Genomic DNA, 72,089 nt, shown 5'->3' with positions numbered 1-72,089 from the left:
GAAATTACAGCGGGGATAACTAGATCACTCTTTTTTGCATTTTATTCTATTTTCCTTCTTTTTTTCTTTTTCTTTTCCCCCCTTTTATTGATGCACCGTGAGTTACAGTAACAGAGCTTTCATGTTTGAGCTTCAATCATACAATCATCACACACCCATCCCTTCACCAATGCACGTTTTCCACCACCAAAGACCCCAGTATCTGCCCCAATTCCACATCTCCGCCTGCCTATGTGGCAGACAATTTGCACAATACTCACTTTCTGTACTTTGGTTACCTTCGATATTTCAAGCCCAGTCCCACCACCACAAATACCTGCCGAAAAGGCAATGCTAGACAATGTGCTTTGTATTTGCTTGTTATGGATACAATATAATGTTGGGGCTGTGCACTCTAGGAACTCTAAAATTTTAATAATTAGGGTCTGTAGAGATCGCTGCAGCAAGTTGCTTGGGTCTGAGATTCGTGTGTGTGTCTCTGGATCATAGCCGTGTGGGAGCTTAAGTAGATGGTGGCATCTGTGGGTGTCATCTCAGAGTCCCATCGGGGTAGGGGAAAAGAGAAGGGCCAACTTCTCCCCTGTCCCATGAGGCCTGGCATTTGCCGCCACTACCACCTCTACCTGGAGCTTTTTGCTGAGTTCTAGAAGACGGTAGTCGCCGGGATTCCTAGGGGTCAGGCGGAGGGACGGCACCTGCCCCCCTCTGGAGTGGCCCGGTGAAAGTGGCCTGTTGCAAAGTCCAGAGCCATTTCTGCAGCAAGTTGCTGGGGTTGGAGATTCGTTTGTGTCCACCTAGATCACTCTTGACCCATTTATTTTTCTTACCAGGAAATTGAAAGATAGGAAGGAAATAGAGGAGAGAAGTAAGAAAAGGCGACAGGAAGTAACAGAAGGCAGGGCCAGGGCCTCCGGTATACTAAAGGAGTGAGTAGCAGTGTGGCATAGCTATATATCCAAACCACAGAGTCTACAATGCTGAAAACATGAGATCCAAACCACAACAGCAAACTTTAAAATGTGCCTGTCAATGGGGCAGACTATGGGGTTGGAGGGAACCTGGGGACACCGGTGGAGGAAAACTGACACTTGTGGTGGGGCTGGTGTCAGAACATTGAATACCTGGAACTGAGCTACGAATAACTTTGTAAATCATGGTGACTTAATGAAAATATATAATTTTTTTAAAGAAATTAAAGATGCCAGAGCCATGCTTCTGGACCCTGCACCCAGCTGTTTCATTCAGGGCAACCCAGAGGGAGGTGGGTGAGACCCCGCCCTGCCCCAACGGAGCCAGCCCAGGCAGTCGAAAGCCTTTAGAACTCAACCGCTGTCATGCTCACAGCTGCTCTCTACACGCTTGGATGAGCCTCACCAATGAGTCAATCTATTCCTGGACTGCGCGGCTGCATTTGTGGCTGCTCGACATCTCATATTCTACAGCACCAATATAGCCCACTGCATTTGATTGGGAAGGCAACCAATCTTAGGGGGTTTTGTCACTGTCACTGTCATCCTGTTGCTCATCGATTTGCTTGACCAGTAACATCTCCATCTTGAGACTTGTTGTTACTGTTTTCGGCATATTGAATACGCCATGGGTAGCTTGCCAGGCCCTGCTGTGCAGGCAAGATACTCTCGGTAGCTTGCCGGGCTCTCTGAGAGGGGCAGAGGAATTAAACCCGGGTTGGCCGCAGGCCAGGCAAACGCCCTATCGCTGTGCTATCTATATTTGCACATATATATGTTAATGTGTGCATATATATGTATATATGTACACATATATATGCATACAAGGCTCAACCTTTAACAACATGTTAAACGGCTAAATGGCTCCTGGGTGAAATGCAACAATCTTCATACACTTTCCTCTAAGAAGCCTTTTTTGTCTCATTTTTAGCGGATTATTCATAACAAGCAATGCAAAATAAATTATTTCAGTTCTGCTTTGGGGGCAGGGTTGGGGTTCAGGATGGAAATATAGTGGTGGGAAGGTGTAATGGTAGTGGGATTGGTGTTTGAATATTAAATGTAATCAAATTTAAACAATTTTATAAAAATAAAATTTAAAAATGTCTTAGGAGCCACAAAACTTCTCAGACATTTGTTTCCAGTTGAGTCCTCCAGGGCGCTCTTGGGGGTGGGGGGTAGGGGGGTTGCCTACCCAAAATTCAGGTACGTGGGTCCCTGTGACTGAATAAACCCTGTGACTGAAGATTCCAGGCCTTCTCCAACTCAGGGTAGGTGACCTCTCTCCACCTCCCCATATTTCTGGAAGACAGGCAGTCATTCCCAGTTAAATATTTAACTGCCTACTTAACTACTCAGTTAAGTGTTCTGGGTTTTCTGGAGAACTCAAACAAGGAATTAATGTCCTCTTGGTGAGATAAAACAATTTTCACAACTTTCCTTATACAGAAATATTTTTTGATCATCCCATTAGCTAATTATCAATATTAAGCAATACAAAATAATTATTGTGGGCTCGCTGAAGGGGCAGATTTGAGGAGTGGTTGGGAGAATGGAGAAAATGATGGATGGAAGGCGATAGCAGTGGTGGAATTGGTGTTGGAATACTGAATAACTAACAAATCATCAGAAACAACTTTGTAAATCATAGTGTTTAAACAAAGTGGGAAAAATAAAATAAATAAAGATTTCTTAGAAGTATATCATATTCTAACTCAGGTTGTTCTGGAACTTAGTTCCTTTATGTTGTCTTTGTGATTTCTTCCAGCACCCAAACAGTCAACTGTACCGCCTACTGCCTACACATGCATAGACTTACCCAGCTAGATTTTGGTCCTCCAAGAACTTGAAACTTTGATGTGAATGCTCTTTGACCCGAGAAACTGTGTTAATAACACAATAGACTTTTCAAAAAAAAGTAATATACCTGCACTGGTAATTTATCACACTAGATGCAGAATCTCCTACCCCCACGCCAGGCTGTCTCCACTGGGGCCCCTCAGAGGGTGGCTGGTTGAGTTTCTCTCCCCGCCCCAAGCAGAGCCCTGGCAACCAAAAACCTCCAGAACCCAGCCACAGCCATGCTCAAGGCCACTCTCCACACTCTTGAATGAGCCTCATGCATGAGGGAACTGGCAGAGGAACCCAGGTATGGAGGACCCGGGGCTTAGATCTCCAAGCCTTCTCAGATCGGGACTGGGCCTTCACCACCCAGATCCACCATTTTCCAGTAGCTTGGCAGTCACACCCACAAACTGCCCCTGGTGCTGTGTAATCCCATCAATGGCCAACATCCAGAGACTATAAAACAAAGGACCTGGAAGACTCTTACAGTCTAGCCCACTGATGTACCTAAAGCCGCACACATGTATTTGGTTTTAACATACTTGTTTGTATTCTCTTATATACATTCTTCATCCCTCTCGGAGAGCCCGGCGAGCTACCGAGAGTATCCCTTTCACATGGCAGAGCCTGGCAAGCTCCCCATGGAATATTCAATGTGCCAAAAACAGTAACAATAAAAGGTCTCATTCCCTTGACCCTGAAAGAGCCTCCAATACAGCACCATTGGGAAGTATGTGTAAGGAGAGGCTGCTAAAATCTTAGGGCTGGGAGGAATGGAGATGTTACTGACGACCACTAGAGCAAATTGATGAACGATGGGATGACAGTGATACAGTGATAAAGACTGCCATTTAGTTGTTAAGATGGTCACAACCAAATTGCCTCATAGGATTGTTTAAAGTATTAAATGATTGTAGAATTCATGTCTTTAAGCATATATAACAAATATTTGTTGATTATTACATTAAATGGGCATAACCTCACTCAGTAAAGCAGATATTTCCCAGAGAAGACATGAAAATAAACCATAGACATATGGAAAGATGGTCATTATCACTCTTAATTAGGGAAGTGCTAATAAAAACAACATTAATATTTTCTCTCACACCAGTAAAAGGGGCACATATTAAAATCTGGAAGCAGCCATGTTGGTGGGGTTGTGGTAAGAAAGTATCCCTCATCTATTGTTGGTGGGAATGTCATCTGGTTTGGTCTCAGTGGAAAGCAATATGGAGATTTCTCATAAAAACAAGAATAGAATTCCTCTATGACCCAACAGAACCACTTCTTGGCATCTACCTCCAAAGAACAAAAACATTAATTTCAAAGTGTGTGTGTATATATATATGTATATATATATATACATATATATATGCACACCTATACTCATCAAATCATCAAAGTTTGACATCACAGTTGGACAACTCAAATGCTCCACTACGATGAATGGATCAAAAAGTTGTGGAATGATAGCACAGCAAGTAAGGCGTTTACTTTGCACAAGGCCGACCTGGGTTCAATTCCTCTGTCCCTCTCGGAGAGCCCGGCAAGCTACCGAGAGTATCCCGCCCACACGGCAGAGCCTGGCAAGCTACCTGTGGCATATTCAATATGCCAAAACCAGTAACAAGTCTCACAATGGAGACGTTATTGGTGCCCGCTTGAGCAAATCGATGAGCAACGGGATGATAGTGATACAGTGACAGTGATACAATGATGGAATACTATACAACTCTAAAAGGAAAAAATCATGCAGTTTTCCACGACGTGAATGGAACCCAAGGAATTCATGCTAACTGAAGTCAATCAGAAGAAAAGAGATAGACACAGAATAATCTCTTTCATAAATGGGGTACAACAGGGTAACAACAAAGAGTCAAATGCAACACAATGGTAACTGATCTAAAGAACTGAGTTTGAGGTGGGGGGCATGAAATGAAGAGGGAGGTGGGTACACTGGTATGGGTGTGATGTTAAAATTATATACACAGGAAATAATCATTAACAGTATTGTAAATTATAGTACCTCAATCAAAGAGTTTAAAAACAAAATAAAATGATGGAAATTAAAATGAATGGGGCTAAACAATTACCTTAGGGTTGAATTCCTAAAGAAATACATAGGTGAAAATATTGTCAACTTTACCAAAATCATTTCAGACTGAGAGGTTAGTCACCTTGACCTGCAACATGAGCCCATCTGGATGCTGAACTTGGAGAGCTGGCATGGGAAATAACAGCTTCTCTATGATAAATAAACCACTTATTTGGTAGTTGTTGCCCAAGTTAGTCTATCTCTATCTTATTCTCCTCTATCCCTTCAGTATTTTGATCAAAAAGAAACACTGAAAAAATAACCCAGGTATTAAAGTTTAAGATTGAACTATTTCTGTTGAGATTCAATCCAACTGTATAAATTGATACAAAAGTACAGATATATATGATGAATGGTAGAATTGAAGACTTCAAAGAAACCTCTCTCCTCTGTTTATTTATATTTTGATTCCTATGGCACAAGAACAGGCATAGGCAGAGTTTGTCTATGCGCTTCCTGGAAGGGAAGGAAACAGAGAATAATTCAGGGGAATTACCCCACAGTATACATTCAGTTCTGCTAATTATAAATTGGTACCTCACAGAGAGTTGGTTCTTGAGCCACTTTAGCTTTCTCTACTCTGACTCTCAAGATTCTTGTTGACTGTTTTCTTTCATGACCACAAATTTGATGGGAATGCGAAAAGCTCCCTCTTCCTGGGTTGGAACTCCTTTAGTATTTATTATTTATTAGCAAACTCTCACCACCTGGTATTGTAGTTGAGAACTGTGGAGATTATCCACACTCTACATCCTGACTTGAGGTTTGTATCTTCTCAGGAAAGGCCGATTTAGGTTGGTTCACTTTCCAGACTTTGGTCAAACGGCTGCCATTTTAGTTTCTCCTAAAGGCGATTTTAAACAATTAACTGGGGGTGAGGAGAACTAATGGATTGGCCTCTTAAAGCAAGGTTATGTCCTAGTGAGTAGTTCTTCTAATTAGGATGACCTGATTTAGAGCTGTCATTCAGTGTAATTATTAATAGCACTCTTACTCATACTCAATTGTCCCATTTGGGATGATAAATTATATGATCACCCTACTTAAAATGGGGCTAATTCTTCTTTTCCTCAGGCAGGGAAGACATAGCAGGGGAGTCTGCTGCAGGCCCTGGAGACAGAATTTCCATTTTCATTATATTTTTCTATTTTTTTACCTTTATGCCTTTACTGACTTTCTGAAATGGGGAAAGAATTTCATTTTTTCCAGCCTACAAAAGCTCAACATATCTGATTCTGGACCACTTGCGATTGTTGACTAGAGGCAGAAAGAAATTATTTTAGTCGGGTTATAATTTCTTCTTGCTTGTACAAAGACATATGTCTCAATATCAACAAATCTATTTCTTTTTTTTTTTTTTTTTTAAATTTTTTATTGTGGAAAGTTACAAAGTTACAAAGTTTTCAGGTTTAAATCTCAGTTATACAATGCTCGAATACCCATCCCTTCACCAGTGCTCATATTCCACCACCAAGAATCCCAGTATAGCTCCACCCCGCCCCCTCACACCCCAAACACCCCCACGCCCCTAGCCCTCCCACCCTAAGCCCCCCCCCGCCTGTGTAACTAATAAATTTCACTTTACTTTCACTTTGATTGCATACAATATTTCAACAAAACTCACTATTATTGTTTGGAGAGTCTCTCCCCTAAAGTCAGACCTGCTGAAAAGGAAGCATTAGGTAATTTGTTTTCCATTGCTAAGGATGAAGAAGTGTGAGGTCGAGTGACCACACTTAGCGGCCTCTCAGTTTTGGGTTTCTGTAATTTAGTATTTTAGTAACTAAGTCCAGAGAGATATCTGCCAGAAGTTGCAGCGTTGCCAACTTGTACTAAATCTATTTCTTTAGAATATGTATAAAAAACTGCAAGTAGCCCAAACCTTCTAAAATCCTGACATTTGTCAGACAAGGTCACTGAAATACCATCTTTAAAATGCTGGAATCTGAGACCTTTTTGTTCTGTCCACACTCGACATCCCACCCCATCCCACCCAAACTCATCCCCTACATGTACTGTAGCTTTCTTTTGCTCCCTTTCCATCTCCCTCTCTTGTCAACTGCAATCACTGTATCACTGTATCATTGTCATCCCGTTTGTTCGTTGATTTACTCGAGCAGGCACCAGTAACATCTCTATTACACTCAGCCCTGAGATTTTAGTAGCCTCTCCTTACTCGTCTTTCCCAACGATTAGAGGTTCTTTCAGGGTCATGGGGATGAGACCTATCATTACTGTTATTGGAATATTGAATACGCCATGAGTAGCTGCCAGGCTCTGCCATGCGGGCAGGATACTCTCGGTAGTTTGCCGGGCTCTCCGAGACGTATGGATGTATCTTTTACTGTATTCTGGGATATGAATACAACATGCAGAGTTCACAACATTCTCCTGTGAGGGCAACAGACTCTTGGTAGCTTGTCAGATTCTCCAAGAGGGAGAACAAGGAGCTTGGCCTTGTGGTCTCTGGGTGTTGGCCGTTGGTGGGATTACACAGCACTGGGGACAGTTTGTGGGTGTGGCTGCCAAGCTACTGGAAAATGGGGGGTCTGGTTGGAGAAGGCCCAGACCCAATCCAAGCAGGCTTGGAGATCTCAGCCCCGGGTCCTGCACATCTGGGATCCTCTGCCAGTCCCTTCATGCTTGAGGCTCATCCGAATGTTGACTGCAATATGAGAAGAATTTCTGGAATTTCCAACTCCTTAGCCTGGTACAAGAAATCCTTTCTGCTCCCATCCTTCTTCAGGTTACAAATTGCATATTTAGGATCTGTCCTACAACATTCTATGCCCATCTGCGTAGAACTCTTTTGGCTGCAAGAGATAGAACTTAACTTAAAATAGTTTATACTCTAGAGGGAATGTTTGGCTCATGTAACTAAATGCATATGTGTATCCTGACTTAAATTTGATCAGTTCTATTATTAAGATTTGCTTGTGAATTCATCTCTCTCTCTCACACACACACAGAAAATGGGGGCTTGGCTTTTAATTTATTTTTATGTTAAACACATATCTTATCATTACTTTTCTCCCCATTCATGTTAAAGGGATGGAGGCATTTTCCAGTATGCATTTTCTTTAATAGTTCATAACTTATATGCAATGGAATACATTTGTTGGTAAATGTTGATTGTGTATGCACCACCAAAGTGAAGGTAGAATTAGATTCTATTTCTTTAAACCACAGCTAAGGCGACCAGAATAAGAGCAGAAAGGTTATTTACCCCAAAGGTCCATGACCAAATGGGGAGATGACTGCTTGTAGGGTAAAAAAAAAACAGCAAATGCCTATCTTATACTTGAATGCAAAAAAAAGTAAGTCTATTACCCAGCCTCCATCCCTTCAACATGAATGGGGAGAAAAGTAATGATAAGATATATGTTTAACATAAAAATAAAATAAAAGCCAAGCCCCTAGTTTGTATAGTTTATACTTTTTTGAAGTTGCTGTGTGCCTCTGAAACCCACTGAAAAGTTGGAACAGCTCAGTCTTTGACCTTGGTGGAAGCTGCTTTTCCACTTTCTACCAGGACGTGAAGGACAAGGGTAGGATAGAGCACACGACAAAGCAGAAAGGAATGTCACTGTGTCTGATCTCATCAGAATACCATAATGAAGACTGTTAAGTCTATTAATTTCAACAGCATCATCTTCAGCAATGGCATGTACCAAGAATGAGTTAATTCAGCAAGTAATTGTTGGATGTCTAATCCTTTATTATTTTCATCCTCTGTGCGTATCCTAGACCTTTCCCACCAGTATTTAAATATCCCTAAGGGTCTCTTATCATAAAAACCATACAAAAATCTTAGGAACAGATCTCCCACCTAGATTCCTGTCTCTTCCTTCCTGGCTATTACCCCATCCACAATGAAATCCCACACTAAACTAATCCCCCACATAACACTGCGGGGTTATGTCTCTGTCTCTGTGTATTATCTTCACGCTGGCCCCAGTTTCTGAGAATCCAAGCCCCTGTGTGTGGCTTTGTTATAGAACATACATGGGTGTGATAATTGTGTGACTTGCATGGTGTCAGTTGGATATGGGATTCTTGAGTGAAGAACAGCTACACAGCTTAAACTCAGTAAATAATGTGTTGGACATGATCATTGGTCTGATTCAAGCAGGGAGATGAGCACAAGGTGTCAAAGAAATCTTTTTGGAAGCAACCAATTAACCTGGGTTGACAAAAAAGAGAAAGGAACATTTTGCAGAGAGTGAAACTTTATCAAGTGTAAGAGGAGGAAATTATATTGTATTGGAAGCAAGATGCAAAATAGTCACAGCTCAGGTCAGTGTAGTGGACAACGTTAAATCCCTTTGGCCAACATATTACTTTTTCCCAATGTTGGACATTAGAAGTAGCTGGATTTTCGAACAAGGTGATTTTTGACAGGATGGGACAGTTAACCGAAATGCTACCACGACTGCAGTCTCTCACGGAGTTGCTCTTCAAGCCCACGTTCTCCCTTGAACTCATATACTGCCTGCTTGTCTATGTCTCTTTGTTTGATAATTTCCAGTCTGGAGAAGCCTGTTCTCCCTTTCTCTCTACTCTCATCTTTCTAAATAAGTTTCAGTCAAACCTTTCTGGCTTCCAGGAAAAAAATCTGTGATTTGTAAAGGCCAGAAAGTGCATGGATCACAGCACAGTTAATTTCACATGGAAAGTCAACCAAGTGCTCTACAAGAGAAACTTGGAGGGAAGGTAGGTGATCATATATTTAGGCTGTTAGCAACTCTACATATGAAAGGGATTAAGCTCATTATATTCTTTTTTTAAAAAAATAATGTAGGAGTACTGGTATTTATTTAGCCATTGAGTAAGCTGATTGAATTGGGCATGAACTCCACATTACTTTTTTATTCTATTCTGAATATTAACTTTATTTTATTATTTTATTATTATTTCCCCCTCCCCTTTTTTTGATTCACCATAAGATACAGCTACAAAGCTTTCATGTTTGAGCTTCGGTCATATAATCATCAAACACCCATCCCTTCACCAGTGCACACTTTCCACTACCAAAATCCCGAGTATTCCCCCCTCCACCCCCCACACCCCCATCCAACCCTTCCCCTGCTTGTGTGGCAGACAATTTCCCCCATACTCTGTCTCTACTTTGGTTACATTCAATATTTCGACACCAGTCTCACCACCACTCAAATCTGCCGAAAAGACAATGCTAGATGATTTGTTTTGTATTGCTTGTTATGGATAGAATATAATATCCAGGAAATTCTGTGGCACTCTCTTCCGGGAGCTTTAGTTTATAGTCTCTGGGTCTTGGTCATTGATGAGATTACATGGCGCCAGAAGCAGTTTGTGGGTGTGACTGCCAAGCTTCTGGAAAACTTGGGGCCTGGGGGAAGGAGGCCCAGTCCTGATCCAAGAGATCTTGGAGATCTCAGTCACGGGTTCCCACATATCTGAGTTTTCCTGCCAATCCACTCTCTGGTGAGGTTCATCCTATTTTGGGTGAGGCTCGTGCTCTCTTGGGTGAGGCTCATCCGAGCATGTGGAGAGTAGCTTTGGGTATGGATGTGGAGGTTTTTGGCTGCCGGGGTTCTACTTGGGGCAGGAAGAAAAACTCAACCCGCCCCCCTCTGAGGTGCCCCGGTGAAGGCAGCCTGATGAGGGGTTAGAAGCCCATTATATTCTTGTGGCTAAGGATCTCCAGAGAAAGAGGATGGTATAAAAGTGGTAGAACTTTTGATATCTATAAATGAAACATCGCACCCAAATGTTCCGATTTTGTGTGTTGGAAACGTGAGACCAAGTGGGTTGACTAGGCACTTAGTACCTTTCCATATGATATTTGAACGTATTTCCAGTATCTTAGAACTGCTCCTTTCCTGGGTCCCACCATTTCGTACTGATCATTTTCCTTGGGAGAGAACACTTTTCGTCATGCATTCCCTAAGAGGCTCTTTCTTTCTTGATTTTCCCACGAGGGCCCTGGGCATATATTCCTGAATTAGAAAGGAAGTTTGCAGAGGACGAGACTCTCCAGGGGGGGAGTTCCTCTCTAGGAACCAGTATCCACCTGCCGTTCCTCCCTGCCTCTCTCACATATACCCTGGTTCGGCTCTGCAGTGGTCACCGGCCGTTTTGGAGTTCAGAAAACGGAATCTTACAGGCGAACCAGGCAAAGAGAAGCAGAAAGCTGCACTTTCCTGACTCCGCAAGCGCAAAGGATAGCCCATGTCTCACAGTCTCCTCCTGTAATCGGCCTTTTGATTTCTTAATTCAATTGCTTTTCTTTGCAAAGATGCTTGGGACTCGGGCAGCCTCGGAGGGAGTTAGGTTACTTGCTGGGGATCTGGAAACAATCAATTCTTCAAGGTCCTAAGGATGAAGACGAGATGTAAAAGAACCTAGTGAGCCGTCAAATTCTTTAATCCACCCTCCAGCAGCACCCCGGCTGCTTAAAAGAGAAAAAGGAAAAAAGAAAACCACCCCCTATTTCAAAAATCAAGGCAGCCCAACACGAACTCAACCCAAACCGCCTCCTTTCTAGAGAAAAGATTTTTCAGCCGCCACCCCAGCGAAGCATTCCCCAGCATAAGCGACAGCAGCCCCCAGGCCCCTAGTTAGGAACCCCCAGTTAGGGACCCCAGCCTCGGGTGCGCGCACCGGGCAGACACCTCTGCGCCCCTAGAGGCGCACTCTGCCATCACGCGGGGCGGGGCCCGGGCATCCTCAGCTGCGCGCCCCGGCCGGGGGCGCTTAGGGAAGGGGGTACCTGGGTTCTAGCCCAGCCAGAGCTGCAGCCCCGGTGCCCGCGGCAGCAGTGGCAGGAAGTTCCTGGGAACTACAAATTGGGGCATGCTGGGAACATTTCCCTGCTCCTCCCAGGAAATGTCCTTTGTCCAGCCCCACAGGAAGCCCCAGTGAGGAGCCTGCTGGGCAGCCAGCCAGTCCGCCAGCCCTACCCGCTGCCGCCGCCGCCGCCGCCGCAGCACCGAGGACAGACGCGCTGCGGCGCGGGGTTCCGACCCGGGCGCGCGGGTCCCGGCTCCGGGCCGCGCCCGCGCGCGCAGGTAAGGATCGGGCCGGCCTGCTTTCCCCACGCGTTCGGGATGGCACGATCGGGACCGTCCTCGGACGCTGAGGGGATGCGGTGTGTGCCCGAGAGCGGGTGGCGGGACCGCGGGGCCAAGTGCCTCGTAGACTGGCCCGAGGTCCGCGCGTCCAGGGCGCGGAGGCCGAGGCTCCGGGGATGCCCTGGCGGCCTGGATGAGCCCCCCGTGGGCGTCGGTGGCGAAGGGCGGGGAGGACGAGGTAGCGCGGCGAGACTGAGCCGGACCGTCCCGCCGACCACCGTAGGGGGCATCCGAGACCCTCAGAAAAACCCAGGGAGGAGCTTGGAAGGCGAGAAGAAGGTGACGGGCTTTGTGTTGCAGCTGCGGACCGCGACCCTCTGTGTCCGCGCCCCGCTGCGCTCGGGGCTGTTGGGGTGGGCGTGGGGGGCTCCGAGGAGGGACGGCAGGTCACTGGACTCCTAGTTGAATATCTACCTCCTTTTCCCTCCCCCATCCAGTCTACCCCGAGTCCTGTCGGCGGCTTGGGCTGCCGTCAGCCTGGGCGAATGGCACAATAAGAGTGGGTGGGTGGAGAGGGGCTGCGGCTGGCCGCCTGCACGGCGCGCATCCCCAGATGCCCACATCTGCCCGGGAGTGCGTGTTGGGGCCAAATTGGCACCTTCACCCAGGGAGAAGGCTGAGGCTCGGGATTGTGAACGGAGGCGTGGGGCGAGTGCGTGTTTGTAGGCGAGGAGAAGCGGGGATAAGAGCAGGGCACTGGCCACCGCGGCGGCGCTGAGTGGCCGCTTGGCCAGTGTGTCTGTGACCAATAGTCATCGACAGTCGTGTTCTCACTTCTCTGGGACTTTCCACGGGTTTCCTTTTAGTTTTTCTAACTGCTTTCCTCTCCTCCAGTATGAATCAGCCACCCTTGCTGCATGAGCACCAGGCCGGATTCCATGTGGTGAGGTTGTGCCCTGCCCTTACAGGGGACCTATTTGTCCCTTATGTGTTGGGTGACAGTATGCTAAGTCCTTCCCCTCGGGCCACCCCTACCCCCCCCACCCCAATCATGCTCCTGTGGGACCAAAGCTGTGGTAAAGGAGGTTGGCTAATGGCTCACATGTTAATAGTCGTTAAGGAGCAGTGATGGATGAGTGGGCAGCTTTGAACACAACCCAAGTGCTACTTGCCTAAGAGGTCTGTTTCTTTCCCTTCATCTCCCCACCTTGTCATGTGTTGCTGCCAAGTGACTTCCTTTTCTTAACAAGCTGGCATATGGGTTCATGTGGAATACATTTTAAGAGCCATATGAACCAAAATGTCACTTGGGTGGCGAGACAGGAGCATCCAAGATGATATTAAGAATGTTTTTGGGCACAGAACACTGTCTCCTATATAAAAGGCTGCAGAGAGTAACAAAACATTTGCCCCTAGGAGAGAAAAACATTTTCTAGGAGAGAGAAAGCATGTGAAGTGAGAGACGAATTGAGTGGGAGGAAAATCCCAATGGTCCAGACTTAATTGAAGGCATGGGGATAGTGACATAAAGGAAAAACACTTTGTGAGTTCAGAAAATGATTTCTCATTGAAATGTACTAGTGGAGTGGGGTGTGTTTGTGTTTGTGTTCGTGTGTATGTGTGTGTGTGTGTGTGTGTGTGTGTGTGTGTGTTGGAGACTGCCGCTGGCAGGTATTGGATAGATGCAACTTCAAGTGGATCCCGGAGAGAAAAAGATGGCACCAGAGTGAACCAAGATCATGAAATAATGAATGGGAAATCAAGCTACCTGCCATAGCAAAACAGACAATAAACCAATAAAATGAGAAAGATATTATCCATTGAGATGGTGTGAGCAGGAAAGAAAATAAAAGCAGAATGCTACTAAGTTCTAGAAGGTCTAGAGCTTTGTAGTCCAGTGTTACTGTGGATTAACATTACCCTTAACCATTTAGTATCTGCTTACCTCCTCAATTTACCTCCACCATTCCATGTTACCATTTTTTGTAGAAAACACCTCCCTATATACAGTTGCACCAAATATTCTTGTATTTGTATGTCTCCTTTAGTTTGAACTTCATGATTTAGGGATACTGTTTTTCCCAACCCTAGCCCAGCTGATGTTGCTTCCTTGTAGATTTCTTCCTAGACCTTTCATTCAAAAATAAGCCTCTTCCTTAGGTACTTGGTGACCTTCCAGCCACATATATCTCTGGCCTACTTTGTGGTTGATATTTACTCATCTCTCTTCTCTTTAATCTGTAAACTTCAGGGCATTGTTTTCCCTCCAGTGTTACATTGTTTTCCCCATTAGTTACATCCAGAAATGGTTCTCAAATAAACTAAGGATATTTATTTGAAGAAAATGAATAAGTAAAGGAACTATGAGAATTGAAAGAACACTTATGTCTTTATTTTTTTTTTTTTGTATAAAAGTGGGGTTAAGGGCATTCTTATAACCTGCCAGGATTCTTTACAATTGTAAATCTAAAACATCTAATGCATGAGAAATTGAAACTTTTCCTATTGCATTTGGATTCCCTCAGAGTAAATTTCACAGTACCTAGTTGAAAAACACCTCCCTATATACAGTTGCACCAAATATTCTTGTATTTGTATGTCTCCTTCAAACAGTCAATAAAAGTTTGTTGGGAGATAGTACAATAGGTAAGATGTCTTGCGTCTTGCCTTCCTTGTGGCTGACTCTGGTTCAAATCCTTTGCACCACACATGGTTCCCTGAACACCGCCAGGGGTCACTCCTGAAAACAGGGTATGGCCCCCAAATCAAAAACCAGAACTAAGGGGCAGGGGAAAGGTTTACTGGGCCCAGAAATATAGCCCGGTGGTAGAGTGTCCGTCTTATAAGAGTGAAGTCCAGAGTTTGATCCCCAACTCCACTCATCTGAGTGTCATCTCTTTGACTCTGTTATTTGGGACCCACATTGCCAGAGCAAACTGTGATCCCTGGTATACCTCATTGAAAAGCTTTCAAGCACCAAAACCAAGTGCACATCCTTATGCAAAATGAAGATGAGTTTTATAACTAAGACACCATAACTAAAAGTGTAAAACCCCCAATGAACACCATGACAAGGTATGTGAGAACAATTAGAGTGTGTGTTACAGCCCTGATTATTTCAGAAGCAACAACAAAGAGGAAAGGGGGAAAGAAACATTGTTGATCATTAGACCTTTGCCAACCTCCTTTTTCAAATGGTCCAGGTAGGGTAATATAAAAGGTTAATCCCAAGTAGATCATCATTGACTTTTGTCATCTTCCTGAGCCAATAAGGTGGTTGTTTCCATCATAAAGGTGCATATACTTCCTAGAAAGTAGCATGGGTACACTGATGCTTGCAGTGAAGCCACTGGCATCCATGTAGCCTTGAGTTTTGGAGCCTAGGCAGCATAAGGATTAGAAGTGTGAAATAGATCAGAAGAATGAAATAGACATTCCTCCAAGAAATTACAGTTTTGTCGCCCATCACCCATAAAATGGATGATGTACCAAGCTTCTTACAAATGACGATTTCTGTATTTTGCACATCTATACAGCAGCACTAAAATTAGTTTATGTTTGTTACCTGTCTGATAGCTTACATATTATCCCTGTTCTAAAAGTGATGAAAGTTAGGGAAAGTAACACTTGTTGGAGTTCCGGTTTCTGAGCTGAAGTTGGACTGGGATTCACACCTGTTGACTTCCAAGCCAGTTCAGAACGGCATCTTTGCTTTCCTTGGAAGAAGACTGCTGGGTTTCATTAATTTTTCTTCTTGGATTTCCATATTTCTTACAAAGAGCACTGTCAGGATTCTGAGTTTATCCTATTGGAACTCATTTCAGAGAGGTTCTTGATTATATTTGTTTATTGTAATAAATTCATTACTATTATTACTTGGATTTTAGGCCACACCCGGTGGTGCTCAGGGCTTACTCCTGGCTCAAAGATCACTCCTGGTGGTGCTTGAGGGACTGTGGGGTGTTGAGGATGGAATTCAGGTTGGCTGCAATGCAGGACAAGTGCCCTGCTTACTGTACTATCTCTCAGGCTCCTAGATTCATTATTTTTATGATCTTGAACTTCCATGGCCATCAGCTAGAGTGACTTGTTTCAGAATTCCTAAAATTTGGGGCGCAACACAATTTACCTTGAAGAAACCTTTGTCTATTTCTCCACACTATCCAACTTCGCTCTGTTCCTCCATACAGGCCAAGTATCAAGAAAGTTACTTTCTGGATCACCTTCTTTTACTACTCCAGGCCCTACTCACCCTCTCCTGTAATCTGCAGAGCCTGAAATTCTCAGGGCTCAATGTCTTAATAAAAGTAAGTTTGAGTAAATCCCAAAGCGTGTTAAAGTATTTCCTTATTCCCCACACATATCAGGGGCTGTCTGTCCAGAACACTAGCTGGCATATAGAACTTTCAGGAATTACGTGTTGGTAACTAATTGTTCAAGGCTCACCATGCAAAAATGTAGCAATGAAACATGATTTGTATCTTGACAGTTTTTGTAGAGGGAACTAGAATGATAATTTTTTTCATTAACTTCAATACTTTTTCTGGTGTCTTTAAAAAAGAGGTACCTCTGAGATATAGACTAGAGCAAATCGTGTATTACTGGATTTTACGATCTTGCTTAATATCAGTGCTAAGTGATTCTGGCATTTTGTAGAGAGTGCCTGGCTTGGTGGAGTTTTTGCTGTCTAGTTTACTGTCTACCATATCTCCCAGGAAAGTTCTTTCACTGCACATCTTAGAAAATCAGATTTTCTGCTGCAGCAGAGAGGGTTGGGAGTAAAAAGAAGACTGCTGTGAGGAAGATAATGCATTGCTTTTATGCCTGAGAGACTAGCAGGATTTCTCTGGTGTCTGGATTTGGTCTCAGTGTATTAATGCATTAATGACAATGGCAGAAATATCAGTAAACTCAGTGGAATATAGCTTTTACCTGCTACAAGATTGAACCCTTCTTCTGAAGATGACTGAGCCTTCTTTCCCCTTTAACCTCAAAGCCCTGACAGTACTCTCAAAGGACCTCAAAACATTCTATATGTTTTGACAAATATATAGGATCTATAGCAACATTGACAACAGTATAGGACACTGCCAGGGCCCCAAAAATCCTCAACTCCACCTAATACTTTTTCTCCTCATCTTTGGGGAACCACCAATACTTTCACTATCTCCATAGCTTTGTCTTCTTTGGAGTGTCCTATAGTTGAGATCGTACAAATTAAACTCTTTTCAGATTGAATTCTTGCACTTAGAGGTTTAAATTTCTTTTAACTTTTCATGACTTGATAGCCTGTTTTGTTTTTGTATTGAGTAATCTTCCATTGTGTGAACTGCACCTGCTTTTACAGCCATCCACTGAAGGACTTTTGCTTCCAATTTTTGTTCACTGATTATTAGTAAAGATATACAGGGTCTTAGGAAGTACACTTAATTTTTTAAGTAATTTATGTAAATACTCAAGGTGATAATTGCTGGACTGTGTTGGATGAGTAAGCTAGCTTTATAAGAAACTGTCAAATTGTCTTCCAAAGTGAGGATCATTTGACAGTTTGATCAGCAGTAAAACAGCGGCTCTGTAGCTCTGTCTCCTCACCAACATTTGACAGTAAGTTTGGGGAAATTTTGCTATTTTAATAAGTGTGTATGAATTGCCTCTGGCATCATGTAAGCTCATTAATGGTCATGACCCAGAGACTCACAAATAAATCTCAGAAGAGAACAACAAGCTGCAGAGATGCTTCCAGACCCCAAAGTCACCATCCAGGTAAAAAGTTAACTCCAGCTGTATCAACCTATTTAAAGATTTAAAATTTCTAGGGTACACAGGTGTGAATGTGGCCACAAGACTTCTCATACTCTACACTGCTGATATACCAGGAGTAGCACACCACATTGAATGGAGTATAAAGTAGAAGGCATCAGACCTTGATTTAAATATACATATATATATGTATATATATATATATGCACACACTCACACACTCACACACACACACACACACACACACACACACGGTTCAACTTTTTAACAGCATGTTAGTAAATCTCTTATACAAGGACTTAATGGCTCCATGCTGAGATACAACAATCTTCACACACTTTCTTCTAAGGAAACTTTGGTCATTTTTAGCAGGTTACTCATAGCAAACAAGACAAAATAAATTATTTAGGGGGCCTGCTATTGGAGTATTCTTGGGTGGTGGTGGGGAGAATTAGAAATATTGATTGTGGGAAGGCGTAATGATGGTGGAATTGGTGTTGGAATATTGAATGTAATAAGTGAACAACTTAAAAAAATAAAAGTATAGTGGTCCCTCGAGGTTTTGATATGTAGTTCCCTAATGATGTGATTGAACCCCTTTTGCTTACTTGCCATCTGAATATCTTTTCTGAAGTGTCTGTTTAGATCTTTTGACTATTTTAAAATCAGGCACTTTTTCCATTTCAAAACTGCTTGGTAAAAGTTGGATGTTGATCCTTCCTCTAATTCATATTTAATTTCTGTTCATTCTAGTTGTAAAGAGGATAGTTTCCTAACATTTCACACTATGAATATAGCTTATTCCCAACAAATATAGCTCTGGGCCACATCTGTTTTTTGCACAGTTGGGTTGAATGTTAAAAGTTTGCCATGGAGGGGCTGGAGAGATAGTACAGCGGATAAGATGCTTGCCTTGCATACGGCAAACCTGGGTTCGATCCCCCTTTATATATGGTTTCCCCAAGCACCTCCGGGAGTGATTCCTGGGTGCAGACCCAGGAGTAACCCCTGAACATTGTTGAGTATGACCCAACCTCCCTCCCCACCAGCTCTCCAAAAGAATATCTTGTCACGGAGAGAGAGGCACAGACCAATTTGTTGCAAACAAGCTGACCAAGGGATGAGAATTAGCATTATTTTTAAAATAGGGGTGATCCACCGCAGAGCTTGGGGGACATGGGTCATTCCCAACTGCTTCCACTGATGGTTTGGTGCTCAGCCTGGTGATGCAGTGCTGCAGAGGGCTGCCTCGCTCACACTCTGAATGCTTACGAGAGGTATGGAGGGAGGGGTGGAGTGATAGGGATCTAACTCGGGTTCTCACCCAGCCTAAGCACTATCTCCAGCACTTGAACTCTCTTCTTAGTCCCATCATCATCATCATCATCATCCTGTTGATCGTCGAATTTCTTGAGCAGTCTCAGTAACGTCTCCATTTGTCCTAGCCCTGAGATTTTAGAAGACTCTCTCTACTCGTCCTTCCCAACAGTACCACATTGGAGGCTCTTTCAGGGTCAGGGGAATGAGACCCAGCATTGTTACTGGTTTTGGCATATGAATACACCACATGGGGCTTGCCAGGCTCTGCTGTGCAAGCAGGAAACTTGGAAGCTTGCCACGTTCTCTGAGAGGGAGAACTAGGGTATAAGAAATCCTTAGTCCCAACTCAGTGGCTTCTTACAGAAATGCCTCTAGACTATGAACTGAGCTGTGATCCCATGCTGCCCAGGATAGGAAAGGTTTTTCTCTCTCAGCTTTTTCTTTCATGGTGGCTGCGTGGCGACCGCCATTTTTTAGAGCCCGGTAACCAAAGGTACGAGCTTGCAGTGACACATCTTCTGGCAGAAATTTCTCTGGACTTAATTACTAAAATACCAGAAATCCAAAACCGAAAAATCCAAATCCAAGACTTCATATACTCTTCATTCTCAGCATTGGAAAACAAATTATCAAATGATGCCATTTCAGCAGGTTTGATTGTTGGGGAAAAATTCCAAATAATAATAGTGAGTTTTCTGTTGAAATATTGAATGTAATCAAAATATAGAGAGAGTAAAGTGAAGATCACTAGCCACACAGGTGGGGGTGGGTGGGATGAGAGGTATACTGGGGTTCTTGGTGGTGGAACATGTGCACTGGTAAAGGGATCATTGTATGACCGAGACTTAAACCTGAAAGCTTTGTAACTTTTTTCATTGTGATTCAATAAAAAAAATTTTAAAAAATAAATAAAATAAATTAAAAAATAGAAAATTACACTGTTGGAGGGATAGGTGTTCAATCATTGTACGACTGAAACTCAAACATGAAAGTTTGGTAACTGTAGCTCAGTGATTCAATAAATAAATAAATAAAAGTAGAAAAAAAAGATGTCCTTAGTCCCAGAAGATTTTTGTGTCTTTTTAAAAAATATATATATGTACATATATATATATTGTAGGAGTACTGCTATTTATTCAGCTATTGATTAAACTGATTGAATTTGGTACGAACTCCAATCAGAGTTGTTTTTCGAGAATCTTCTGTCTCACTTTTGGAAGCACCCACCATTTTCTGTTCTGTTCTTGCAGACGGACTATTAAGCATGCCTGACTCCTGTTGTTGACAGGTATTGGATTCACTTTGGAGTCTAAGGCTGTTAGATGGCTCTGCCATACCTAATATGATCTTTCACACCCTTCTAGATCTCTTAACATGTTAGGTTTTTTTTCCAAGTCTGAGGAAGAGAAATAATTATACCAGATTGGTTCCATTTTGAGAAGTATTGGAGGGCTCATTTATTTGTGGGGGCAATCACCTCACTGAATAAAAGTTTGCTCCCACCAGCAGTTTAGAATTGGGAGGAGGTATGGGGTGGTGGAAAACAGTCAGACACAAATGATTGTAAATATACTTTTTTTTAAAAGTTCCTTCCTCCCACCTAATAGTAATCCTCATAGATTAAAAACTGAGGCTCAGAGAAAGTAAGTGCCTTGCTGAAGATTCTGCAGCTAGAGATTGGATTCTGCAGACAGACACTGGCACTCCAGAATGTGAGCTTTGATCCACTGTGGCTATCTACTGCGTCACTCCAGCACTGTCCTACTGTGGAGATGTATCATCCTGTTCAGGAGAGGAAAAATACAGGGGCCTGCTCGAGCCTTCAGAGTAAGATTTGTGGCTGGGGTAGTGGACAGAGTTCAGGTAGAGGTAAGGGAGCCTTAGGCTACAGTGCGGAGTCCCTGCTTCTCCAACACAGTGACCAATGGCCATCAGGGGGCTTCTGAGAGAGTAAATGAAGTGGTAAGTCAGTCTTAAGACCAGCCAGCAGTGCATGGTTGGTGCACCTAACTGCAAAGAAAGTCTGCTACAGCCATGATCTCAAGTATACAAAGAGGAGAGGAGGAAAAGGAAGGAGTGGGTGAGGGTTTGATTGAAAGAGGGGAAGGGGAAGGTCAAAGTTGACTCCAGGGTTTTGAGTCTGATGATTGAAAACAGAGACGTCAGCAGACAGGGGCATTGTCAGGAGGAGCTGATTTGTAGCAAAGAGATGGGACGGAGAATTGACGTTTTCCAATGTGACTTGGTAAGAGCTAGTCCAAATGGTATTTACAACCATTCTTGAAGGTAGTTTCTTCTCAACTAAGATTCAAAGGGGCAAATAACTGACATAAGTGTATGTCAGCAAGATTCTACTGAAACCAGATCTGTTGATGACTTGAAACGTCCTTCCCCTCCCTATTCTGCTGTCCCCTGTGCTGTATCCCTGTGATATGCAGGGGCATTAGGTCCATCATCAGAGCTATGGAGGTGTTGTGCAAGTCAGGGGTGGTGGGGAGATGTCTATGACCCAAGGCCTTTGCACATAGGAGGCGCCTATTTAAAACTAGTCAAAGGGATGAAATGACTGAGGGAGTGAAAGAACATAAAGGAGAACTTTGGGGGGTGACCTGCTAAGGAGTTGGGAGGAGGCAGAGGTGAATATGTGATGCTGTGCAAGAAGATTTCAAAAAACGAATGTCTTATTGAAATTTCCCTAGTCATTCACTGGATTCCTTTAAGTATTAAGCACTTTTAGTGTTGATGGGCTATTAAAGAAGAGATCACTGGATAAAGGCCAGAAAAGTGTAGCTGATATGGTTGTGAGTAAGCCTGACTCACTCCATGTTAGCAGTTAAAATTGTCTGCTGAGATGGCTTACACCCAGCTGGCCCAGTTTGCTAGGAAACTGATGTGTGTGGTGACATCACAACTTTCTGGGCCCACTGACACTGCTCTCTCTCTTTTTTTCCCCACTAGCTTATAAGACTCGTTGAGCCAGGAGTCTGCATTGCAGAAGGAAATGTAGTGCTGTCCTTTATAAGAGGTTCTACACTTAAAAAAAAACAAAACCAAAAAACAAAAAAGATACAGCAGGGTCCAGAGTGATAGTATAGTGCCTAGGTTGATTGCTTTGCACACGACCCCACAACACCATGTAAGGTCCCCTGAGCCCTGCCAGGAGTGATCCCTCAGCACAGAGCCAGGAGTAAGCCCTGAGCACTGCTGGGTGTGCATCCCCCCAATGATATTGTAGAAGAAAAAGTTTCTTTTTTAAAACGAGAAATGTAGTTTGAATGAAAAAAAAAAGGGCCTATAGACTAACAGTCTATTTCTTTAGATTAATACACTTTATAAGCTTCTTCTTTGTTTCTGTCTCTGTCTTTGTTTCTCTTCCTCTTGTTTTCCCTTCCCTGTTATCTCCTCCTTTTTTTCAGATGCTGTACTAAGGATTTGGAATGACTGCATTTGTCATAATTCCATTAAGTCAGTGCTAATTCAGATGACTGCTTTTCCCCCCCAGTCAACAAAATGTCTCTTTTCTCTCAAGAAAAATGGTAGCAAATGCAAAATTAATTAATCAGGATCACATAAAATTAGGTTGAAAGAATATTTCCTTTTTTTTAAGAAGAAAAATTGTAGTAGGCAAAAATATGCAGGACTTTGGAAAAGAGCAAGAAAAATTGGATGGAAGAAGGCAACATCTGTGAGATGTTACCAGAAAAGCAATAGCTGTGATTCCATAAATAAGCAGTTGGTGGGAGCATCTGGTGCAGGGGACATTGTATCTAAGACAGACCAAGTCATTTGTGTGGTAGTCTTCATTCTGCCAACAACAGGCTACCTCTGTGAGTTTAAATGTGGCACTTCTCTCCTCTTGTCTTCATTTGCCCTATCAGTAAAAAGAGGAATCCTTTACACGAGAAAAAATTTTAACAAAAATTATGAGGTTCCTCATTTTCTGTGGATATAGTCTCTAGCAAAATGCAGCTGGCAGTTGGTGTCCCTGCCACCTGTCCCGCTTCTCTGCCGCCTCCTACACAGAGAATGTCGAATTATTAAAGCAGGAGTGGAAATCTGTAACGGAAGAGGGTGAGTGTGAGAAGCTGTGTTTGTGGTGCTGTTCTCTGATGAGATGATCAGGGCTGGGTGCTGTGTTTGAGCCTCTAAGTGGGAACTGAGTTCACACTTCTGCAATGCCACGTTTGGTGTTACTCCCAGAATACTCCTTCACCTGGGCATTCCCATGATACTTTTGCAAACAGGACGACTTTGCAGGCCTGCTGAACACAAAACTGACTTGGTAACTTGAATCAGGTTTTAATTCATTTTGCTCTGAAGAAGAGAGGATTATGAGAGGATTAAGCTGTGCGTAGGAGCTTGGGGGCACCCAGCCACAGTTCTAAGCCAACCAAGCCAGCAGTTAAGTACAATGTGGCTTCTTGGGCTCTCTGGTTCTGGAAGGAGCCTGGTGTCTATCCTGGCGATGCTGGGGGCCTCCAAAGCCACACACACAATACTGAGGTCAGAGTGAGGAGAAACCCAAACTTGGTCAGCCGCATGCTAGGTGTGTGCCCTAGCCACTGTATTCTCTCCCAGCCTGAGGAACAAAGGGTTAAATCGCTAACAAAGTAGGTGTGTGCTAGGTGGGTTATGGCGTGGCTGCTCTGCTTTGATTCACTGCCTAAGTCAGCAGCTGATAGGAGCCATAAATCTGGGGTCACACTTGTATGCTTTAGCTCCATCCCTGGGAGGAGATGTCAGGGGCTTGAAGAGTGATCTCACTTCCTCTGGAGCACCTGCTGGAGAGCACAGGGGGCTAGGAAGCAGAAACTGACAAATGCGGAAAACTACCAGTCTAATATGTTCTCTCTCTTTTGTTTTCTAATGTAGGAATACTGCTGTTTATTCAGCCACTGATGAAGCTAATTGAAGCAGGCATTAACTTGCATCACTTTAAATTTTTTTTTTTAAATTTTAAAACCTTTCATAAAGTTATTCATAGTAATTGTCTACATCCAATATTTCAACACCAATGTCACCACCATTGCACCTTCCACCATTACTTTGAATCTTCCCACCTCCACCCCAGTCTGCCCCTTAGGCAGATTCTAAATAATTTATTTTGTATTGTTTGCCATGGATAGTATGAGGTGTCACGCGGCTGCAAAAGTGGCCGTGTGCTCCTGGAATTCTAAAATTTTTAAATACCTGGAGTCCAGAGGCATCTCTGTGGCATGCTGCTCTCGAGAGATTCATTAGTGAGTCTCTGAATCACAGCCGTTAATGTGCTTAAATGGCACCCAGAAGCAGTTTGTGGGCATGACTGCCAGGAAACCGGAAGGGCAGGGAGATGGGGAGAGGTTGCCCATCCCCAACTCCGTGAGGCCTGGAGTTTTCAGTCACTGGTCCAGTATACCTGGGTTTTTCAGCGGTTTTATTCTTATGCATGGGGTACTTGGAATGAGCCTGTGAAGGCCAGCCATGAGCGTGGCGGTGATTAGGTTCTGGAGCTTTGCTGCTGCCAGGGTTCATTTGGGGCAGGTGGGGGGGACACACCTGCCCCCCCCCCCAGGTGCCCCACTGAAATCTGCCTGGTGCGGGGTGGGGAGACATCTCTGTAGGGTGCTGCTCTCCTTTGATAATCATTTGTGAGTCTCTAAATCATGGCCATTAATGCACTTAAATGGCCTGCTTTTGATCTCTTTCAAGTTTTGTCTATGGGTCTCTGAAGCAAGGCTGATAAATGAGCTAGCATAGCTGAGTGGGAGGTGGTTTGTGGGTGTGACTCCTACATACCTAACTTTTGGCTGTTTAGTTTCTTAGGAAACTTGGTCCCAAGTTGTTGGGGTCTGGCCACAGGGACACCGGTAATTTTGGGGTATCAGGAAGCCTGAAGGCACCATCAGGCTGCTGATGCGCTTGTCCCCCCATGTGCAAGTTGACTTGCTGTGCAACACCCTACCCCCACCTGATGTTTTTTTGTTTTTAGTTGTTCTTTGTTTTGTTTCGGTTTGTTTTGGGGGCCACACTAGGCAATTCTCAGGGGTTGCTCTAGGCTCTGCACTCAGGAATCACTCCTGGTGTACTTGGTGGACCATCGGGTTGCCAGGGATTGAACCGAGGTTGGCTGCCTGCAATAGTACAGCCTTACTGCCATACTATTGCTGATAGCCTGGATATTTTGAATTGAGTAGAAGGGTCTGATATAAAAGATGAGATGCCAGTGACTTAGGCTGATGTCTGCTCTTAAAACTGGCATGTTGGGGCTGGAGCGATAGCACAGCGGGTAGGGCATTTGCCTTGCACACAGCCAATCTGGGTTTGAATCCCAGCATTCCATATAGTCCCCTGAGCACCGCCAGGAATTAATTCCGGAGTGCAGAGCCAGGAGTAACCCCTGTTACACACCCTGCCATCGCCAGGTGTGACCCAAAAAGCAAAAAACAAACAAACAAACCAAAAAGAAAAAAAAAAAACCAAAACCTGGTGTGTTTAATGGAACCTTGTTCTGTGTCTGCTCTCTGACTTGTCTCTACAATAGGGTACCAGGTGAAATCTTACTGGGTCAGGCAGGTTGCATTGATTCGCCAGGCCCTTATTCTGCCCCTCTGCTGTTTGAAGTTTACATATACTCTCAGTTGTGTTGTTGCCTGATTTTGGATCTATTGCTGGAGTCTTCTCTGCAATGAGAGCTCAAAACTGTTATAAAATTGTCCTATACTCCTTCCCCCAAATGGTTCTGGTTGATTTCTGAAATGCTGTACTAAGAAATATGTCCGGAACCTCTGTATTAGTGGCTCACTGTAGGGTTTTTGCTCATTTTATTCTCAGGCCATGAGTCCTTCCAGAATGCAGGTGAAGTGCTGGGTCTTCTGTAGGATACTTCCCTGCAGCTATACTCTCATGGGGTCAGGGAGTTTGTGGATTCTGCAAACCCTCAAGCCCAGAACCTGTGTCCAATAAAAATAACATTATTCTCTCTGCAGGCATGCATAGCACTTACAACTCTCCAGGAAATGCTAAAAGCTGACAAAAATTGGCTCTGGAGGATGACAAATATGACTCAGCAAGTATGGCATTCACACTGTGCATCAAGTGTGAATAGTGTCCCCTGCCTGGACATGATCCCTTTCTTGTTGAGAGTCGTCATCAGTCCCAGGATGAAGTCTGAGCCCTGTGGGTGTCCCCCGCAACACACAGATAGGTAGTGCCCCTTGGCAAGAATGGACAGTGACAGCTGAGAGCTTTGGCTTCTAAGCAGAAGAGAAAATGAGCTGTTCTCTGTGTAACGGGCTGAGAGTCTGTCTGTCTAGATATCCTCAGAGTGTCTCAGAGAAGGACATTGCCTTTGAAATGTCTCTGTTTGAAAGTAATTGTGTTACTATGAACATTTTTCTCCTTGGGATGACGTTTTCATAAATTACCCGTGTATGGTTTTCCTTTTCATCTACACAGACAGCCACCTTTTATTCCCCTTTGAAGATCATTCTGGAGATGATCGAAACCTGTTTGATGCATCTCATTTCCACAGTTGGCCTTCCCCAGAGATAAACGCATGCTTTTGTGGGGATGCTGTAGCCAGGACCCAGTCTGGACCAAGACCAGACTTACTTCCCTTTTGTCCTAAATGTTGAGTTTTGAGGCTGTTGATGAAATCAAGCGAACACTGGTGGTGGCAATATGTTTCCTAGAATTATTTGATACTATAAAAGTGAGGACAGGGGAAGCAGGGCTCTGATTCTGACTTTTGGATGCAACAGCAATTCCCCCATGTCGCCAACAGAAAATAGAGTCAAAAGCATCACACCAAAGTTTCTTTATTTTTTTCTTTCTCACTCCTACTGCTCCATTTCCTGGGACTCTGTTCAGATTAAGGACTTGTAATTGCTCCTGATTTGACATACTTTGTAAAACAGGCTGTTCCTTCTGTGGGTATCTAACATTTTATTATGATCTTCTTAGAACTGACAAAAATATAATAAACCTTATATTTTGTAAAAATAATTCAAAATTACTTTTTGAATCTTAATTAAACATTGTAAGTTTTGGGGATAAGTATAAAGCAGTATAAAATAGAAGAAATATATCACCATCCCATGTCATCTGGGGTCAGAAGTATCTGTGTCTCCTGCCCACATCACTTTGTTGTATAATTCCTAACTTATGAAGTAAATTCCAGACATGCCATTTAACCTGTAAGTAGTACACTATACATCTCTTAAAGATACACACTTTCTGTAGACTTGATCCCAGTAGCAACACCTTTTTAAAAATAAACAATTTCTTTATGCTAAACCAGTAACATTAAACATGTAATCTCTGTCTCATAGCCCAGTTGTCTTATCATTTGTTTTTGGTGTCTGTTTATTTAAGGATGTGTTGCTGGATCCCTCTCAAGTGTTCTGACCAAGACATATTCCTCCCTTCTATTTTTTCCTTGCCATATTTTTGGTCATTGCTTGTGGAAGAAACTGGATCAAGTATCTTACAGTTTACTATGATCTGGTTTGTGTTAATAATCTGTAAACGAGTATAGCACAAGTATATAATCTTTACAAAGATGTTTTAAAGTGCGTGTCAATATTTTATTATGTTGACAGCCATCTCAGTAAGGAGCTTAAACTTTAATCAGTCAGGACATCGCTACATTTTTATTCCTGCTCTCTCTCGTAGGAAGACACCTTGGCAGGTGACATGCAGAGGTGTCACTTACCCGCTGCTGAATGAGCTGGGCTGGAACATGCCAGTCACTCTTCATCAGCAATGCCAAGCAGTTATTTGGGGCAGAGAAAGAATGGGAAGAACAGTTTTTTCTGTTGAATCTTCAATGAGAAACTGGGGCGGCTGGATGTATCCCCCAACCTTTTGCTCCCAGCGCTCATCTGTTGTTGCAGTGCATGTTCTTTTGAAGACTATTCATTCCCATGGAAAAATGATCACAAAAGCAGCTTGCTTGGAAAAGACTCCCTGAGGTCACCTGGCCCCTATGTATGCTTGATAAGGGTTCCAGCATCAACTCTCCCAGAACTAAACCCTGAATAACTACCACATCGCATATCGTCCCACTCCTGTGCCTCCTCAGAAGACTGTTTATTCGTTTGCCCTTCAGTGAAATTAGTGATTAACTTGCATCTCTTTCTACTGGTGGTGGGGGACAGTGCCTGCATGCTCACATCTGTGTGTTTTTAAATCAAAACTTTTCTCAGATCTTCTCTACTGACCTTTACTGCGCTTATACCTTGAGACCCCATCAATTCTTTTCATATGTGCTGAGGCTTTCAATGCAAAAAAGTAGGTATTTTATGTATGAATCTTGTGTTTGAAGGTACGATTGCAAAATTGTCTGAATGTGTGTGAGTTTGAGTGTGTGTGTGTGTGTGTGTGTGTGTGTGTGTGTGTGTTTGGAGGTGGGGTGGGATGAGTTGGGGAGGTTTTGAGGCTACTCAGGAGTGTCCCATGGTGGTTCTCAGGGAACCATACATGGTGTCAGGATTTGAACTGGGGTGAGGACCTTGACCTTCTATCTCTCTGGCCTAGCCGACTTTTCATTAACCACAGTGTATCTTATGCAGGGCCTCTAGGTACACAGATACTTGGTCAAGCATTTTGCGTGGTTTTTATCAGAAGTTTTCGATGAGATTAAACAACTTGGGGCAGGTGCACTGAATCAGATTGCCATCTCTCATGTGATGGGCCTTGTGCCATTGAGTGCCTGAATATCAATAACTGAATGATCTCCCTGAGCAAGGGGAGATTTTCTAGCTGATAATTTTCTGCACACTAACTGTGGCATCTGCTCTTCTGGGATTTCATCCTGCCAGCCACTCCTTGCAGTTTTGGCCTTGCTCGCTTCCATAGCCACACGTCAGTTCCTTTAACTAGATCTCATTCTCTGTATGCATCCTTCTCCTGAGTCCCTTTAGTTCCCTGACAAATAGTGCAGTAGAGACAAAAAGACTGGGGGCTGTCTCTGCTCCAGACTTATTTGATTGACTCTTTTTGTGGATTTTTTTTTTCTTTTTGGGTCACACCTGGCGGTGCACAGAGGTTACTTCTGGCTCTGCACTCAGGAATTACTCCAGGCGGTGCTCAGGGGACCATATGGGATGCTGGGAATCGAACCCAGGTTGGCTGTGTGCAAGGCAAATGCCCTACCTGCTGTGCTATAGCCCCAGCCCTCTTTTTGTGTTTTATAATAAAGAAATGGAACAGTTGGTGATAGCATCAGAAAATTAAATTTTGTCTACAATTATTCTAGCAAACTGCCTTTTCCAGACACTCCCCACTTTAGTTTCCTTCCTCTAGAAGGACCTGAGCTAAGTCCAGATCCAGGAAATACCGAGGTGAACTATTCGAGCCGACTGCTAAGGATTCTCCTGAGCACTTCCCAGGTGCTCTGGAAGGCTGAGCTTGTATTCCAGGAGTGGTAGCATCACAATCGCAAGCACAGTGGAGGAACAGAATGATTTGCCAGGCACCAGTAGAACACTCAGATCAGTTAAGCTAAAAACGTGGATGAGTGAAAGCTTGCGTGAAAACCTTTAGCTTCTGTGCTTTCTCATTTGAGAGTAGATGGTGCAACTCGGAGGGCGCTGGGAATCTGTCTCTGTGTTACCGGGAGTCCTGTTTGGTGTGGAGAGGGGGTTCTGGAAAGGGCTGTGCAGTCCCTCACCAAACTGAATATCCCTGGCCCAGCCCATAGGACGTGTCTGACCCCGAGGACATCATGCTCTCCTAGACCATCGAGATTAGAAGTCTCAGACCAGCTCTGGCAGATGCGGCTGTAAGTTGGTTTCCTGCCGCCTCGGTTTTGAACTTTCTCTTTGGTCAACTTGAATTCCCCTCTCCAGGTGAAAAAGCAGTTGCGAGCAAGGAAAATCCTGTGTTCTTTTAGCTGCTGTTAGCCGGAGAGTGGCGAGTGCTTAGCTGCAGACATCCCAGAGCTTTCTCTGTTGGAAACAAGTGTTCATTTCCTGCAGTGCCCTGTGGGACATTTGGGGTGTAGAATGCTGGGAGAGTTGGGGTGCGAGCCTGAGAAGCCAGCTGCACCCTTAGGACAGGGACACCTTCTCCTGGCCTGCACATGGGGGGAGGTGCATTCTTTCCTACCCTTCTTGGGTCCTGTGTGATCACAGTCACACTGAGAGGTGGCCGGGCATGGCCGCTCCTTCACATGCGCTGGGAGGCTCTTGACTGTGACCTTAGCTCCATTTGAAGATTGACAAATGATTAACCCCCTGGTTAACCCTGGTTAGACCCCAGCCATGCTCATGAGTTTAGTCTTTTGAACCACAGACTTACATTGTTTTTCCAGCCTTTCTACCCAGTCCGAGGGTCCTGCCCCAGGACCAGGCTTTGGAGCGGTTCCCCGGGGAGAGGAGTGCGCATGCATGGGGGTGTGGGAAGGGATGGGAGGAGGCCCGGGCTGCTTGGGAGGACAGAGCTGGGAGCAATGAGGTAAGGGCCAGGGCATGGGAGAGGGGACCGCAAGGGCGCTGCTGCCTGAGGAAGGTGAGTGGGAACTGCTGCCGCCCGGCCCAGGCCACTTTCTTCTCTGTCCTGGAAGCTGGGCTGGGCACATGACTCCCTCACAGTCCTGCGGGGATGGGTGGACATTGGGCTGGGGACAAAAGGGGCTTGTCCTGGGATAGCTGGGCATAGAGAGATGCTGGTGCCGACTGGGCCTCGGAACTCTGTCACTTGGATCAGGACTTGCCAAGGTTCAGTTCTCTTCATATGTGAAACCTAGTTGGTGACCTGTTTTGTCTGCAGGACTTGCTGGAGTCCAGCAAGAAGGGTTTGCACCCCAACACTGTAAGTTGGGGTTACCTGAGGCCCACAGGGCCTGCTCCAGCCCTTCGTACCCAAACCCTTACCTTGGCTGCTCATCCGCGCCAGAAGGGGATGACGTATGGTTTCCTGTCAGACTTGCCTGTTGGCTCCAAAAAGGCAGCCTGGTGGATGGGTTGCCCATGCGCAAGAAAGGAGCCCTGCCCACCATTCTACTTATCCAGTCCTTTTTCAGTTTTTATTTTTGGGGCCACACCCTGTGATGCTTAGGGCTTCCTCCTGACTCCACTCAAAGAGCACTCCTGGCGAGGCTTGGTGGGGCCATGTGGGGTGCTGGGGATGGAACCCAGGTCTGCTCCATGCAAGGCCAGTGCCCTGCCTGCTGCACCCTCTCTCTGACCTTAGAGACTGACCCACTTAGTAGTGTCTCCAGTCTCCATTTGTCTAAATCAGGCCCAGGAAGATGGGCTGAGAGATAAGCTCTTATCTGCTGCAAATCTTCAGGCAGGTCCGGTTGAATCCCAGAAGCAGGGGGCTCTTGCTATCTGGAAGGGGCTAGTAGGTTTCTGCAGGAGGGCAGAGGTGGCCAGGAGAAAGTGCCCTATTACTCACTTCACTTCCTTCCCCACCTGAGACTCCCCTTTTGCTCCCTCCCTCCTTCCTGCTAACATACACATCACATTATTTCCACTCTGTAGCAGTACCTTCTATCTGATCTGATTAGTCTTTCAAATGGGATTGAGCTTGTCCTCTAGGCACTTGTTACAAAGGGCCAAGATGACTATCTCTCGTCGCCTGCATTCGGTGGTCTCACATGGTTTCCACCACCCCAGGGAGGTGGTTGGTGATGGGCAGATGAAGGAGGGAACGAGGGCCAGGCTTATAGATACCAATTTCAGTTTATTCCATTCCCCCCTTCATTCTCTTCCTCCTCCAGAACCTCCTGCCCCGACCCCCCTCATCCTTCTCTTGGGTCCTGCTCCTTTATACTTCTCGTTCCTGCTTCTGCCTTCCCCAGCTCACTCTTACAACCTTAGTTAAATCCCAAAAGCATGAGGGGTTGGGGTCATAATTACTAAAAGAACTCAACCCACCACCTCTGAGGGGCACCAGTGAAGACAGCCACACGCGGGGGCAAGAGACTCTGTGTTGCTATCTTCCGGGAGCTCCTTGTAGGGGGTGGGTTGAGTCTTCCTTCCTACCCCGAGCAGAGGCCCAGCAGCCTAAGACCTCGGGAACCCATCCACAGCCATGCTCAAGGCCATTCTCCACATGCTTGGACGAGCCTCATGCATGAAAGTACTGGCAGAGGAACCCAGGTGTGTGGGACCTGGGGCTGAGATCTCCAAGCCTGCTTGGATCAGGACTGGACCTCTTCCACCCAGATCCCCAATTTTTCAGTAGCTAGGCAGTCACACCCATGAACTGCCCCCAGCGCTATGTAATCCCATCAACAGCCAACATCTAGAGAACCAAGTTCCCAGAAGTGTGCAGTCGCTTTGTGGCCACGCGACATCTTGTAGCGTAGTTCTCCCTCTTGGAGAACCTGGTAAGGTACTGAGAGCTTCCTGCCTGCATGGGAGAGCCTGGCAAGTTCCCCGTGGTGTATTCATATAATGGGTCTCATTCTCCTGACCTTGAAAGAGCCTCTAATGCAGCACTGTTCGGAAGGATGCGTAAGCAGAGGCTGCTAAAATCTCAGGGCTAGGAAGAATGGAGACGTTAGTGGGCCTGCTTGAACAAATTGACGATGAATGGGATGATAGTGCTAGTGATAGTGAATCTTATAAAAAGCCATCCCTGTTTTATTTTTTATAGGGACCACCTGCTAGTGATACTTGGGTCTGGCAGCATCCCTTTGTTTTGGGATGCAGAGTCTGAGAACTAGCCAGGTTTAATAACCTGCAGAAGGTGAAATAGCTCATAAGAATTTGAACTGAGTTCAGTGTAGCCACGGTATTAGCACGTTTCTCTGCTACCCTGTTCTGAGCCTTCTCTGGCCTTGCCTAGGGAAACATTGCTAATTTTTGAACTTGACTGGGAGAGAGGTTGGAACAAAAAATGCCTTGATAACTACTAACTGATGCATCAGTTATGCCAAAGAGTTGCTGAAAAATCAAGTCTTTGAGAGGGTAAAGGCATCAGAGTTTACTGCCCTTCTTCCTTTTTTGTTGCTCATAGCATAACCAGAGGGCTTCCTTTCCTGACAAAAAATAGCAAAGGAAAGCACAGGTGGCTTGTTCACTTTTGTAGGTGTGTACAAAATGGAAAGGCCCTCCCAATCCACACACTAGAATGTAGGCTCTGAAGCTACACTGCCAGGGCTTAACCCATGCTCTGCCATTTCAGATTGGGAAACCTTAAGCTGGTCTCCTAACCTCCAGACCCATTTCATCATCTGTAAAGTTTAAAGTAATTCCCTACTTTATTAGATTGTTCTGGTTAAATGATGTGAGGATTCTAGACCAAAAGATGTCTAACGTTTTAACACATTTTTATTTTCCATTTTGAACTTGTGTATACATGTATAAATATATATGGGATTGTAAATAAAATGTTGTTTTGGGAGCTAGAGTGATAGTACAGTGGGCAGGGCACTTGCCTTGCATGAGGCTGATCCAAGTTCAATCCCCAGCGTCCCAAGTGTTATTTTCAAACTAGATTAGTTTTCATCTAATAATGCATCATGACTGCCTTTCCTTACCTGGAATAGCCTTTTTGTCTCCTGGAATGCAGCTGGAGCCCAGGGTATGGTGGCACAGAAATGGAATTGAACCCTATATTTCTAGGGTTGCATTGTTACACGCAATGCATCTTTAAGACAGATTTGATGCCATGCCATGAGTGGTGTCTCTATAGGTGACAGACTATGGGCTATTTTCTAGTTTTTCTCCCCTGTCCCTCACAGAGGGCAGGAGTGATAGCACAGTGGGTAGGATGTTTGCCTTGCACACGGCTGACCCGGGTTCGATTCCTCCACCCCTCCGAGAGCCCGGCAAGCTACCAGGAAAGTATCCCACCCGCTCAGCAGAGCCTGGCAAGCTACCCGTGGTGTATTCAATATGCCAAAAACAGTAACAACAATTCTCACCATGGAGATGTTACTGGTGCCCGCTTGAGCAAATCGATGAACAACAGGATGACAGTGACAGTGAGAGTCCCTCATACGTGTGGATTAGGATCTGCTCTTTTTGAAGGTGCAGAACTCCCTTAATACTGCGTGTGGCCCACTCTGAACTCCAGCCCTCAGTGGGGAACTCAGGTTCCAGCTCATGCCTTCTCTCTTCCCCCTTAAATTTAGAGAAAATCATGTTTCCTAGTTTGATTTCACTGTTATATATCATCTCTTGGCTCCCAAGAAATCGCCAACCAGAATTACTAAGTACTGAAGTACTAAGAAAATGCTGTTTCCTGCTTAAAATACCTGGTGCCAAGGCCAGAGAGATAGTTCAGGGGCAGAGCACTTGTCTTGCATGCAGCCAACCAGAGTTTAATCAGTAGCACCTCATGCTGTGCCCTGGCCCCTGCCAGGAGTGACCCTGAGTGCAGAACAGGATTAAGTCCTGAGCGTAGCTGGGTGTGACCTCAAGACAAAACAAAACAAAGAAATCTGGTGCTGAAAGATAGTATAGTAGTTAAGACACATGACTAGTAAGCATCTGACCTGTGACCTGGGTTCAACTTTCAGCACCACATAGTCTTAAGCACATCTGGAGTGGTTGCAGGTGTCACCAGTTTTGCATCCTTGTGCTTTTGTGTCAGACCAATGGTCTGGTTGGCTGAGAATCACAGGTGGAGCCCCTGGGCCTCCTAAGCACTGCTTGGGTGCCCCACCCTATTCCCCACAAAATGTCTTAGTGGTGAACATATCTTCTTTGCTTTCCAGGTTAGATCTTTTAGGGTGGTTGAACTGAAGCCACTTAGGCACCATTTTGGACCTTATCCCCTGCCAATTCCCATTTTAATTGATTAATAGATTAATTAATTTGCTTTTTTTGGCCAAACCCAGTGGTGCTCAGGGGTTACTCCTGGCTCTGCACTCAGGAATTACTCCTGGCGGTGCACAGGGGACCATATGGGATGCTGGGAATTTAACTCCAGTTGACCATGTGCAAGGCAAACGCCCTGTCCTACCTGCTGTGCTATCACTCCAGCCCCCCCAATTCCTTTTTTAGATTTGAGTTTCTTGTGACAGACTTACTTGATTTCTTTGTATTACTGATGTAATATTCCTCTTGGTGGTTAAAGATTGACAAAAGAAAACAAAATAGCTAAACCCATTGATTCTTTGCCCCACCCAATCCCTCTGCAGCTTTTAGCTTAAGCGGGCCAGTAAATCACACTGTTAACATGCTCCTTTTACCGCCACAGCCCTCACTTGACTTGTCATACAGACAGACACGGGGGAGTCGTGTCTGTACAGCCTACCCTCCAGCAGGCAAGAGGTGGGGGGCTTGGTAGGAATGGCAGGTCAGTGGGAGATGGGAGAGTTTTTGTGGGAGAGATTTCTTGGATGGTTATAGCTTTAATGGGACTTTGTCTTACAGCCTAATAGAAAAAAAACCCGAGTGTCTAAAACCTGGTGTTTGAAACCGTCTACATTCTCAGAGAACTCAGCTGCATACCAGGACATCGTTGACTGACCAGCTGCCGACACAACCATCTTCCTGTGACATTTGAGCACAGGATTGAGTTTTCACTCTAATCTCAGGCCTATCCTGTCTCCAAGAAAGCCTGTAAATGTGCTATTTGGGGCCAGAGTCAGCCAGAATTTGGGGGGTCCAAGTGTGGTCTGGAACTGTGTAGGAATGGCATTAGTTCTGGGATTTAGAAATAATGTGTTTATTGCACATTATGTATGCTCATATTTCTAAAGTTCTAAAGTGTTCATTACTTTCCTGTTTTTGTCCTAAAGTACTTTTATTTTCATTTGGTTTAGTCAAGTAAAATAGTAAGAAATTTACTTTGATGGTTGGAGAGACAGTACAGAGGGTAAGATGCTTGCCTCGCACACAGTCAACTAGGGTTCCATCCCTGAAACCCCATATGGCTCCTCCCAATATCTCCAGGAGTGATTTATGAGTGCAGAGCCAGATGTAAATTCTGAGCATCACCAGTGTGCCCCTTGCCCCCCCCCAAAAAAAAGTAGGGGGGGGGAGAAGGAAAGAATTTATTCAGAGAAATGTGAGGGGAGAGAAGGAGGATATGTGTGGACCTCTCAAGAGAGAAAAGGTCTTGATTGGCTTTGGGAGAAGGTTATACATAATTTCTCCAAACCATCTTGGCCTGCAGTTCTCCACATGCACAAAGTTAGTCTGCGTGTTGTTCCTGGGGAAACCTTGGGCTCCGAATGGTCCTTTCCTGTTTGTATCGTGGCCTTTAGATTCTCCTGTAAAGTGCTTTTTCACCATTTCCTCTTGGTACCCTCCCTCGAGAAGGTTAAATAGTCTCCTGGCAGTGATGAGGACACAAGCCGTGAGAGGTTAATTGACTTGCCCTGGGTTTGGCGTGGCTGCAGCTGGACTCCTGCTGTTTGCTCTGCCAGCTGCCATCAGACTCACTCCAGCTCCCAGAGTGGTGCTTCTTACTCAGTCCTGTTTTTGAAAATAAGTTTAGGGGCTGCTTAAAGAGAGTCATTTCCGACTCCCGGTGTAAAACCCTTCACCTGTAAACTACCTCACTGCCTTGAACTGAGATGCTCAAGTGATGGGTGACAAGCCAATTACTTTTGGCACAGCTGCCCTATATTGGTGTGTTCTTTCTATTTGAAATATCAACCTGACATCTACAAAAGGCTTAGGAGTCTGCTATCATTTCCCTCCTACAGTTCACATATCCAGGGTCTGGACAGGGGTGGAGAACAAGGCTGCCAAAGCACGGAAACATACAATACACCATAGTCCAGGAATCCTGGCTGCTGGCTCAGAATGAGCTGTCACTATTCCTTCATCGTCTGGAACAGCCTCCTGTGCACTTGACTCGATCTTGTGGTGAGGGTCTGGAGAGTTGCTCCTGGCATGGGACTCTGCACATGGATCTAGATGGCACATGATTTTCATGGGAGCCCCCCGCCACCTATCATGAGGGCTCAAGGCCAGACTGACACGGCCTTTCTGTGTGTTGTCTGCTCCAGGATCCACACTCATCTCCCTTGCACGGCTCTTTTCTTACCAGATGGAACGAGAAGGTCAGCGGAAAGTGTGTGGAGTTCAGGATTCAGAAGACAAAGGAATGGGCTCCGGTGGTGAGAACTTTGAGGACCCAGAAGAGGACCCAGAAGGAGAAATGGGCCCAAATGCACACACCACAGATCAGACAGGCGGTTGCTCAGCGCAGGAGATAGGCACCAGCTCTCAGGCTTCGAGGGAGAGCTCGGTAGAGAGGGCCCTGGAGTCTGGCCTCTGCACAGGTGAGGATTGGAATTTCCATAAAAGTTGCCCCGTTCACTATGCTTGACTGCGCTGGTTCAGTGAGGATGTGGCACTACTTGAGTCTGCAGTGCAGGGGGTGGGGGAGGCTTCAGGGCCACTCCTGGAGGTGTTGGAGGAACCGTGTGGTGCTGGAGATCAAACCAGGGTGAGCCACATGGGAAGTCAAGTGCTGTGACCCCTGTACTGTCTCTGTGATCTCAGCAGCAGGGTGATTTTTTGCGGGGGGGAGGAGGGTCACACCCAGCGATTTACAAGGGATACTCCTGGCTCTGTACTCAGGAATTACTACTGGCAGTGCTCAGGGGACCATATGGGATGCTGGGAATTGAACCTGGGTTGGCTATGTGCAAGGCAAACGCCCTACCCGCTGTGCTATCACTCCAGCCCAGCAGGGCGTTCTAAACTTTGGCACTGTCCACTCCTTTTTTTACCTGAGACATTTTGACTTGACCCCCAGCATATAAACTCAGCATATAAATCTAACATTTACTGATAATAAACCATGCATTTTATTATTTTATTTTTTATTTGCATTTTATTGAATCACAGGGAGGTATAGTTACAAAGTTGTTCATGATTGGGCTTCAGTTGCATAATGTTCCAGCACTCGTCCTTTCACCAGTGTTCATTTCCCACCACCAGTGTCCCCGTAAATCATGCATTTTAAAGCGAATTTTTCATGACAACCCCTCCCATTCAGTTCTGCAGCTCCATCTGATCAGGACCCACAGTTTCACTACCACAGTGTAAGATTGTCCCCTTTGTGTAGGTGGCTGTGCCGGTGAGGGTGGCGGCTCTGTGCCTGTTTTGGATACAGTTCTGTTGGTGACCACTGGAACTTGTATCACAGCCTGTCTGATGGTGGGCAGGGTGGTTTGAGCTGCTGCATAGTTCTAAGTAGACACCTTCAGATATTTTTAGTCACAAACTTCATCTCTATGTGTAGCCATGTAAACTCAGTGGTAAGTGAATGCTCAGGTTTCCTGTGGCTCACTTACCCGTTTCCACTCTGTGGAAAGTGCCCACAGCCTTTACTAAATCTAGACCTGGAAAGCATAAACTCCGGGTCTCCACTACTTTCTTGGTTCCATCTTTTGGTATTCCTTGCTTTGTTTTGCCCTGGACTTGTCTGGGACACAGAAATAAGCTGAAACTTGTGCCAGGACTTCAAGGTAACATTCCTTCCCTGTGACACATCCCAGACGCCCTTGTGCCCCCCCCTCCCCTGCAGTGACCAGTGTGTGGTCTCTGCTATCTCAGAAACTTTCTGGAATGCTCTCGGCTTGGAGTAGAACAGGTGTGTTATGAGTCAGTTTAAGACTCTGTGCTCACTTCCCCATTCCCCTGAAAGGTTCCCCCCATTCATGGTGAAGCGTTCCAGCTGAAGTATATTCAGTTTGTTCAGTTGAACTTAAGCAGTTCCAGACTGACCAATCTGATTCGTAAAAACCAGTGCAGGGGTGGAGGCGATGAGCCATAGTGCAGCTGGAAGGGCGCTTGCCTTGCACGCTGCCAACCTGTGTTGATTCCCTGCATCCCATATGATCCCCCAAGCCTGCCAGGAGTAATTCCTGAGTGCACAGCCAGGAGTAACCCCTGAGCATCACTGGGTGTGGCTAAAAAGGGGGAGAAAAAGGGATGCTAGATAGGACCCACGGCCTCTTTTTGTGGTTGGGTGCAGTTGGTCCTGCCTTTTAGGGCAGGATCTTGGAAGGTATCGATGACTCTTAGAGTGGGCAAATCTTAGAGGTGCTGGGTCCACCCAGCCCAGAACTGACCCTGCCATGCCAACTGTGAGGCCACGCAATGGGTCTGCTAAGGAAGCCTCAGGTAGAGTGGGTACAGCCAGAGTCGTCCATCTGAGAGAGGAAGGAGCCAGGGGTGCAGATGAGTGAGCGTCCCCCAGGATCCAGAGCTCCCCCACCCCAACCCTTCGTGTCGCCCCATTGAGGCGGCAGGTGGGAAAGATACTGGGATCTTGGGGAAGGCCCTGGAGAGGTCCAGCGTGCCTGAGGTGGGTGAAAATTGCCCCTCCCTCCCAGGTCCCTTACTGAGCACCAAGCAGGCCCTCACCTCCTGTGCCTTTGTCCTTGCAGAGGGGCTGCTGAGAGAAGGGGCTGCGCCCCGTGCGCACGAGGAGAACCCACTAGCAGTGGCCGAGATGACCCTGTTCCGCGGCCGCCCTGAGCCCGTCCACTCCCCCAGGAGCCCCCCGAAAGAGGAAGAGAGTCAGCCAGAGGAGGAAGGGGCGCCGCCGCCCCCCGCCGTGCTTCCCTGGAGGCGCCACCTGGCCCTGGGCAGCGGCCGGCCTCGGGGCGAGCGGCCCGTGCACCGCCGCTTCCGCCGGCTGCATCCCCCTGTGGCCGTGGACCTGGGCGACCTGGACAGCCTGGTGGCCAGCCTCATGGACGCGCCCACCATCTGCCCGGACTGCGGCGAGAGCTTCAGCCCGGGCGCCGCCTTCCTGCAGCACCGGCGCATCCACCGGCTGGCCGAGGCCGCCGCGGCCGCCGCGGCCGCCGGCCTGGAGCCCCTGGGCGGGACGGTGGGCGCCGTGGCGGGGGGCTTCGCGGCGGGGGCGGCGCTGGCCCGGCCGGCCCGCGACAAGCCGTTCCGCTGCGGCGAGTGCGGCAAGGGCTTCAGCCGCAACACCTACCTGACCAACCACCTGCGCCTGCACACGGGCGAGCGGCCCAACCTGTGCGCCGACTGCGGCAAGAGCTTCAGCTGGCGCGCCGACCTGCTCAAGCACCGGCGCCTGCACACGGGCGAGAAGCCCTACCCGTGCCCCGAGTGCGGCGAGGCCTTCAGCCTCAGCTCGCACCTGCTCAGCCACCGGCGCGCGCACGCCGCGGCCAGCGGCGCCGGACCCGCGGCGCTGCGGCCCTTCGCGTGCGGCGAGTGCGGCAAGGGCTTCGTGCGCCGCTCGCACCTGGCCAACCACCAGCGCATCCACACGGGCGAGAAGCCGCACGGCTGCGGCGAGTGCGGCAAGCGCTTCAGCTGGCGCTCGGACCTGGTCAAGCACCAGCGCGTGCACACGGGCGAGAAGCCCTACATGTGCTCTGAGTGCGGCGAGACCTTCAGCGTCAGCTCGCACCTCTTCACGCACAAGCGCACTCACTCGGGCGAGCGGCCCTACGTGTGCCGCGAGTGCGGCAAGGGCTTTGGCCGCAACTCGCACCTGGTCAACCACCTGCGCGTGCACACGGGCGAGAAGCCCTTCCGCTGCGGCCAGTGCGACAAGCGCTTCAGCGACTTCTCCACGCTCACGCAGCACCAGCGCACGCACACGGGCGAGAAGCCCTACACCTGCATCGAGTGCGGCAAGAGCTTCATCCAGAGCTCGCACCTCATCCGCCACCGCCGCATCCACACGGGCAACAAGCCGCACAAGTGCGCGGGCTGCGGCAAGGGTTTCCGCTACAAGACGCACCTCGCGCAGCACCAGAAGCTGCACCTGTGCTAGGGCCGTTCCGTGCCCGAGCCGGGGCACCTGGCATGGCCGTCGCCTTAGGAAGCAGCGGGCAGGAGCGAAAGGAACAATTGCAAAGGACTGTCGAGCCTTTCAATGGTGGTGGTGGTGGTGAGGGGGTGGCCTCAAGGGGAGGGTCTAGCAGGAGCTGTTCATTTGGGGCGCTGCCTTTGACCTGGCTCTCTCCCCCATCCCCCAGCTGAGAAATGTTTGGGACATTGCATGAGCTGGTGACTTAATTGAATTCCACACCGCCCCCACGAAGATCACGGAGGAGCAAGAGTCTGGAGGAAAGGGAGTTTGAGGGGTGGGAAGGACCGGGAAGGTCAATAATCAAGTAAGCGGGACTGCCTGGTCTGTCTGGGATGCCATCCCAGGAGACAGTGTGGCAGGAGTGCTGCTGGGTGCAGCAAAAGTCAGGGCCCAGTCTCCCTGTTTGGAGCCTGGCTGCTAGTGTTGAGCCAGTGGCCGACCCCACATACCCACAGAAGTAGGGGGACTTTGTCAAGGTGTTGAATAGCTCTTCCCTCTCTCTCAGATGCAGCTGCTAGTTTGGAGACTCCAGGACTAACTGGGCAGGCAAACTCTAACCCTCGTTTTCAGAGTGACACATCTTGAGGTTTGGAAATTTACTCATAACTGGTTCTCTTAGGGAATTCTGGTCCTGGGTGTTGGCTCTTTCCTTTAAAATACTCCAGCTTCATGCTGTGTGAAGGTGACTTCATAGAAGACCAGCTCCAGCACCTGGTGGGTACTGGCCCAGGATTTCCTGGTTGTCTCACCTAAATGCAAGGAGCTGTGGTGACCCACCTGTGTCTGGCTCCCCTTTCTCCAGCCTGGTGCACTTTCCCAACTGAACCCCAACAGTTGCCCTGGCGAGCTGCACCATAAGGCTTGGGGGTTTGCTGGCCATGTGTGAGAAGTCCAAGAACGCCAGTCAGTGTTCACACACTGGGGAACAGTTCTCCTTTGTCTCACTTCCGTTCACCTTCTCTCCGTGTACTCTTCCCCATTCGTAGTCATGGAGAGACCGTTGAGTCTCCAGCCCCATCCCTGTCAGTAATAGCTCTGGTCTGAGTAGAAATCTCTTTTCCTACATGGGGAGGCACCTCAGAGTTCCCAATGCTTTTCACACAGAGAGGGCGCCAGTCAGGAGAGGTGGAAATACAGTTTGCCAAAATAGCACAAGCAATGAATGTCTCTGGTTGTACAAATGCCAAACAGCACTTTTATATTTGCAAAGTGCTTTATGTGTTTGAAGGATTCCTCATTGTTCCTTACATCTCTGTAAGGCAGATCAGTGTTATGTGTCTCCCCTGTCTTAGGGAAGGCTCAGGGGGACAAGAGTGCTGCAGGCTGTTCTGAAGTGATGGATTGTCTGACCTTTTGTGCCCTCCAGCTCAGCTGCTAGGAAGACTTACCTGTTGTGTTTTATAGGATAAGATTTGGACACTGGAAATGTTTATGCTTGATAGAAAGTTTAAGACTAGTCAGAGGGCCAAAGATGTCCTTGCTGACAAAGCTGGTCTTTGTCATGTAATTCTACTGTTGGCTAGAGAGATGTTCTATTTCTAGTTGGGGGCTGTAGTTAGAGGACCCTTGTATAGACTCAGTGACTTGTGCCCAGAATCCCTCTTAGGGTAGCCTTTAGAAGTTAGAGTTGTGGGGATCGGGATTGTTTTCACTGGTGAGTGTTATCTTCTGTTTTCTGTGGAAGCCTCTTCACAAACCTTTGGACACACTTGAAGAGAAAAAACAAAGAAATCAACTACCACAAAACCACAACGATTAGCCAATTTTTCTGTGGATCCTGGTAATTTATACTTGATCATTGTAGCAAAAAAATCCCTTTTGAGGACTTAGGGGGAAAGCATGTTTTTGTCATTATAAAAACACTTCAGATTTGGAGAATTCCAGGCGTGTATGATGCCTGTTGCTCTTGCCCTTTTGTTTAGTTTCTTGTTATTGACCAATGCATATAGATTTTCAAATACAGTTTTAGAAGACACTGATTCCTTTTTATTTTATTTTAATCCTAAATAATGAGTGACGAGTTTATTCTGACTTCTAAAAGTCTAAATACAAAGCATTCAAGAGTTAAGTGAAAAATAATACAGCCACTTTATAATCCTTTGTGGGTTGTTTTTGTCTTTTCCCCAGACACCTACCTCGTCTAGCTGTTTTAAGTTAGCTCAAGTGTATGCCTGAGAATTCTCATTCTGTTTCTGATCATTCTGGTTGATTGGTTCTTTGGGGGTTGTTCGGCCTGGTGGTGCCAGTACTATACTGTTGCACAGTGTCTGCATCAACTATGCTCAGTATCAGCAGCTTTTGTGAAAGGGTTCCATGCTAAGAAGAGATTGAAGCTCTTGTAAAGTAACTTAGTGTGAGTGGAAATTTTTGCATTTCATTGATATCTCTCCATTGCCATGAATAAGATAAAAGAGTTTTCTTTTTTATCTTTTTTACTACTTCAGCATCTCTTCTGTGAAGTACATCCCCCCACTATCCTGTCCTCTGACTCCCCACACACAGTATGTTTGAAATGTGATTGCAGGGGCTGGAGAGATATTATGGTGCACAGGGTGCTTGTCTGGTGTGCAGCCAACCTGAGTTCACTCCCCAGCACCCATGTGATCTCCTGAGCCTAGTCAGGAGTTATTCCTGAGTGCAGAACCAGGAGTAACCCCTCGGCATCACTGGAATGTCTCCAAAACAAAACAAAACAAAATGTGATTCCACTTTTACTTAAAATTCTTCAGGGAACATATTTTCAGTAAATTAAATGCTTTCAGGAAATGTTTCTTATGTCTAGTTTTAGAAAAATAGTATTTCTTCAGGAAACTCTTCAGTGTGGTTCGCCCTTAAAAATGTAAACGTGAAAACTCCTTCCACCAAAACCTCAGTGATGGTGGAGGCAAGTGTTTTGGTTGTTTCCAGTTGGGGAAGGCCAGGGGAGGTGGCAGTGGTGGTGGGAGTATTACCCAGTGCAGGGGCCCATTACCCAGAAGAACTGGAGCCATTGAAATGGGTTTAATGTAAGAGCTATATCTTGAGTTCTGAGCTGAAGGAGAAGATAAAACACAAGGCTTGAGCCACATTGGGCTCTTCAAGATCAAGAGGTGGTACATGTGTGAAAAAGTACAAATTGAGAATCTGTTCATAGACGGTCTGAGCTGTGTTTCTGATGTGTGTGCACATTTCCCTTCATTGTGAAGTTATGTTACAGTTGTTTGTTAAAATGGTGAATAATTTAATGATCCTAAAAGTGACAGGTTTAGTGTGAGTGTGTGCTTGTGTATGTAAGCCTTTGCCTTATTTTTCAGGTGGTTTTATTTAATGATGGTCTATTGGACAGCAGCTTGGTGTCCAAATGCGGAGTATCAGTCATTAAATTCATATCGGTCTTTTAAATCCATGTCATTCTTTATTTGTCACTCATCAGTGTGTGGAAGCTGTGTTCCAGTAGAACAGGGATCAGCAAACTAACAGACCCAGCCTGCCTTTCTTTGTAAATAAAGTTTTACTGGGATGCTGTCCTAGCTATATGGCTACAACCGACCAACCTATGGCTACTTTCTTACCAAATCAGTGAGGTGGAGTAGCTGTAACACAAGATATATGACCCACAGTTTGCCGCCTGGGTCTTTAGGGGAAGTTTGCTGAGTCCCGTGTTAGAATGTTCACACACCCTCCTCTATCATCTTAGAGTTTATTCTAAATAGGGTGTTCATTCTGCTTAATAACCCTTTGCAAACCCTAGTGCATTAGTATGGTTTTGGAATATTGGGAACTTGTTCATGTTATTGCATTGTGTGATCTCCAAAAACGTACATCTTCGTACCTTGTGAGTCAGTGTGTGAGAAACTTTGATGGGAGGCAGGGGGTGGCTCAAGAGAAGGGAGGCAGCCTTCGGTCTCATCCCTCATTGTAGGTATGTTCCTAATGTTGTATTCTGGGATAGGACTCAAGGCCCTGAATTTGCCCCCACCACCTGCAGATGTGCCCCCTCACCATTTGCCCCCTCCAGGAGTGGCCCAGGCCCCAGAGCACCACCAGAGGTGCCCTCCCCCAGATGTGCGTACTAGAGTCACTGTATCACTGTTATCCTGTTGCTTGTTGATTTACTCAAGCGGGCACCAGTACCGTCTCTATCCCTCCCAGCCCTGAGATTTTAGCAGCCTCTCCTTACTCAACATATATGTGATATATAAAACAATGACATGCATTTTCCCTTGTTTTCAGAAAGATGGTTTTTGTCATATCAGTAATGGCTACTGATATGACTGAAAGAATTATCAAGTGAACCGACCTTTGGCTTAAGATACTTGTTGATAGGTTTCAGCCTAACCCCTTGGAAGCAGAAAGACAATGGCCTCTAAAGAAGGGACTCATGAGGAATCAAAAAGAGGATGCATGGAAAGTCCTTTTTTCTTTAATTTTCATCATCACAATGAGTTGGTTTTGTAAATGTCCACAAGCCCTCTCCCTGTTTGGCAGGGAATGCCAGTGGTGGTCATGCCTGGAGGGTGTGTGTGTGTGTGTGTGTGTGTGTGTGTGTGTGTGTGTGTGTGTGTGTGTGTGTGGTGTGTGTTGCTGCCTGGACTCACAGCACCCTCCCTCCACCTGACTCTTCCAGTTTGACGCAACTACCAGACTATGTTCATGAACTACCAGTTCATGGTTCCTGGGAAAACTTTAGGTGTCCCTGGGAGAAGATATGAAATCAAGCATTTTGTTTATACCTGGCTGTGCTCAGGACTTACTCCTGGCTTTGTACTCAGGGCTCTCCTGGCAGGTCTTGGGGGTCTATTTGGAGTGTTGGGGATTAAACTCAGCTCAGTACATGCAAGGCTAGCATGTACTTATCCTCTATACCATCAGGCCCCTGAAGTCAAGCAGTTGATATATTTGTTCAGTGCCCTATGTGGACACACCTGTGGTTTTGGAGGCTACCCCAGGGAGAGGGTCTGACTTTGTTGTTGAGTCAAGTCTGTTTATGTTTGAGCTAGAAAAGCTCTATGAGGTCTACTTGGAATTTTCTGGGCCTGCATACTTTACGCAAACAGTGGCTTTACTTTTCACTGCAAGGTAGGATTATCTAGAGAGTTGATTTTTGTTTTTTGTTTGTTAATTTTGTTTTGTTTGGGGGCCACATTCAGCAGTGCTCAGGGCGTTCTCCTGAGTGAACTCAGAGACCACTCCTGACAGATGAGGGGGACTATATTGGATGCCAGGGGTGGAACCCATGTTGGCCCTGTACAAGGCAAGTGTCCTGCCCACTGTACTATTCCTCCAGCCCCTGGAGTTTTTAAAAATTCTTTTGGAGATTTATTAATTGGTCTGGGGTAAGACACAGTTACCTGTCATTTTATGAAGGCTTTCCAGATAATTGAGATAGACAATCAGGGTTGAGAAATCTAGGACCTAGAAGGACCAAATCTAGGACCTGCTTTCTTTTTACTTCCCACAACTTGATGAACAATGGGCTGACAGTTCTACATTGATTTGCTCGAGCGGGCACCAGTAACATCTCCATTGTGAGATTTGTTACTGTTTTTGGCATAATGAATATAGAATATTCCACAGGTAGCTTGCCAGGCTCTGCCGTGCAGGTGGGATACTCTGGGTAGGTTGCCAGGCTCTCCAAGAGGGATGGAGGAACCGAAATTGGGTCAGCCATGTGCAAGGCAAGCACCCTACTCACTGTGCTGTCGCTCCAGTTTTCCACTGATAAGTAAAACTGCTAAGCCTCAAATCCTCCGTTAAAAGGTATAGAGCTGGGATGGGGAAACTTCTTTTCCGTCAAGAGTCATTTGGGTATTTACATCATTCTCAGGCCATACGGTACAGATAGTTGAACTGAGGGCAGTTGACCAGGAGCGTCCATGTTTATGCCCATATTTCCCAGGGCAAGGCATGCTACAGCCTGTGAGCTAGACATTCCAGACCTCTAATGTGAACAAAGGACATTGAAAAGATGCACCTGGCTTTGCTGCCCAACACTCTTGGTCAGTCCACCTGTCACCAACAACTGTATAGCTATGGTAAGGGCCAGGGAAAGGGCCTGTCTTTGCTCTTCATTGGGTAATTTAGCCAGATGGGCACTACAAGCTTCCCTTCTCACCTCCCCCCCTCATAACCTGTCTGCCTTTCCATCTGTTTATTTCATCTTCCCTTCCTCCCTGGGCCCTCTCAGCTCATGCATTACTCCAGTTCTCTGTGAATCTGGCACTCAGGTTATTTCCTGGTGGGAAGTATGAGGAGCACCCCCACCAGTCTCCACTAAACAACTGTGGGAGTGTGTCTGCAGATTACAGCTCCCCACTGCCTGCTGACGTTTTCAAGGTCACCCCTGCTAACCCAAACCACATTCATTCCAGTGGTTTCAGTTTTCAAGTGCCCCAGTGGAATCCAGGCCACTTTTCACAGCGCTCTCTCCTAGTTTTTGGCCTCATCACAGCAGCCAGGATATTTTGGGAACAAACCAATGAGGTAGGTGGCAGGAAGCTTTGTGCACTGAGTTGTCCTAGTGTTTGAGCAGGTTAGTGACAGAACTATTGCATAGGCATTGCTTGGCACACATATTTTGAGGAGTTTCAGTGAGTGAAAAGATTCCTGGGCACCAGGACTTATGGTTACTGGAGAACAGGAACTCACTGACAGCAGTTCAATGCAATTATTTCTCCACAGAAAATACTCCCTTGCGATACAGTCCTTGACCCATGGGGGTTGGTGTGATTTTTTTGCAGAGATGTTCTAGAATGCCCTGCACAATTTTTTTTTTAATCAGTGGACAGCCTCCCACTGCCTGAGGTTGAGGCTCGTTAAGTGCAGAAACCCTCAGAGGTTCTTGCCATAAGCCAATTGCTGCTGCTGTGCTAGGTGGTGCTGATGTGAGAGTAGAGGTATGAGAGATGCGGGGATGTCCATGTGTTCCTCCACGGGGGGATGCATACTTGTTCTTTTCCTGCCTAACATCTAACTGAACTTTCTTGTGGTAAATCATTTTGCAAACTCCAAATATGACTTTAGGGATATAGCCCCTCACTTGGTGGGGGAAGGGAAGGGAGGTGAAAAGGAGAAGCATTTCCATACCCAGGTTTTGGGTTTCTCTGCTAGGACCTTTAAAACTAAGAGCCAGATTCATCACTACTGCTACTGCAAAAAGTTCACTTTCTCTGGCTTTGGTGGATGAGAGAAGGGGACAGTGCATGATGCTCGAGGGACTCCTCAGACAAGGGACTGCTAAAGGCCATGATTAGACATTTCTTTTTCCAGGTGTGGTATTAGGATGTGTTTGAGTAAAAAACAGAACCTTTCCAAATAAAGAACACCTCAAGGTGTTCGCAGTAGTCCCTCTACTGGTCTGTGGGTTGAAGTGAATAGACATGGCAGGAGACAAAGGCCCTGCGATGACAGGCCCAATGGGTAGACTTGAGCTTGGCCTCCTATACCCAGGAGAGAGATGCATATGTGAGGTGTTGGGAGAAGAGCTAATAACACAGAAATCAGGAAGGTTCTCAGAAGGTGTAGGGGTCATTCAAAGTAAGTAAGGTAGTCAAGGGTACCTGTCTTTCCTACTAGTCCATAGGCGTCTAGGAGGACCGAGTAATTCCCATGAGAACTGTGCCCTCCTAGATCTTCGGCTCCCACAGTAAAGAGACAGAGGTGATGGGAGGTCTGGCCATCTCTCTTATGGTTCGCTGCACTGGAGAGCAGGTGGGCAGAGTCCTGGAATCTACTGCACAGAGTTTGATTCAGGCTCAGTCTCCCTGCCCCCCCCCCCATTTCCTCTCTAGGGGGGATTGACACTGTTCACTCCTCCTACTTGCATGTCAAAGGACTTAAAACATACTGGGAAACACCCATGGCTCAATGTAAAAATGGCATGAGATTTATATAGCATAGTATTGGGTTCTGCAGTCACATCTATCTTGGAATTTCCCAAGATGAGATCTGGTGGGCTCCTGAGCAGTATGAGGCAATGACCCATCACAGCGAGAGGAGTGTTTTGCCCTCTACTGATGAGGGTCCAAGAGTGAGTAGATCTGAGACAGTAGATCTGAGACTTCCATTATAAGTGAGCATGGCAGCAAACTTTTTATTCTCTAAACACTAATAACTGAACAACCATCACTTTAAACCATTATCAGTTTGGGCTTCATACAAAAACCACTGGAGAAGACTGTTTCTCTGAATATTAGCTGCAGGATTCACATTCCCGATGTCATTGGGAACAGGATTTACAAACAGCCCACCACCTTCATTTTATAGGTAAGGAAACATCCAGGAAAGCAAAGGGATTGGTCAACTTCTGACAGAAAATTGAAAGAGAATCTAGAATACTTAATACCATTTATGGAGATGGTCTCAATTTATGGGAAGTTTGTCTTTTTGCTTTATGTTATCAGTTTATTTTTATAGGTTTTAAAGGCACTTTTTAAATGGAGGGGGGCACCTTTCTAGAAGAGCACAAGGCCCAGAGGCTACCCCTTTTGATACATGGTTGGGCTGTGCAGACCCAGTGGGTGCTTCTGGTGCTGCCTCTTCTTGTTGCTGTTGCCACACCCTGCCGTGGTTCCAGGGCCCTGTGCAGGCGTGAGTGTGCTCCCGCTCTTCACTCTGCCTTCTCATTCAGCCTCCCTTGCATTTTATATATATATATATATATGTATATATATATTTATCTTCAAATTCAAGAGCCTGGCAAGTTCCCTGTAGCATATTTGATATGCCAAAAACAGTAACGATAGGTCTTATTCCCCTGACCCTGAAAAGAGCCTCCAGTCGTTGGGAAAGATGAGTAAGGAGAGGCTGCTAAAATCTCAGGTCTCAGATGAATGGAGACGTTACTGGTGCCCGCTCGAGTAAATCAATGAACAACGGGATGACAGTGATACAGTGATGGAGATGGTCTACTATTTGGTAGGGTGGGGGCATGTCCAGCTGTGTTCAGGACTTATTAATGGCTCTATGCTCAAGGATCCCTCCCAGTGGGGTTGAGTGACCATTTGTGGTGCTGAGGATCAAACCCTATTCAGCCACATACAAGGCAAGCACCTACGTACAAGCACAGTACTATACTACCTACTTGACCCCACTTCTTTTGCAGGGGGTTGAGCTCAATGGTACTCAGAGGTTACTTATGGATCTACACTCAGAAATCACTCCTGGTGGGTTCAGGGGACCATATGGGAAGATGGATATTAAACAGGGACAGCTGTATGCAAGGCAAATGCCTTCTGCTATTCTATCACTCTGGCTCTGGCCCCCTACATTTTTTGTTACATTGTTTTCAATGGCATAATCACGAGACACACAGTTGCCACGTTGTTTATGATTCCGTTTCAGTCATATGGTGTTCTAATGCCCTTCCTTTCACCAGTGTCCTTAATTTCCCTCCTGCTTTCTCCCAGGGCCCCTGCACTTTACGTGAGAGTGCCATTTTTTTCTGCCCTTCCTTCCCCTGACCCCCAGGAACATTTGTTTCTTTGCCTCTAAGACCTGCCAGCCTCTATTCCTGAGGCACGGGAGGGCTGGAACTCTGTGGGCCCTTCAGAAGGCCTGGATAGCCGGCCTTGTGCTTAAATTCTGCACTCTGCCCTTGTTCCTGCCTGCCCCCTGTAGGGGGTCTAGGGAAGGTCAGTGGCATAATGCCAGTCTTTCGGGCCTGAGACTGAAGGTTCAATTGCAGGCATCGCTCCACTTGCCAAGTGCAGTGCTAGTAGCACCACCTCTAGTTATCATCACAACCAAAGAGGAGAAGAAAGAAGGAAACCAAACCCAGCGTGCCCGAGTAGGAAGGAAGACTTTCCTGGTTCGGCCCCTTCCGCCTCCTCTCCCCTTCAACCCTCTCAGCACATGCTCTCGGGCCCTTTACAGTGCCATGGAGGCTGCCTACGTCTCACGTAGAGTCACCTGTGCCAGACAAGCAAGAATCTACTGCCCCAAATCCTTCCCTTCCAGCCAAGACTTCCTCTCATTAAGAATATTGTCTCCCTTACTTCAGTCCCTATGGTTTGGCTGTTTGGCTCTGGGAGAAACCCAGGCATCAAGATACCCACGGGTAAGATCTCTGCCATAGAATTGAAGCAGGTGTTTGCCTGGCACGCGGCCGACCCGGGTTCGATTCCTAGCATCCCATATGGTCCCCAGAGCACTGCCAGGAGTAATTCCTGAGTGCAGAGCCAGGAGTAACGCCTGTGCATTGCCAGGTGTGACCCAAAAACCAAAAAAAAAAAAAAAAGATTTCTGCTGACCTGACAACATCGAGGTAGGGAGACAGATAAGAAGCCTCACCTGCACTGTGGCAGGTGCCTGGGGGAGGGAGACCCGGCCGGAGGCTCTCTGGGGAGTGCTGCTTGAAGCGTGAGGGGCATTGGCTTTGGGACACTGCCAGGCCCAGCTGGAATGTGCTACAGTCAGGGAGGCCATGGGGGAGGGTCCTGGTGTGGCTGGAATGTGTTCTGAGGATGGTTGGGAACAGGGCAGAGTTGTGGTGCTGCTCCCACCCCATCCCACCCCACTTCTGTCTGAGTGTCTGGCCCCCAGGGCCACAGATTTTCCTCATTGGTTTACCCAGGGGATTCTTGTGTCATAGGAAGGAGTGATCTGGGGTCTCACCTGGCTCCCTAGGAGAAACTCATTTCACTTTAGGGGGTCTGTATTCCCGCTTGTGAAAGGAAGGAAGGTTAATCGCCAACTGTCAAAAACTGGAGGCTGAGGTATTTTCCACCTCTAAACAGAACCCCACCGCTCTTGCTCCCCTCTGGGGTGGGGAGGAAGCAGCCCTGCATACCTTGAGCAAGTGAGAGTTGTTTCAGTACTGCTGGAGACTCATCAGGGCATGAGGCAAGACATGCAAGGCTTTGGCGAAAACTCAAATGTAGGGTTTCCAGACAGTACACGAAGCCAAGCATGGGGCCTTGCATGTTCATAGGCTCCCTGCCCATGAAGTCACCAGCTCATAATTATGCCAGAGGTTTTAATTTTTTTTTTTTTTTGCTTTTTGGGTCGCACCTGGCGATGCACAGGGGTTACTCCTGGCTGTGCACTCAGGATACACCCCTGGCGGTACTCAGGGGACAATATGGGATGATGGGATTCAAATCCGGGTCGGCCGCGTGCAAGGCAAATGCCCTACCTGCTGTGCTATCACTCCAGCTCCCAATTATGCCAGAGGTGTTAATAGACTCCAGCTGGTCAAGGAAGAGTTTAGCTCCAGGCTGTAGAAGGGTACTTCTACCTTTCTTTCTTTCTTTCTTTCTTTCTTTCTTTCTTTCTTTCTTTCTTTCTTTCTTTCTTTCTTTCTTTCTTTCTTTCTTTCTTTCTTTCTTTCTTTCTTTCTTTCTTTCTTTCTTTCTTTCTCTCTCTCTTTCTTTCTTTCTTCCTTTCTTTTTTATTTTTTTGCTCTTTGGGTCACACCCAGCGATGCACAGGGGTTACTCCTGGCTCATACACTCAGGAATTGCTCCTGGCAGTGCTTGGGTGACCATATGGGATGCCGGGAATTGTACCCGGGTCAACCGCATGCAAGGCAAATGTCCTACCCACTGTGCTATCACTCCAGCCCCATTTCTGCGTTTCTTTAACACTCTACCACTGGCATTGCAACTTGTGTTAATGAAACCGAATTCAAGTGTGAGCCACTCTTCATGTGGTCCCTGCCAAAGTCTACAACACTTGGCTTTGGTGCCTACTAGGATGATGTCAGGCCTGCATCCCACCTCTGTCCCCCACCCCCCACCCCTGTCATCACTGGTGCTGATTTGGACAGACTGACTTTAGTGGTGCAGCTTCTTCAGTTTTGTGAGAAAAATCTTCACTAGTTGAGAGGGGAGCTTCAGAGTTCCAGAACAGACTGGTAACTATTCCAGAATCTGCAACTGGCAATGGGCCTCCTGCTCTGGGGGATAGAATGACCTCTCTGGTTTCTGTTATCCCTCCCTCCCCGCCTGCCCTACACTCTGTTATAATGAGCCTCTTTCATGCCTTCAGACATTGATTCTATGCCCACTTGTTAACTTGTGAGGGATCTTGGGCCACAATATAAGAAAAGAACTCACAAGTTTCCCCAGAATCCCTGGGTACTTTAAGAAGTACTTATTGTAGTCAGAAGAATTATGTGGTTCCTGCGTTCGATCATTTAAAGGAGGAGGATATTTTCTTTTGAATTCAGTTCTTAAAAATTTAATTCCATTTGTTGTTGTTGTTATATAAAAAAATATCCAAGCATTCCCTTGTTTCAGATTTCAGAGATAACACCTGTATGTGACTTCTTCTTTTCCTGATTCTTATAATGATGTTCTGTTTTTTTCAGGTTCATTTGTACCTTGAAAAGATTTATTACATTTTCAGCCTGGCTTATAATTCCTTCTGACTTCTTTCCCTCCTCATCACAGCAGTTCAGCTTGTGACTTTGTCTGTTTGTCTGTCCATCTATTCTCCTGTCTGTCTGTCCATCCATATGCCCATCCACATCTCCCCCACCCATGTGCTCACTTTGTCTCGGGAATAGTAAATAAGGAGTTAGATAGTAAATAAGAAGTTGAAAAGGAAATACTGGCAGGAAAGGGGGTGAACTCTAAGGAGGAACAACATGTATTAGCGTGGGAAGACATCAAAACCTGATCATGCAGGAAGCAGCCACCTATTGTTGGAGCAGAAAGTTGGGGAATATGATGGCAGCAAAGGACTTAGTTGGAATTCAGTCTGGTGAGGTGGGCAGAGGCTAGATTTTCGGCAGGTCTTAAATGCTATGCCATGACATGTAGGGATATCCAGAGAATGGTCCTAAGAATATCCTAAGAATGTCACTGAAGTGATTTTAGGGAAGGAAATGGCATGGTCAGATTTTATTTTGCATGGAGAACTCTGGCAATGCTGCTGGGAGTGGATTTCATGGATGAAGTTCCAAAGGTAAGGCAAGAAATGAGGAAGGCCAGTACTAAGACTTTTACCAGGAAGGAAAAGAAAACATGCAAGAAATATTTTTTGATTTTGTTTGTGAGTCACACCTAGAGATACTCAGAGATTACGCCTGGCTCTGCAATCAGGAATTATACCTGGTGGTGCGTCAGGAGACCATAGGGGCTTTTGAAGATCAAATCCAGGTTGGTTGTGTGTGCAACTCACCTGCTGTACTAGCTCTCCTGCCCCTCAGGAAGTTTTTTGAAACTGAAATTGGTAGTACTGTTAGATAAGGGAAGGCAAGCGGGGATGGCATTATGTTTCTGGCTTGAGAAAGTGGGTGTATGGGGTGTATGGGAATGATGTGACCACACGCAAGCATGTCCTATAGTAGTACTCATTTTGCTAAACTGGCCTCAGCTGCCCCCTGCATTCCATTTTGTTAGCACCATGTAAATCAGACTCTTACTAGATTCTTGACATGTTCTCTTACTCCACTGATCCATCCCACACTCTGCTGCCAAAGCAATTTTCCAGGGCAAAGTAAGAAGTCCTTTCCATTTCCCATTGCACATTGGATAAAATCTTGACTTCTTATTCCTAGTGGGGAACAGAGATATGATTTTTTTCTTCCTAAAAGGTCCTACATTTTCAGAATGATGAGGCATATTGTTATATAAAGTAATTAAGTGTGAAATGATCTTCTAAAGGGAATCAGAATCTGCATTAATGAGACATAGAAAGAGGGAGGTAGTCCCTTTAGAGGTGACTCCTGGGGACCCATCATGTATTTCTAATATGTTCTTCTTTCCCTTCTCCACCTGGACTCTCTGTCATAAAAACACCGGTCTCATAGTTGCCTTAAAGTGAGTCCCTTTTACTACTTAGCAGTCTACACTGCCTGAACTTGATGGTCTCCACATGGCTCCTCTTGAAGTACTACCCATTTTCCAATATCCAAGGCAAAGGAAAATACTATTCTGGGTCTCCTTTCTACATGGGATCCTCAGGAAGTTCTTAACTTTCTATGGGACTTAGTATGTTTTCCAACTTATAGTATGAATCAGGCTTTATGTTCTTTAGCCCCTGTTATAGGTAGCACTGTCGTCCGTTGTTCATCAATTTGCTCAAGCGGTCACCAGTAACATCTCCATTGTGAGACTTGTTGTTACTGTTTTTGGCATATCGAATATGACACAGGTAGTTTGCCAGGCTCTGCCGTGCAGGCAGGATACTCTCGGTGGCTTCCCGGGCTCTCCTAAGGAAACGGAGGTATTGAATGTGGGTCGGCTGCGTGCAAGGCAAATGTCTTATATACAGTCCTATCATTGCAGCCAAAGTTCAATGGTAGTAAAAGGAATTCTAAAAGGATTGATCAGAGCAACAGTAATAGAACAGCATATCTGTCATATCTAAAATGTTTTGTTTATGCTGGGAATATATCCCAGAGAGGCAAAAAAGTACAATCGAAACAATATCTGCACATGTATGTTCATCGCAGCACTGTTTACAATAGCCAGAATCTGGAAAAAACCCGAATGCCCCAGAACGGATGACTGGTTGAGGAAACTTTGGTACATCTATACAATGGAATACTATGCAGCTGTTAGAAAAAAGGAGGTCAAGAATTTTGTAGTTAAGTGGATGGGCATGAAAAGTTTCATGCTGAGTGAAATGAGTCAGAAAGAGAGAGACAGACATAGAAAGATTGCACTCATCTATGGTATATAGAATAACAGAGTGGGAGACTAACACCCAAGAACTGTAGAAATAAGTACCAGGAGGTTGACTCCATGGCTTCGAGGCTGGCCTCACGTTCCGGGGAAAGGTCAACTCAGAGAAGCGATCACCAACTACATTGTAGTTGAAGGCCATGTGGGGGAAGGGAGTTGCGGGCTGAATGAGGGCTAGAGACTGAGCACAGCGGCCACTCACCACCTTTATTGCAAACCACAACAGCTAATTAGAGAGAGAAAACAGAAGGGAATGCCTTGCCACAGTGGCAGGGTGGGGTGGGGGGGAGATGGGATTGGGGAGGGTGGGAGGGACACTGGGTTTACGGGTGGTGGAGAATGGGCACTGGTGAAGGGATGGGTTCCCAAACTTTGTATGAGGGAAGTATAAGCACAAAAGTGTATAAATCTGTAACTGTACCCTCACGGTGATTCTCTAATTAAAAATAAATAAATTAAAAATAAAATAAAATAAAATAAAATAAAATAAAATGTTTTGTTTAAATGATTTTGTCACAGATTCCTCTAAGATGATTAAAACATTTCCCAAAATTTTCCTACATTAATGCAATCCATAAAACCTTCAATTTAATCTTGGGTGTACCTCTTCATATAGAGATTTTATTTTACTAATCATTTTAAGATATCAGCTTGATACTAAGGAAAACTCAATTTGAACCCTTCTAATTATACTATACATTTTGATAAGCAAATATCTTAAATTACCTTGTAAAGGTGAAGTTTTAAAAATACAGCAACAAAACAAAACTTGGCAAGAGGGGATTTGAGACATAGTAGTGGGTGGTGCACTTGGTTTGCACCTAGCAGACCCAGGTTAATTCCCAGCATCATGTATGGTCCCCTGAGCATCCCCAGAATAATTCCTGAGTGCAGAGCCTTGAGTATCTCCTGAGCATTGCTGGATAGCCCCCAAACAAAGTCACTGTCGCTGTTATACCATTGCTCATCAATTTGTTCGAGTGGGCACTCACAATCTCTCATTGTGAGACTTATTGTTACTGGTTTTTGGCATATCCAATACGACACGAGTAAGAGCTATTATTCTCAGACTTGTAACAGTAGTCACCTCTACAGAAGTTCTTCATAGATCATAGTAACATTCAAATTTCCAAGAATGAAAAGACTAATAAGGCTTTTCTTAGGCTTACTAAGGTAATAAATAATCAAACTACTATTTTTCAAAAAACATAAAATCTGTAAATCCACTCGTTAAGAATCCTAATACAAAGAGAAAATAATAGAAAAAGAAAAAAGAGAAATTAAAAAAAATAATGCTAATACAGGAACATTAAGATTCTTAGGTGTACTTAATTCTTATCACTTTATAACTAAAAGATATACCAACCCACTAAGCACACAAAAAAAACTATTACTCCATGCACCTTAAGCTTCTAGAAGTTTGCATCTGAAAAATTGCTGAGGTTCTGACGTCCACACAATACTGCTATCCCAAAATAATCAGAAGAAAATGAGTGGGTCTGGCACTAGGCTCTAAGCATGTCTCAGGAAAAGAAGGTAGCATTATATAGCAACATCTTAAAAAAATCTATGACACCTAACATATATATCACAAAGGGAGCATAAAGGTCAAATATAGATTTTAACACCTATTAATAATGATTCATTTATCTAAATTGTTCTATCAACTTAAGCACTAACAATAAGTATATATTGGTTCAGTTTAAAACATGAAGCTAACAACCTGCAATTCAAATAATTCAATTGTATATCAAAAACTGCATTGGTAACTGAGTTTTTGTGGACATATACTGTGGCATGCATTTGTACAAATATTTTTGGTAGTGGTCCACAGCTGGGTTATGAATAAAATGGCATAGATTTTTCTCTCATTTCATTTCAATGAAGTTTAACGGTACAGAAAACTGTCATGACGTTTGTGACTGGTCACAAACTGGTAGCAGATATGAAAAACTAGAAGTTCTAGACTTGATTGCCTCTACAGATCTGTTTTGTTCATTTTTCATTTTAATTTAATTTTATTTTGCTTTTTGAGACACACCCAGCAATGCTCAGTGCTTACACCTGAATGTGCACTCAGGGGTCACTCCTGGTGGCCTTGAGAGACTGTGTGGATGTTGGGGATTGAATATGTGTTGACTGCATGCAAAGTAAGTGCCCCACCTGTTACACTATCTTTTCAGTCCACACACTTTTTATTATTATTATTATTATTTTAATTTTTAATCGCAATTAGTTTACAGTCAGAATTTCCTATCCATTGCTTTTCTGATCATGGGTTTTGTGAATCACAGATTAAAAACACACATCACGAGGGTCAGACAAGTGGCAGAGAACAGGACTAGCTTATACGAGACCCTGAGCTCAATCCCTGGTATTACATGTCCTTTCCCAGGACTGTTGCTATAGCCCAGGTGTCCCGCAAACCTCACTTGGTTAGCACCCCCTTTAGGAGTAGCTCCTTCTGAAAAAATACAAATTATGTAGGTAGGCCTATGATGGTTTATCTGTATGGAACACTTACAGATATTTTCCCCTTGTCATTATTCTCTAAACAAAACAGGATAAGAACTACTTATGCAGTATTTATACCATAGTTGGTAGTATAATGGGCTGGAGTGATAGCACAAGAGTAGGGTATTTGCCTTGCAAGTGGTCAACGCGGGTTTGATTCCTTTGTCCCTTTCCTAGAGGCTGGCAAGTTACCAAGAGTATCCCGCCTGCACGGCATAGCCTGGCAGCTACTTGTGGCATATGTGATATGCCAATAACAATAACAACAACTCTCACAATGGAGACATTACTGGTGCCTGCTTGAGCAAATCGATGAACAATGGGACTACAGTTCTACAGTGCTTGATAGTATAAGTAATCTAGACGTGATTTAAAGCATATTGATGTTTTGGATTATATGCAATATCACACCATCATATATACAGGTGAGACTCAGCAGATTTTAGTATCCACATGGGTCCTGGATTTGATCTCTCACAAAGGATTGTGAGCGGCATTTAAGCTGATACTATATTAGACATACAGAAGAGCACAGAATATGATATAATACATACTCAAGTCTTCCAGCCAGAATGAGCAGATTGCAACAACTCACTGCCCACGTTTTAAGGACTAAAATGCTACATACTAAAATAATGTAAAATTGTACATCAATTTGAATACTAGCTCATAGAACCATCCATTCTCAAAGCTGATCTTTGCACTGCTTTTTTAAATTCTGGAATTAGTTTCCAATATTTAGAAACCAAGAGATTTTTTAAAAAAATTAATTCATTTTTAATTAGTGAATCACCGTGAGGGTACAGTTACAGATTTATACATTTTCATGCTCGTGTTTCCCTCATACAATGTTCGAGAACCCATCCCTTCACCAGTGCCCATTCTCCACCACCAGTAAACCGAGCATCCCTCCCACCGTCCTCAATCCCATCTCCCCCCACCCCACCCTGCCACTGTGGCAGGGCTATCCCTTCTGTTCTCTCTCTCTCTAATTAGGTGTTGTGGTTTGCAATAAAGGTGTTGAGTGGCCACTGTGTTCAGTCTCTAGCCCACATTCAGCCCGCATCACCCTTCCCCCACATGGCTTCTGACCACTTTATACTTGGTGATCCCTTCTCTGAGTTGCCCTCTCCCCAGAATGTGAAGCCAGCCTCCAAACCATGGAGTCAGCCTCCTGGTACTTATTTCTACTATTCTTGGATGTTAGTTTCCTAGTCTGTTATTTTATAATCCACAGATGAGTGCAATCTTTCTACGTCTGTCTCTCTCTTTCTGAGTCATTTCACATAGCATAATACTTTCCATGTAGATCTAGATATATGCAAAGTTCATGACTTCATTTTTTTCTAATAGCTGCATAGTATTCCATTGTATAGATGTACCAGAGTTTCTTTAACCGGTCATTTGTTCTAGGGCACTCGGGTTTTTTCCAGATTCTGGCTATTGTAAACAGTGCTGCAATAAACATATAAGTGCAGATATCATTTTGACTATACTTTTTTGCTTCTCCGGGATATATTCCCAGCAGTGGTATTGCTGGGTCAAATGGGAGCTCAATTTCTAATTTTTTGAGAAGTGTCCTTATTGTTTTCCAAAAGGGCTGAACCAGTCGGCATTCCCACCAGCAGTGTAGACGGATCCCTTTCTCCCCACATCCTCTCCAACAACAGTTGGTTTTGTTCTTTTGGATGTGTGCCAGTCTCTGTGGTGTGAGGTGGTATCTCATGGTTGTTTTGATCTGCATCTCCCTGATGATTAGTGATGTAGAGCACTTTTTCATGTGCCTTTTGGCCATTCGTATCTCTTCCTTGGGAAAGTTTCTCTTCATTTCTTCACCCCATTTTCTGATGGGGTTGGATGTTTTCTTCTTGTAGAGTTCAACCAGTGCCTTATATACCCTTGATATCAACCCCTTATCTGATGGGTATTGGGTGAATATCCTTTCCCATTCTGTAGATTGTCTTTGTATTCTGGTCACTGTAGCATTTGTGGTGCAGAAACTTTTTAGTTTAATGTAGTCCCATTTTTTTTTATCTCTGTTTCCACTTGGTTCACCAGTTGCGTGTCATTTTTGAAGATACCTTTATCTTCAATATCGTGGAGGGTTTTGCCAACCTTGTGTTCAATGTACCTTATGGTTTGTGGTCTGATGTTGAGGTCTTTAATCCATTTTGATCTGACTTTTTTGCATTGTGTCAGGTCGAGGTCTAAGCATGTTGTGCCAACACCATTTTGTCCAGTCATGCCAGCACCATTTGTTAAAGAGGCTTTCCTTCCTCCGCCTCACATTTGTTGCTCCCTTATCAAATATTAGATGATCATACATTTGGGGTTGTGTGTAGGGAAATTCCACCCTGTTCCATTGGTCTGCAGCTCTGCCTTTGTTCCAGTACCATGCTGTTTTAATTGTTACCGCTTTGTAGTAAAGTTTAAGGTTGGGGAGGGTGATGCCTCCTATCGTCTTTTTCCCAAGAATTGTTTTAGCTATCCGTGAGCACTTGTTTTTCCATATGAATTTTAGGATTGCTTGATTCATTTCTTTGAAGAATGTCATGGGTATCCTTATAGGGATCGCATTGAATCTGTGTAATGCTTTGGGGAGTATTGCCATTTTAACAATGTTGATTCTCCCTATCCACGAGGAGGGTATATGTTTCCATTTCCTCATGTCCTCTTTTATTTCATGAAGTAGCGTTTTATAGTTTTCTTTGTAGAGGTCTTTTACTTCCTTGGTTAAGCTGATTCCGAGGTTCTTGATTTTCTGGGGCACAATTGTGAATGGGATTGCTTTTTTCATGTCCCTTTCCTCTGTCTCATTGTTTGCATATAGGAAAGCGATGGGTTTTTGGGTATTGATTTTATAGCCCACAACTTTATTAGTCTATTGTTTTTAAGAGTTTCTTAATTGAGGCTTTAGGCTTCTCTAGATGTAGTATCCTATCGTTTGCAAATAGTGAGAGCTTGATTTCTTCCTTTCCTACCTGGATGCCTTTAATCTCTTTTTCTTGTCTCTCGCAAGAAAAAAAAACTAGCTCTCGCAAGTACTTCCAGTACTATATTGAAGAGAAGTGGTGAGAATGGGCATCCTTATCTTGTTCCTGATCTTAGAGGAAAGGCCCTTAGTTTTTCCCCATTGAGGATAATGCTTGCCGTAGGCTTGTGGTATATGGCTTTGACTATCTTGAGGAAAGTCAAACCAAACCCCATTTTGGTTAGGGTTTTCATCATGAACGGATGTTGGGTCTTGTCAAATGCTTTCTCTGCATCTACTGATATGATCACATGGTTTTCATCTTTACTTTTGTTGATATGATGGATTATGTTGATTGATTTCCGAATGTTACCCACTTGGTCATGGTGTGTGATCTTTTTGATGAGTTGTTGGATCCTATTTGCTAATATTTTGTTGAGGATCTTCGTGTCAGTGTTCATCAGGGATATTGGTCTATAATTTTTTTTCTTAGTGGTGTCTTTGTTTGCTTTTGGTATTAGCGAGATGTGTGCCACATAGAAACTGTTTGGGAGAGTTCCTGTTTTTTGAATTTCCTGGAAAAGCTTGAGGAGAACTGGCAACAGGTCTTTAAATGTTTGGAAGAATTTGCCAGTGGTACTGGAACAGGGTGGAATATCCCTACACACAACCCCAAATGTATGATCATCTAATCTTTGATAAGGGAGCAAGAGATGTGAAGTGGAGCAAGGAAAGCCTCTTTAACTAATGGTGCTGGCACAACTGGACAACCACATGCAAAAGAATGGGCTTAGACCTCGACCTGACACAATGCACAAAAGTCAGATCAAAATGGATTAAAGACCTCAACATCAGACCACAAACCATAAGGTACATTGAAAACAAGGTCAGCAAAACCCTCCAGGATATTGAAGATAAAGGTATCTTCAAAGGTGACATGGAACTAAGCAATTTAGTAGAAACAGAGATCAACAAATGGGACTACATTAAACTAAAACGCTTCTGCACCGCAAAAGATACAGTGACCAGAATACAAAGACTATCTACAGAATGGGAAAGGATATTTACACAATACCCATCAGATAAGGGGTTGATATCAATGGTATATAAGGCACTGGTTGAACTCTACAAGAAGAAAACATCCAACCCCATCAGAAAATGGAGCAAAGAAATGAAGAGAAACTTTCCCAAGGAAGAGATACGAATGGCCAAAAGGCACATGAAAAAATGCTCTACATCACTAATCATCAGGGAGATGCAGATCAAAACAACCATGAGATACCACCTCATATCACAGAGACTGGCACACATCCAAAAGAACAAAAGCAACCGCTGTTGGAGAGGATGTGGGGAGAAAGGGACCCTTCTACACTGCTGGTGGTAATGTCGACTGGTTCAGCCGTTTTGGAAAACAATATGGACGATTCTCGAAAAATTAGATATTGAGCTCCCATTTGACCCAGCAATATCACTGCTGGGAATATATCCCACAGAAGCAAAAACGTATAGTCGAAACAACATCTGCACTTATATGTTCGTCGTTATTGCAGCACTGTTTACAATAGCCAGAAGCTGGAAAAAAACCCGAGTGCCCTAGAACAGATGACTGGTTGAAGAAACTTTGGTACATCTATCATCTATACAATGGAATAGTATGCAGCTGTTAGAAAAAAGGAGGTCATGAATTTTGCATATAAGTGGATCGGCATGGAAAGTTTCATGCTGAGTGAAATGAGTCAGAAAGAGAGAGACAGACATAGAAAGATTGCACTCATCTTTAAAATATAGAATAACAGAGTGGGAGACTGACACCCAAGAATAGTAGAAATAAGTACCAGGAGGTTGACTCCATGGTTTGGAGGCTGGCTTCACATTCTGGGGAGAGGGAAACTCAGAGAAGGGACCACCAAGTATAAAGTGGTCAGAAGCCATGTGGGGGAAGGGTGATGCGGGCTGAATGTGGGCTAGAGACTGAACACAGAGGCCACTCAACACCTTTATTGCAAACCACAACACCTAATTAGAGAGAGAGAGAACAGAAGGGAATGCACTGCCATTCGGTTTACTGGTGGTGGAGAATGGGCACTGGTGAAGGGATGGGTTCTCGAACTTTGTATGAGGGAAACATGAGCACAAAAATGTATAACTCTGTAACTGTACCCTCACGGTGATTCACTAATCAAAAATAAATAAATTTTTTAAAAAGGCATTGTAGTTAGAGATATACAATCTTTTATCTAGACTCCTCGGAGCCAGATATATTTTTAAATTTACATTTATTTTAGAATTTTATGTAACAAGTATGTAACATATGACATAAACCTCCAGTAGTATTTGAGCTAGTACTTCATAATTAAACACATTAAAATTCCTCAGAATAAACATGAATATTCACAGGCAATGTAATAAAAATAAATATATAAGAAGAAATGTTACACATGGAATGTACTCTCAGATGGAATAAAACATGAACAAAGTAAGAAAAGAAAATCAGGAGCAGAGAATTTCTTCACCAAAGAGATTAAAGTGATAAAAATTCCAAATAACGCTGGATGTAAGAAACACAATGTAAGAAACACAAAGTTCCATGAGGAGTACAGCAAGCAGTTTTGATCTTGAAGATGAGTTAGGGATATTAAAGATAAACATTCTACTTGGTGCTGGTCTTTTGCATTTTGAAATTTGGATACTCTATGAGATTTTTAGACTTCCCTTTGCTTGCTTTGTTTTGGGGCCACAGGCAGCATATTCAAGGCATGCCTCTAGGTCTGTACTCAGTGATAGCTCCTGGTAGGGCTTGTGGGTCTACATGGATGCCAGGGATCAAACCTTGGTTGGCCATGTACAAGGCAAGCATCTTACTTGCTGTGCTATTGCTCTAGGCCTCTGCTTCTTCGAGTTCTATGATTAGTTTCTTCTTTATATTTGAAAAGGTCCCAGCAACTATTTTGTAAAATAGCTTCCCAAACCCAAGGACTATGTCTAAACTCATAATCAAAAGAAACAGATCAGATGGATGGATAATACACACACACACACACACACAGGGGGTTGAGGTCCAAGCCTCTCATGTGGCTTATCTCAGTCGATCTCTCGTGTCAGTTTGATCCCCAGCACCACATGGTCTCCCAAGCATGGCCAGGTGCAATCCCAGAGGCCCTAGAGCACAATCAGGGTGGCCCACGTAATCCCCAGAGCCATAGGCCCGAGCAGCAATACATCCTTAGTACTGAACTACAAGCACAGGCAGCATAGAGTTTCAGCACTGCAATGCAGACACACAAAGTAAACAACTAAAGTATCAGATAAGTAATCTAACCCTTGAAGGACCTAGAAAAAAAGTAAAATAAATTCAAAGTCTGTAAAGGAAAAAAGAAAGAAATAGTATAAGGTAGACTGGAGCATTGGAGCACTGTCGTCCTCGATTTTTCATCGATTTGCTCGAGTAGGCACCAGTAACATCTCCATTGTGAGAGTTGTTGTTACTGTTTTTAGCATATCGAATATGCCACAGGGAGCTTGCCAGGCTCTGCCATGCAGACGAGATACTCTCAGTAGCTTGCTGGGCTTTCCAAGAGGGATGGAGGAATCGAACCCAGGTCGGCCGCATGCAAGGCAAATGCCCTACCCACTGTGCTATTGCTCCAGTACAGTAGACTGGAGACTAGAAATAAATAAAATCAAAAGAACAATACAAAAGGCCACCAAAATCAGGAGCTCATTCTATGAACAATGAGCAAAACATGGCAGACAGAAATAATAAATAACTGCAGTAAGGTAGTAGGATTGAAATCAATTCACAACCATCGGTTATATTTATATATGCAAGCAGTGAATTAGAGGAAAGAGAAAAGAAGAAAACGATCCCAGTTATAGTGGCAAAATACGGGTAAAATACCTGGGGTTGCACTTAACAAAGAAGATAAAAGACCTGGACTCTGAAAAGTGTTCTTTTTTTCTTTTCTTTTTAAAGACAAATGGAAATGCAAAGATAGCCCATGTCCATAGATATGTCTATATCACATATATTTAAAAGAATGTACATTGTTAAAGTGGCCATATTACATAAAGCAATTCACAGATTCATTGTAAATTTTGATCTTACATTGTAAAAATTCAAGTGCATCCATTCTCCCCTTTACCAAGGAAATAGAACAGATACTTCTAAAATTTATATGGAACCACAAAGGCACTGGATGGTAAATAAATCCTCCCACCCTCAGCCCCCAGCCGAGAAAAATGGAGAAATCCTTCTCCCTGATTTTAAACCATAATATCAAGAGAAGACAATATGGATGTGGGAAGCTGCACAAGGCTAGAGACATGCTTTATGGACAGTTTCCACCCGCAGCACTGTGTGATCCCCTCATCACCAGCTGGAGCGATGCCCAAGTAATGAGGGCAGGATGGCAACCAACACTATGAGCATTCACCAAACACCCCCGACAGAACAGATCAGAACCAGAACAATGTGCTACTGAAACAAAAAATGAATATAGAGAATATAGAAGCGAAAGGTGAAGAAATCCCCCCACACACATATATGCACGTCTAGATATTTATGACCCAGAAGTCAAAACCATGTTGAGAAGATAGGAAAAACTCTTGAACAGTGCTGTTAGGAGTCCGGCAGCTCTGTGCAGCAATAAGCTAACACTAACAACAGCAATCCAAACAACTATTTCTCAGTTAATTCCATGTGCCAAATGAACTCAAATGGATTAAAGCCTTGAATATAAGAACTGAAACTATAAAAACCTATAGGGAAATGGACTCAAATTTAAAAGGAAACAAAAGTAAACGTCTATATGTGGAACGCATCAAACTGAAAAGTTTTTGTACAGTCAAAAATGAAAAAACAAACTCAAAAAACACCACAAAAACAAATTTTTTGTTAATCAGATTTGGATACCTTTTCAAAAAATGGAAACAGATACTCAATGGGTTCCTTATTTAAAAAAAGTGCAACTACTTTATGCAATGAGATACTATGCAGTCACTAGAAAAAAACGGCAGTCATGCACTGGTGGCAACTTGGATGAGGTGGGGGGTGGGGGGCATCACACTGAGTGAAATAAGCCAAGGCAGGTGGAGAAATAGAGGATGATCTCAGTCATCTGTAGTATATAAACAAATCAAGAATAGGAACAATATAGACCTATCATAAATCTAACAGCTAGAATACAGAGAGTGCCTGGGGGAGAGGGAAAGGAATCAATACGTTGGCAGGAAGCAGCATGGGAACATAGGGGGAGAGGCTGGAGTACGTGGGAGTAGCTGAGGGAGGGAACCATGCACACAAAAATAACAAAGATTGGGCGCAGTGACTTTGAACCTCAATATCAGAAATTTGAACACAGTTGTAACCAGATTACCTGAACTACAATAAGACCTTTTAAAAAGGGCAACTTTATTACTGGGGAAATGCAATTTTTTTTAAAATTTTTATTTTATCACCATGTGGAAAGTTACAAAGTTCTCAGGTTTATGTCTCAGTTATACAATATTCAAAACCATCCCTTCACCAGTGCCCATATTCCACCACCAAAACCCCCAGTATACCCCCGCCCCCGCCCCCCACCCCCAACTGTATAACTGATGAATTTCACTTCATTTTTCTCTTTACCTTGATTACGTTCCATATTTCAACACAAAACTCACTATTGTTTTGGGATTTCCCCCCCAAAAAAAAGACAGCCCTACTAAGGAAGCATTTGATAATAAGTTTTTCATTAAAAGATTGTATGTTTTCAGTTTTTAAAAAAGGTCGCGCGGCCATGTTAGCTCTGGAGAAGGTGTGGTGGCTGCACCTCCTCCATCTGTATCCCTGGTGTTGCTGGCCCCGATTCGGGTCCGGAGGATTCTCGGGCCTCGTTGCTCACCAGAATGCTTGGCTGCTTCTCTGTTGAATGTGTCAAGATGACGCCGAGGGTGGGTCGAGTGTGTGACTTCCTGTGGCCGAGACCTCTTGGAGGCTGGGCTGGCACCGCCCCACTCCAGTGCCACCCTTGGCTCAGATGTGTCCCAGTCCCGCATCCCAGAGCCGTGTTAGTTGCTGCTCAGTGTCGCCAGGGCTCCATCTGGAGAAGGTCTGGGGGAAATGCAATTTAAAGTCACAATGAACTATAACCTCACCGTATCAATGTCATCCCATTGCTCATTGATTTGCTCCAGTGGGCACCAGTAATGTCTCCATTGTGAGACTTGTTGTTACTGTTTTTGCCATATCGAATGCACCACGAGTAGCTTGCCAGGCTCTCTGAGAGGGATGGAGGAATTGAACCCGGGTCGACCATGGGCAAGGCAAACACCCTACCTATAACTCCGTGTAATACTACTTGGTGAATTAAAAAGATAAAATTCTGCCTTTTGCAGAAGCATGGATAAAGCTTGAGGGACTGTGCTAAGCAAAGTAAATCGGAAAGTTAAAAGCAATCCTGGGACTGGAGCGATAGCACAGCGGGTAGGGCGTTTGCCTTGCATGCGGCTGACTCGGGTTCCGTCCCTTACATCCCATATGGACTCCCCAGCACCGCCAGGGCTAATTATCGAGTGCAGAGCCAGGAGTAACCCCTGAGCATCGCTTTGTGTAACCCAAAAAGAAAAAAAAAAGCAGTCCTGGGTTGTTTTACCCTCCTGTGTGGAATAAAAATAACCAATGAAGAGGAACTCAAACATCCCAACTAAGGAACGACAAAGAGCCAAGGCTGTCCAACTAACCAGGAGACTGGCACAGCGCTTGGGTGCATGATGATCACTGCGTAGGAAGGCGTAGATTGTTCTCCCCCAACTCACATCGCATTGTAAACCAATGGCAAAGCATTTGTGTGAAGAGAGTCCTCAGCAGCCTCCTCTCTGGGGAGCAGCCAGGCCTAACCGCACCCGCGTCTGGCCCGCCCCAGCATCACCACTTCAACTCTATAGCAACTCAGAAAAGGAGATACTGAGACCGCTTCTGTCTTCTTGCTCTTGGTCTGTTTGTTAATGAAGGGATCTCACAATTCATAGTTGGGAGGAAGACCACATGCCAGCTTGGCTTCCTGTGGGGATCCCTGCTCCCGCTCCCTTCCACTTGCCTACAGACCCGGCACGCCAGCAGGCGTATGCTCTGGGCCAGCCTCAAGGCCCGAGTGGAGTCACACCTTCAGTTTTCTACCTCGCACCATGGCATGCTTCTCCTGGGCACCCAAACGCCTGGGCCGCCTGGCAGCCCGAGGGTGGCTCCAGTGTTAGCGCTATGCTCTGGACCCAGGAAACACTCATCTCACGAGCTGAGTAGCAGTCTAAGCATGGGCTTATTCACTTCCTTTTTTGGTTCTGTTTTTGGGCCACAGGGGTTATCCTGTTTCTACACTCAAGAGTCACTCCCGGCCAGCTCTGGGGAGCATGTGGGTGTCAGTGATTGAACCCAGTAGGCCATGTACAATACAAACACCCTACCCACTGTGCTATCATATCAACAGAGCCTCTGCCTTCTTCCCCACAGGAGAGTCAGTAGGGGCGGGGCAGGCTTCAAGTTCCCACGGGCCTCTGCCATGCAGTGAAGCCCTGCCTGGATCCAGTCGCCCTGCTCCTAGTGGGGTGAAGACTGCTGCCTTCCATGGCCAGAACGTTCTCAGGCTTTCATGCCTGCATACTTACTTGAGACCACCTGTTGACCAGATCCCTTGTCAGCCCCCACCACCATCTTTCATTTTGGGCACATATATACCCTTTCCTTAGCAGTAAAAATTGCTTCTGCTGCTTTCTAGGTTTGGGATTCTACTAGGTAACAAACAGGGGTGAGGAAACAGGCCCTCATCCTGCCACCTCCTCTCCTTCCTTTGCTGACATGTACACGGCACGCCCAGAGCTATGCACACCGACAGTGGCTGGACAGAAGTGAGCTCTCGTGTTTTGTCCAGTGACAGAAGCAGGAGGGGTGCCTTCTTCCACTGCACATTATTCTTCCCTTCTTTTCCCGGGCCATTCCTGCCTCATGCCTACAGCTGCCTCCTGTCCTTAGGGTTTTGATGGTGATGGAAGCCTTCATCTGGGCCAGATGCTGTTTTTTCATTTTTTTAGGAGTGAGTACTTAGTCCATTGCTGCTGGTGTTGCGATTTGGGGCTAATTCAACCATGTTCAAGTGTGAGCCATTGGTGGTATACACAGCATCAATGTGTGAAATGGTCTCATCTGTGGTCACCAAACTCAAATGGTCATCAAACCATAAAGTCATGTGTGTCTATCCTATGTTACACATAGGAAGGAGACTGGAGTGAGTGGAACTCTTGTGGGAAACTCCCATACTTTACGGGTGGCAGTTCTGACAGCCACATGCTCGCCTTCACATCCTCCTCAAGTGCTTCATGCGTGATGGCTCGCCCTGCTGCTTTGAACTGTTGGCCCTCCCCTCAGCTAAAGTGCCACTAGACAAATCACTAAATATGTCTTGGTTGGCTTCTTCTCCTCAGGGGATTTGGGGAAAATGGGAGGGCAAGTGACTGACTAGAATATTGAGGGGAAGGAGAAAAGTGTAAATGTAGAGTGGGTGAGATGGACGTGAGTAGGCAGGAGGAGCTTGTGGATCTGAAGTAAGGACATGTGAGCATGGGAGCATAGGGCTATTACCATATAAGGTCCCATAAAATAGGCTGATCTGTCCCCAGTGTATGGAGAGAGACATGGAGATTCTCCTTGATTTCCCAGGGCTTTCAGTCTGTATTATATGTCCTGTGAATGATGTTTTAAATATCCAAATAGCCCTTGGTAAAAAAGAGGCTTCCCAACCTTGTTTGTAAAGACCAGTTTCCAGGGGAATCCATATATGCATTCCTTTAATATCTCTAGGAATCCATGATGAGTCTTCATAATGTAATCTCAGAGGTGTGAATAGGGGTCCATGAGTATGCCAGAGTGGCCAACACGCATATGTCAGGCATGTTTAGAGACCTTGGAAGGTGTCTTCACCAGTGGCATCATCGCCTCTCCCCTGTCCTCTGTGCAAATCATCTAATTGCAAGAAATTTGCAAGAAAACTAATAATTGCAAGAAAACCCTCATGGGTGCCTCTCAGGTTTCTGGGATTGTCACACAGAGGGTTTAGCAAGAAGTCTGTGACCCAAAGGATCTTCCCAGCATCAGCATCCTGTGATCTAGTCTGCTGTTCTGTTTCTCTGCTTTCACCCAGCAGTGTTAGGTACTGGGGGCAGCTTGGTCTGTGTAATTCAGTGAGGAGCTATGGACTTTCACATCAATATGGATCAAAGGGTCTGGTCACTTACCAGTTAGTATGGCTAGGAACAAGTGAGCAAGATTCCATAATGATCAGATGGGAAGAGTAGACTGTCTGCCTAGGGCTCTGGTAAGGATCAGGCACGAGTCTGGATGGCGAGACCTAGTTGGTACTTAGTCAATCTTAGTTCTAACCTGCCAAACGCTTCTGCCCACTTCTGTTCCAGCCTGTGTTTAAATTCAGAAGGTCCTTCTGCATTTGGAAGTAATGAGTCCTGGAAATGGAGGGGAAGGACTGTATGTCCTTACCATAATATGAACACACAATTAGCCATGAGAACATTTATTCATATTTTTATTGAGCTGCTTGAAGTGAGAAAAATACTGTTTCATTTGATAAAGTAAATGGAACTAATGGGCAAAATTCTGCATCAAAGAGGCTCAAGCTCAGAATCAACATACCAGATTTTGGCATCAGCAATTGTCTTGTCTGCCTTTGGGGTGAGGTGGGGGGCGGAAGCAGAGAGAGTCCTAGTGAAGGAAGAAGACAATACTAAGGCCACCTAATGAAAGGAAGGCAGCAGGTTTTGTATCTTGTCATGTTGTGAATGAAGCAAGGGGTAGGGTAAGGGAGTTAGACAGAAACCCGCCTCGTGCCCTCACACATCCTTGACACCCTGGGTCAGTGAATCTTTGTTTTCAGGGTCTTGTAGTCCTTCACCAGGGAGCCAATCCACTCCCTGGTCTTCTGTTTGGCTTCCTCCCAGCTGAAGATTGGCCTGTATCCCAGATCCTGCTTTGCTTTGTTATAGGAGAAGGTGAATACACTGTTTCTTATGGTCACCAACTGGCGGTTGAGTGGGGGGTCATATCTGTAAATAGGATAGAGGAGAAAGCTCACCATTTCTAGAAGAAAGCCGATCCAGTAAGCCAGGAACAGAGGATAATTCATTCCAGAAGGAAGACTGAAGCCCCATTCTTTGCTCAAATTGTAGTTGAGTTCATCATAGCTTTGATGTGGTGTGTCATCTGAGATGTAGTAGAATTTTCCTTGGACTCGTGGGGCCCTCTTGGGGTCCCGCAGGGCCCTTAAGGCCAGAATGTGGGCCCACGCTACATTGCCAACATAAACTGGGTTGGCTATGGAATACTGGCTAGAATTGTCCAGGATGCTGTTGTTCCTCAGGGCCCTGGTTATTTCGTATACGAGAAACTGAGAGTGTTCCCCATAAATAAACATGGGCCTTAAAGCACACGTGGACAGGGTGCCACCATTTTTAAGAGTCCATCCATTTGCTGCCAGCACAGCCTTCTCAGCAAGCATTTTGCTGTAGGAGTATGGATCCATCCATGTTGTTTCATGATGCTCTTCTTCATGACCATTCTGGACAACCTCCTTGTAGGAGTTTGGCCCAGCCACCTTAATGGTGCTGGTATAGATGAAGATGGGCACATTTTCCTGAGCACTGGCCTCCAACATGAGCTGGGTACCTGCATGTTCATGGGAACACTTGATTAGTTCAGTGACCAGCCTGTGCACAGTGTGCAGACTCCCCCCGGCGAGGAGAGGTCGCGGAGCAGTAGGGTCTGTCCCTGACTGGTATCTGGCTATCTTGTGGACATGGAAAAAGACAAATGGGAGAAGAGCCCAGCGTTTGGGCTCTGGAGAAGAAGGCTTCAGGGACGTTTGGATTCCATGGAGCTCTGCTTATTTTTAACTTTAGGAAAGGACATAGGAGTGAGTTTATATTTTTGCCATTCAGGGCATGAAAACATTTCCATTTATCATCCTAACACCTTACAAAAGACTATTTTTAAATAAAAACTTAGATAGACAGATCTTGGAATATAGAAAGTCCTAGGAATTTGTTAAAGAGGGTGGTTCAAGAACTCAACACACACACACATACACACACACGCAGTCATGACTATAGTAATTTTTGTATCTTTCTTATTTTTGAGGGTCAATAAAAACTTTGACACAGGACTTTCATAGAGAGTGATTCAAAAATTATCAGTGAGTTTTA

General features: G+C 45.1%; 2 protein-coding genes across 2 annotated transcripts in view; one reads left to right on the top strand and one right to left on the bottom strand.

Annotated features, from left to right (window-relative positions):
* The first annotated feature begins 11,825 nt into the window (after nt 1-11,825).
* Nucleotides 11,826-42,730, top strand: ZNF697 (zinc finger protein 697). The gene is made up of 3 exons (XM_055130487.1): nt 11,826-11,957; nt 36,987-37,221; nt 39,340-42,730. The coding sequence occupies exons 2-3, from the start codon at nt 36,987-36,989 to the stop codon at nt 40,710-40,712; spliced, it is 1,608 nt and encodes a 535-aa protein (XP_054986462.1). The 5' UTR covers nt 11,826-11,957; the 3' UTR covers nt 40,713-42,730.
* A 28,014-nt stretch (nt 42,731-70,744) lies between these two features.
* The window catches only part of LOC101555226 (3 beta-hydroxysteroid dehydrogenase/Delta 5-->4-isomerase-like), a 7,845-nt gene continuing 6,500 nt past the window's right edge, over nt 70,745-72,089 (bottom strand). The window contains exon 3 of the mRNA XM_004618160.2: nt 70,745-71,553. Within this exon, the coding sequence (XP_004618217.2) occupies nt 70,745-71,553 (809 nt within the window). The remainder of the gene's footprint in view (nt 71,554-72,089) is intronic.

This window comes from Sorex araneus, chromosome 3 (assembly GCF_027595985.1).
Source record: "Sorex araneus isolate mSorAra2 chromosome 3, mSorAra2.pri, whole genome shotgun sequence".
Taxonomy (NCBI): domain Eukaryota; kingdom Metazoa; phylum Chordata; class Mammalia; order Eulipotyphla; family Soricidae; genus Sorex; species Sorex araneus.
This window is presented reverse-complemented; position numbering and strand designations above follow the sequence as displayed.

Bases quoted from the DNA above. Each gene is read 5' to 3' on its own strand.
- ZNF697 (XM_055130487.1), top strand. From the start codon at position 36,987: ATGGAACGAGAAGGTCAGCGGAAAGTGTGTGGAGTTCAGGATTCAGAA. The intron at 37,222-39,339 runs GTGAGGATTGGA...TTGTCCTTGCAG, and splicing joins GGAGTCTGGCCTCTGCACAG to AGGGGCTGCTGAGAGAAGGG.